Source organism: Rhyacophila brunnea, unplaced genomic scaffold (assembly GCF_057557595.1).
Source record: "Rhyacophila brunnea isolate RB1 unplaced genomic scaffold, BYU_Rbru_1.0 scaffold_13, whole genome shotgun sequence".
Taxonomy (NCBI): domain Eukaryota; kingdom Metazoa; phylum Arthropoda; class Insecta; order Trichoptera; family Rhyacophilidae; genus Rhyacophila; species Rhyacophila brunnea.
Genome location: NW_028232785.1, coordinates 42,522,644 through 42,592,589, shown reverse-complemented (window position 1 = coordinate 42,592,589; position 69,946 = coordinate 42,522,644). Strand labels below are relative to the sequence as shown.

The 69,946-nt window shown below is 35.8% G+C and overlaps 4 protein-coding genes and 2 long non-coding RNA genes across 7 annotated transcripts; 2 read left to right on the top strand and 4 right to left on the bottom strand.

Annotated features, from left to right (window-relative positions):
* Positions 1 to 11,504: 11,504 nt before the first annotated feature.
* On the top strand, positions 11,505 to 12,968 carry LOC147077577 (uncharacterized). The gene has a single exon (XM_085941123.1). The coding sequence runs from the start codon at positions 11,505 to 11,507 to the stop codon at positions 12,966 to 12,968; it is 1,464 nt and encodes a 487-aa protein (XP_085797249.1).
* A 16,610-nt stretch (positions 12,969 to 29,578) lies between these two features.
* On the top strand, positions 29,579 to 37,473 carry LOC147077576 (uncharacterized). The gene is made up of 3 exons (XM_085941530.1): positions 29,579 to 30,031; positions 30,764 to 30,922; positions 35,443 to 37,473. The coding sequence occupies exons 1-3, from the start codon at positions 29,864 to 29,866 to the stop codon at positions 36,496 to 36,498; spliced, it is 1,383 nt and encodes a 460-aa protein (XP_085797656.1). The 5' UTR covers positions 29,579 to 29,863; the 3' UTR covers positions 36,499 to 37,473.
* Positions 37,474 to 41,311: 3,838 nt separating this feature from the next.
* Positions 41,312 to 47,969, bottom strand: LOC147077575 (uncharacterized). The gene is made up of 5 exons (XM_085941122.1): positions 47,728 to 47,969; positions 44,598 to 44,723; positions 44,373 to 44,483; positions 41,997 to 43,843; positions 41,312 to 41,447 (listed from the first exon to the last, which is right to left on the bottom strand). The coding sequence occupies exons 1-5, from the start codon at positions 47,890 to 47,892 to the stop codon at positions 41,312 to 41,314; spliced, it is 2,385 nt and encodes a 794-aa protein (XP_085797248.1). The 5' UTR covers positions 47,893 to 47,969.
* A 6,697-nt stretch (positions 47,970 to 54,666) lies between these two features.
* LOC147077574 (uncharacterized) lies at positions 54,667 to 56,897 on the bottom strand. The gene is made up of 2 exons (XR_015069487.1): positions 55,112 to 56,897; positions 54,667 to 54,917 (listed from the first exon to the last, which is right to left on the bottom strand). It is a non-coding gene; the product is annotated as an uncharacterized LOC147077574 (long non-coding RNA).
* Positions 56,898 to 59,702: 2,805 nt separating this feature from the next.
* On the bottom strand, positions 59,703 to 61,400 carry LOC147077573 (uncharacterized). Its single transcript, XR_015069488.1, has 3 exons — positions 61,323 to 61,400; positions 60,364 to 60,955; positions 59,703 to 60,158 (listed from the first exon to the last, which is right to left on the bottom strand). It is a non-coding gene; the product is annotated as an uncharacterized LOC147077573 (long non-coding RNA).
* Positions 61,401 to 63,800: 2,400 nt separating this feature from the next.
* Positions 63,801 to 66,813, bottom strand: LOC147077572 (uncharacterized). Of its 2 annotated transcripts, XM_085941528.1 has the most exons (4): positions 66,547 to 66,727; positions 66,253 to 66,426; positions 64,781 to 65,318; positions 64,571 to 64,684 (listed from the first exon to the last, which is right to left on the bottom strand). In XM_085941528.1, the coding sequence occupies exons 1-3, from the start codon at positions 66,586 to 66,588 to the stop codon at positions 64,842 to 64,844; spliced, it is 693 nt and encodes a 230-aa protein (XP_085797654.1). In that variant the 5' UTR covers positions 66,589 to 66,727; the 3' UTR covers positions 64,571 to 64,684; positions 64,781 to 64,841. The 2 variants fall into 2 exon arrangements, with proteins under 2 accessions (XP_085797653.1, XP_085797654.1); XM_085941527.1 differs by having other exon boundaries at positions 63,801 to 65,318; positions 66,547 to 66,813.
* Positions 66,814 to 69,946: the final 3,133 nt, after the last annotated feature.

The following is a 69,946-nucleotide window of genomic DNA, read 5'->3' as shown; positions in this document are numbered from 1 at the left end:
CATTGGAGACTGAAAACACACGTTGATTAAACACCCTGCTATTTAAACTCAACAAAAGGTTCAGTTCAAACGTTTTATGCACTCTGCCGATAATTTCGATACGTATTATACCACCATGTATCCTAGTAGGAAAACATAATATACACTAATAAAATAAATTATTACAAATATATATTACAAATTCCTACAAAAATAGTCGGTAATGTTATTTCTAAATTTGACGACAATTTTTATTATTTAATAGAAAACAAATACCTAGTAAAGATACTTAATTTTATTATTTGTGTAATGGAATACATAGTAATTTTGGACTGATATTTATGACACAAACAAGTTAAATAGGTAATCCTCTTTATGACACTTCGAAATAGTGAGTTTTTACAAAAGACCGATAAAATTTTGTGGGAATATTACCTTTTTATAATAATATTACGACTTCGGCTAAGATCAAAATAAATTCAAACATTAAATTATTGAATGTGGGCCTAAGTACAGCACATGTACATAATATTTTTGCAAATATGACAATGTAGCCAGTATTGTTATTATATTATCACTTTAAATATGTCTCGTAGACAAAATCATTAAATTTACTCACTTCTAAGTATCCTGGGAAAATAATTTTATTTGGCGGGATGTCCTAAAAGGATTAGGCGGGCTTTCACAGAGACGCATTTATTGGCCGCAATAAAACATTAACAAAAATATACAAAATGCAGTCAAAGAAGCATTTATTAGTTTCTACATAAATATTGAAGAATTTCTTTTAATTTAAATTTTTGGCTTGGTGCCTTATATTATACCTATATATTATTATAATAGAAATTTAGGAAAAGATGAAACAAATAAAACGTCGTGTAGATGGTGAAATGTACACAGAATAATTTCTTCGTTTAACTTTCCCATTGATTAGCGACTGAGAATTTTTATCATTAATTACAAATAAGTATTAAGTACCTACCTATGTAATATTTGTGTTTATGACTAGTGACCTAATTGGTATTAATTTATATGATTTTATGATCAACGGTTTATAATTATCGATATTTTCTTTAAAATTTAATTAGTACTTATACCATGTCTGATCGCGCAAAACATATATTGCATTTAGCATCGGGTGGACTTAAATAAATTATCAATTAATTTTGAAAAATCTAGTAGTCGTGAGAGTGGTGAGAGTGGTAAGTACATACATTTACATACTTTTTACTTATTGATTATGATTGTTTTATTATTATGAAAGTTATTAGCTATTTAATCCTAGTAAAATTGGACAAAGTTTACATTTTGTATAATTACCTAAATAAAAAAGAATTAGATATGAATGAAAATTGATATTAAACCCTGTTTCTTTGAAAGCTCATAATGAAACGCTTAGATAATGATATCCACTATTTAAAGAAAATACTATTTGATAATCAATTAGCTTATGTTTATATTAAGTTGATTAATTTATAAATTTAATGCATAACGCAATGATTGCTGGTTTGCGCCAACCCTCTAAAATAATTTAATTTTGTGCATTTCTTCATTGTAATTCATACTTATCTGTATTTTTATATATTTAACTACTTTACTATTTAAATGAGATATTTTATGAATATCTACCAAATCATGGTATCTAATGTGCTTGTGTATTGATTTACAGATTATACTTGTATATTGGATGAAGCAAGTGGTGTATTCTGCAATGTGAAAAACATGGTGAATGAAGAATCCCTTGACAACGATGAAGTCATAGGTAAGCATAATATGAATATGATATAACCACTATAACAACGTAAGACTATTAAAATATTATTCAATTCTTGGTGAAGAGACTGTGTGTGTATTAACCACTTATTAAAATATAATACAATTTATGTAATATTATTTGACACAATTTCACAACAAACAGGACCGTTTTTTTATGCTTCAATAGAAGATTTTATTTTTTAAAGATTTTGTGTTGGTTTATAAGTTTTATAACACTATCCAATCAAAGTAGAAGAAACTAACCCTCATAGGTAGTAAATTATGGGGAATAAGTATTTGAATTATATTGCGTTTTATATTGATAAAACCTATTTTTTTTGTTATATTTGTAGCAGACGATCTATGTAATATTCTGAATACCACGAAATATTGAGATTAAAGTTTTAATATTTCTGAAAAATACGCAATTCTATACGGTTAGGTACTGTAAACTCATCTTTAGGAATGTTTTTTTACTGGTATCACTCTGTTATCTCCTTTTTTAATCATAGGGTATATACATTGGAGTATTAAATTATAATTTTATATTTTTTTTGACAGATTCTAACGATACGACAGATAAGGATTACAATTCTAGCTATTCAGAATACTGTCCCAGTATAATTTCGTTTACATAAAGTGCTCCAGATATTGACGAATATTTTAAATGCGCATCTCCTGAAGTTTTGGATTACTTAATGGATGAAATATCGAAACCGCAAACTGATTCAATACAAACATACCGCAATGATTATCAAGATATTGCGATTCCGTCCACTTCAGTGCATTGTAATGACATAATCGCCATTCCAGAAATCATAATGGACAATGATACCTTGACAAATGAAAAACCAAATAATCCCAATTTGACTACACATTATGAAAATGATGTACGATCAACGTATTCTCCATCTAAAGGTGCAAAGAGAAGACGACAAGAAATTAATTGGAAAAAAAATATTTTGAAAACATCAATCAATACTGGCTCCACATATATTTTGAAGGCAGGAAAAATAGTCGATTGGTGTATAAACTATCCAATAAAAGTAATAAAATGTGAGATATTTGTATTAGCATAAAATAATTAATAACATTATGATTGTTCTTTCCATTTTTTTAATTTAAATTGTGTTATCAATAATCCAATAAAATTAATTAAATGTGATTTATTTGTATTAACATAAAATAATTATTAACAATATGATTGTTCTTTCCATATTTTTAATATAAATTGTGTTATCAATAATCCAATAAAATGTATAAAATGTGATTTATTTGTATTAATATAAAATAATTATTAACATTACGATTGTTCTTTCCATATTTTTAATGTAAATTGTGTTATCAATAATCCAATAAAATGTGATTTATTTGTATTAGCATAAAATAATTATTGACATTATGATTGTTCTTTCCATATTTTTAATATAAATTGTGTTATCAATAATCCAATAAAATGAATAAAATGTGATTTATTTGTATTAACATAAAATATTTATTAACATTATGATTGTTCTTTCCATATTTTTAATGTAAATTGTGTTATTATGTATAAAAATAAACATTTTTTCTCTCTCGTAGTTACTTGCGTTATATTTTAATTTCTTACATAACTTTTTTTATCCTTCCATAATTACTATTTTCCTGAATAATTTATGTTACTTATTGTACATATTAACAATATTTATATAAATAACTAAAATAATTTACATTTTTTTTTTGATTTTTTAAAAATTATCATACTTAGATACTTTCTGTAATAAAAACTTCGTACAAAAAAACTGTATATCAATATGTCTCCTTACTCTTTGTCATTATTTTGTATTCACGCTGTCCTATTTCGAGCTAAATAATGCGCTATAATGGTTGTGTTTAATAAAATCGTATAGAGTAAGAAAAACGCGACGTAAAAAACCGTTCTATGCCAGAATATAAGTCTGCTGTGCGGAGTCAGTAATCTATTTTGTCCGCGCAAAAGCATGTTGAACCGAGTCAAAACATCAAGCGCGTAATATTATTCCAAATAAAAACGATTTTTGGTCATTATCTTAGCTGTTAATCAATTAATCACCATTAAATTTTGATAGAAATATAGACCATAAAATGGTCTATCTGATTTACTTAAATAAGATTAGAAACAACTCACTCATTTTATATGATGAATTTAATAGCGTAAATATTTTAGTTTTTTCGCTCTCCTGAACATTTGTGATTTTAGACTTACACCGGTTTTTCCTGGGGCCGTCGATATGTAACTTAAAGCCACTTCAAACATAGCATCAGCCTTTACTTTATCTATATAATATTTGACCATATACTTATTCATTTAATTCTAGAAAGCACGATCCGACCGCCCGATAAATAATTATTCCATACATACCTACCTACAAAAATAATCGTCAACTTAACAACCTAGCAGCCTTCAAAAAAATTATCTATTCACAAAAGTCTTCGCTCCAAACACAAAGTTACAAATTCTCAGAACTGCAGCCCTTAGATCAACCTTTTTTTTACCTACCTAATAACAATATCCTGAAACAAATTGGTTTTATATTCTTCATTTCAAAACATATCTGTTTGGTGGTAATTATTGTATGCGATTATTGCTATTGTGATGTTCTGAGGGAATGAGTTAGCAATACTAGTAACCTGTAGTAATTAATAGTACCTACCAACGTATGCTCTAATAACGTTTAGTAACGTCTGTCTACCTACCCTAAATCGCAGCGTTGCCAAACTGATTTGATCCAATTGCTTATTTGAAATAAATTTGTTAAAGTAGGTAACATCTTTGTTCTAAAATGGGTAAAAAATCGCCTGCCAAATCTGCCGAGGGCTCAACGATTAATTCCACTTGTCAAAAGACGCCTTCGTCTCTGACAACAGTGACCGTGACAGCAGTTACGTTTTTGGTGACCATCATCACAGAGGTTACGAAGGCTTCCGCAGAACTGGAAGCCCTCAAAAATGTCAGTCGGTCAGCGAAGGAGTCGATATCGAATAGTTTGGGCGTAATCAGGCTCGCGTGTCAGGCTGCAGAGCTGGAAAAACGCGAGCTTGAGAGCGCCCTCATCAAATCTAAGGCGCGTGCTGAGGCGACCAGAGATCTGCTCAATCAAGAAAAGCGTCACACAACGCAGCTCTCAGCTGATCGCCGACCTGTCACAAGAATCTTTAGTGAAGCACCTGCGCACACGGAGAGTGAACTGTCACCGCAAATCCTTACCCCTAAAAATTCGCGTAGTGCTGGCAACATTTCGCTGCGGCCAGCACAGCCGCATTCAGCCAGTTCCGCAAGACCCGAAACTGTCATTCCCAATAGACCCGTACCGGCAAAGCGTTCCTTTGCGGAAGTTTCCGGGGCTACACGATCTTCTAGGAAGCCTGAGATTACACCTGTCTTGGAGTTCCCGGCTTCGACTGCAGCTGCATCGGGGAAAGTTCGTTCACGTCATGCTGTGATTTTGACAAGCAAAGACAATAATAAGACAAGCGAGGAGGTTGAAAAATGTATCAGAGAAACGGTGGACGTCTCCGGTCTAGGGATCGCTGTCGTGTCATTGGCGAGGGCGACTCACAACAAGTGCATCGTCAAAGTCATGAGCGAGGACGACTCCCGGAGACTGGTGGACGCTGTCAGCGGCTCGGAGGTTCTCACCGCATCGGTCAGCTCACTAAAAAGGCCGAGGGTTGTCCTAAAGGGTATTGAGGAAAATTTTGATGGGGAACAATTGATAACTGCACTACGTTATCAAAATGCCTTCATCAGAACGTCACCGAACGATTCCTTCAGGGTTGTGTTCAAAACAAAAGGTCGCATCCAGGGCAAATCCAATTACATTCTGGAGGTGGAGTCCTCCTTGTATCATCAGATGGTGGAAGTTGGTGGCCTGAACGTTGGTTTCCAGCGGGTTCGAGTGCAGCCATGCTCTAGTGTTGTGCATTGCACGAAATGCCTGGGGTATGGGCATACTGCTCATACTTGCAAGGAAGCCTTTGCGTGTCGGGGATGTGGGGGGGACCACAAAATTGCGGAGTGTCCCAAAAATGGAAAGTTGACATGCGTCAACTGCGTCCGAAAAAATAGGCGGCTCCATCTGACGGCTCCGACGGGTCACAGCCCTCTATCGCGCGCATGCATATTGCACCGCCAACAAGAAGCCAAGTCTACTTCCGCAACTGACTTCGGAAACCAATAATGGCTATACACCTAAAAGTTGCACAAGCGAATCTTGCACGGTGCGAGGTCGCCACAGTCTCTTTCATCAGGTATATGGAATCTAATAACGTTGACCTGGCTTTAATCCAGGAACCGTACACTGGCAACACGGGTCAAATCCGTTCGTCACTTTTTTCAGGTATCATTTTTCAGAAGCCGAGCAGTCTGTATCCAGTGAAGGCAGCTATTCTTGTGCGTCGAACGTCATCTCTAACCCACTGCATTTTACTTTCCGAGTTTAGCTCATATAGTTGCGCTGTTGTAGAACTCGACTACTTAGGAGAAACGCTACTGGTCGGATCACTGTACTGCGCGCCATCGGTGCACATCGATGAATCGCTGACCGGCATGAGCAGGCTAATGAACACTTCAAAGGGTCACAGGCTGTTACTCGGAGGTGACGTAAACGCAAAGAGCATCTGGTGGGGCAGTCGACGTACTGATAGCAGAGGCACAGCCGTGTCAGATTTTTTAGCACAGCACGACCTAAATGTATTAAACGAGGGTTCTGTCCCAACGTTTGAAACGATCAGAGGAACTCGTAAGCTGGAAAGCTATATTGATATTACGGCGTGTTCCAACGCTCTGCTCACCAGAGTTGAAAATTGGAGAGTATGTCGTGATGCAGCGTTGGGATCCGACCACAATGCGATTGTTTTTTCATTACAGGCCGCAGATAGCTACGCTGCAAACAAAACTTCAAATGTCAATCAACAGCGACCAGGTTTGTTTAAGACGTCCAAGGCTAACTGGATAGATTTTGGGCTTGCACTTATTTCCCAGATTCAGAATCGCGGTATCACTGTAGATAGTTTGGATAGCGTCACAGACGCACATGAGCTCGAAAACATTGTCAAAGAATGGTCATTGGCGAACGAGTCAGCATGCGAGAGCACGATGGTGCGCTCTTCGGGCGAAGGATTTCATAGAAAAAGTAATCCATGGTGGATTCCGAAACTGGATACACTGAAGACGGCTTTTAGAGTAGCAAGGACGAAATTTCGAAATTCAGGCGTGGTTCGACGGCCGTTCACTCGACAGATTTTTGAAGCCGCAAAGAATAAGTATGAAACTGCAATTGCGGAAGCGAAATTAGAAAGCTGGAAGAGCCATTGCTCGGCTCAGGGAAAAGAGAATGTATGGTCTAGTCTTCAGAGATTGCTCAAAAGTAAGGCGTTCAAACCGCCTGAAACTCTGACAATCAACGGTCGCATGACCTCTTCGGCTCTCGAATCTGCAGAGGCTCTTCTTGCGTATTTTTTTCCAGACGACAGTATTGCAAACGAAACGGAGCAACAGACATTGATCCGAAATGCGGCCTCGATTCCTTCAGAGGAAGATGACGACGAGAACTTCACTCTCGAGGAGGTCGAAAGAACAATGAGGCTGTTCAATCCAGCTAAAGCTCCGGGACACGACAGTTTCACGGCGGATATCTGTCTCAATTCATTCTTAACTGTTCCTAGCATAGTTGTCGCTCTTTATAATGCTTGTTTGCGAATTGGTCATTTTCCAAAAATCTGGAAAGTAGCTAGAGTGGTGGTCATTCCCAAACCGGGAAAGGACGACTACGCTAACGTATCGTCATATCGGCCCATCGGATTGCTGCCCGTGTTCGGTAAAGTACTCGAAAAATTATTTATAATCGAGTTTCCTGGAAACTTCAGACTAAACATCTGCTCAGCGAATACCAGTACGGTTTCACCCCTCAAAAGAGTACTGAAGACGCGCTTCATGCAGCAATTGATAGAATCAGGGGGGCTTACCGCGATGGTCAGCTCGTAGTGGCGGTATCTCTTGATATCAAAGGCGCGTTTGACAACGCATGGTGGCCATATCTTCTTCAACAGTTGAAATCTAAAAATTGTCCCGCTAACATTTTCAGGCTCATCAAAAACTATCTATCCGACCGAGAAGTCTTCGTCGAATATGCTGGAGCATCTGCTACCAAAGAGACATCAAAGGGATGCATACAAGGTTCGTCTTGCGGCCCTGTACTGTGGAACATAGTTCTCGACGATCTTCTCTCTATGCCGTTTCCTGAAGGTGTACACGCACAGGCCTTTGCTGATGTTGTATTGCTGATTATGGAATCCAAAGAACTTGGTTCTCTAGAATCCATGACTAACAGCGTGCTGGAGAGCGTCGAGGCTTGGGGAAGGAAGGTCAAACTGTCTTTCTCCGCGGAGAAAACGAAGGCCTTATTCTTTACTAGGAGGCGCGTCTCTCCGCCTTCGCTGGTGATGAATGGGCAACCTCTATCTTTTTCTAGGGATCTTAAACTTTTAGGGGTTGTAATCGATGACAAACTAAATTGGTCAAAGCATGCGGACAGCATCTGCAAAAGAGCCGCGGTGACTTCGCTCAAACTAGCAAGAATGGCCAAACCCACATGGGGTGTATCTTCTGAAGCTCTTCGAATTCTCTACACTTGTGCTATTGAGCCTATGATCACGTATGCGGCCAGCATATGGCATGAAGCTGCCAAACGGAAAAACATAGCAAAAAAACTCAATACGGTTCAGCGAGCACTAGCGATACGAATATGCAGAGCTTACCAAACGGCTTCGCTCAATTCAACGCAAGCTCTAGCAGGACTTATGCCTCTAGATTTACGTTTAAAACAAATCGCTCTCATTTACAGAGCTAAGAAGGGCGAGGAGGGCCTCGCAGGTTTTCTGCCTGACGACAGGCTTTACGAAAAACCGGTGGACTATAGAAGGCTGCCACACCCGGCTAGACTATTTTCTGAAGTGGTTTCTTATCCTGCAACGTTGGAAAGCAACGAATGCAATAACATGCCGATTTTCACGGATGGGAGCAAAATTGATGGCGGTACTGGTGCAGGGTTTGTGGCATACATTAATGGCGGTGAGATAGCGGCTCGTAAGTACCGCCTTGCCAGCTATTGTACGGTAATGCAGGCTGAACTCTATGCCATCCAATGCGCTCTGGAGTGGGCAGGCTCAGATCCAATTCAGCGAAAGCTCACCGAAAACCATAGTATTTGTATTTATTCTGACTCCAAAAGCTCAATCCAAGCAATTGGAAATCCGTTGTCTACTAATCCGATTGTCTTTTCTATTCACAGCGAGTCCGCTCTACTGAGACGGCGCCACCACGAGGTGCACTTCAAGTGGATAAGGGGACACACCGGGATAGAAGGAAATGAAAGAGCTGACAAATTGGCTCGGCATGGTGCCTCTGAACCCAAGACCGCGGTAGCTTATGACAATAATTTCCTCTGAGCTACGCGAAAGTTACAATTTCAGACATGGTGAAAAACGAATGGAACTCACGATACATAAACTCATCGACAGGGGAGTTGACCCGAAAGTTTTTACCTTCAATTTTAGCAGCACGAGACGTCAGGATGCATAAGGGACTGTGTTTTGAGATGACTCAGATTCTTACAGGTCACGGAGTCATGCGAGCATACCTGCACCGGTTTAAAATAACATCTGATGGAAAGTGTCCATGCGACGACGGAAGCGACCAGGACGTCTTACATTTACTCCTAGATTGTCAAATCTTTAGCAAGGAGCGGCACAACCTGAACTTTTTATTACAGATGGCAGATGCGGACATTCGAGACCTTCCGGGGACCATGGCAAACGAGGCCGGAAGAGATGCCCTTTTTAATTTCTGTATTGATGTAATAAAAAGAATAAAAATAATAAATGGTGACATGTAAAGATGATTCATGCCTTTCAGATCCAGTGACTGCAATCATATAAGATAGGATAAGTATATACTTAGAACATTAGTCCAATGCGATATTTCTTTTACCACGGGAAAAAACTCGACTACAAATCGCAGTCCTCAGTTCCCAATGAATACGACAAAATATTCATCAGAATCACCTCCGCCTTGCGCTACTAAGAATTTTCCAGGGTTTTTGCAAGGCGGTATCATAGGCCCTGGCCGAATTCAAATTAGCAATACCCGATGCGGGTAGAAGAACAGTTTTCAATAAGGCATATTCTCTCAACCGGCACAATTTTCATTTGACTAGCATCAAGTAGAGTAGTTTGCGTGCCAAAGTCCTTAAGAAACCTCGATAGTAAATGCGAGGTATCCATAAAGGCATCTAGAAAAAAAAAAAAAAAAAAAAAACCTAACCTAACCTAACCTAGGTACACAAAGATAAACTGGTTCAATAGTCTCGCGCACTCGGTTCACCGAAGTTCGCCGAAGACGTTCCCCTGATCCGTCAGGAATTGCACGAAGGGGAGTTGAACCTCCATCACTCCTCTTCCCAACGACCATGCCGAGGACACTGAGGTCACCACCCTCGACGCCGTCTGGCGACATGGAGGAGGCTGGGCTCTCCAGATCGAGATCGAGTCCAGATTTGAAAGAGCAGTTGAAAATGACGGCGCGCCTGACTGCCGAAGAACGTAAGAAGCCAGATCCCGAGCTCAAATCTGGATCATCGAGTAGACCGACGACCAAAAAGCAGTCCCCCGCTCCATCTCTCTCTTCAAAGCCAAATACATCCCAAGGAATTAGCCCTAACCTTCGAGACAAAGTGGAAGAAAGTGCCTCCACAGGCATTCGGGTAGTGGAATCCCTCAAAGGAAATATTACCAAGGAACAGAAAGAGGAACTGGTAAAAATATATTTAAACATTATGAAAGAGGCCAGGAAAATGAAAAATTTCATTGCAGACCTGAAGGAAGAATTGGCGATGACAAAACTCAAAGCAGCTGAAGAATTACTGAAAAAAGAAGAACAGCATGCAAAAACACTTCGAGAGGAAAAGCCAGTGCAAAGCCCTCAGGAATCATATGCCACAAGAGCAAAAAGGAACCTGCCAGAAGCGATCCATAAGATCCTAGTCAGCTCGACGAAGGAAGCCACTGCAGAAGACATAGCCAAAGAAATAAGGGCAAACATCAAGCCCCAAGATTTGAAAATCGGGGTCAGTTCCTTCAGAATTGGCAAGAAAGCGTCATAATTGGCTGCCCCAAAGCTGGCGACGCAGACGCGCTCATCGCCAGAGTTAACACGCATTCTAATGGAACATTGGCAGCCAAGGCGGCGCAACGACGGAATCCGATCGTGATTCTGAAAGGCGTTGGAAAAGAATATGACGACAATGAAATTCCAGAACTCTTGATCCAACAAAATGAGGCCGTTGCAAATACTAGTACATCAAAAATGGAAATAAAAATTGTAAGGGTCCTAAAGAATAAAAATGATAAACTTAAAAATTGTATGTTACAGGTAAACCCGGCCATACGCACAGCCATGCTGGACTCCGGAAGGGTGAATCTCGGATTTATGAGGGTCCACGTTGAAGATGTTTCACCCCTCCTGCAGTGCTACAAATGCCAAGGATTTGGACACACGTCGTTAAAATGCACGGAAAAAACGGAAAGATGTGTAAAATGCGCAAAAACTCATAGCACAAAAGATTGTACCGCTACTGAAGATAAGTGTTGGAATTGCTGCAAGGCAAAGAAATCCAGCATAAATCACAGAGCGAACAGCAAAACATGCCCGTTCTTGGTGATGATGGAAGCAAGAGCCTTGGAGAGAATTAACTATGGCCAATAAAGATTCCATAAAGCTCCTCCAATGGAACGTCCAAAGATGCAGAGCCGCTCACGAGGAGGTCATTAACTTTGACCAATTTGACGTGGCGCTGCTCCAAGAACCGTATGTTGGCGCATCGAACTCAATGCCGTCAAAAGCAGGACTAACGGTATTTCAGTCACCGGGACAAAAAGGCGAAATTTCAAAAGCCTCCGTAATCGTCTTCGGTGGCTGGGGATCGCCTATTCTTCTCACGCAGTACTCGGGCCCTAACATTGTTTGTGTCAAATTAGACAGTGCTACGGGACCAATAGTACTCACATCTGTATACGTAGAACCAGGTGCAGATCTCGCCCCTATTCTTCGAATTCTGGAAAAATTGATTGATTCTGAAAGTACAGTTTTGATAGGTGGAGACTTCAACGCAAAGAGCATTTGGTGGAACAGCAGCAGAACTGACAGCAGAGGAAGGGAGTTACAGGACCTCATTGCTGAGCTGGATCTCCAGATCCTCAATGAGGGCTCGACTCCAACCTTTCAAACTGTCAGAAACCAGACAATCTGCAAGAGCGTAATTGACATTACAATATGTTCAGCTCATACCACTAAAGATGTCACAGGCTGGCGAGTGGACACCGAGATGAGTGCACTAAGCGACCATCATCCGATCACATTTGAATACGGAAAACAGAGCTTAGTAGAAACAAGCACTGGGACGAGACTCTACAAGACCACAAAAGTAAATTGGAATGAATTTAGGAAACAGGTAGAAGAATACCTTGAAGCAAAGAAGATAAATATCAGCTCCTTCAACGACGTGCATGACGAACACACACTTCAAATTAATATTAAGACGACAATTGAAGCTTTGAAATTATCCTGCGACAAACTTATGCTACCCAAGAAGAGAACAGACAAGAAATACCCGAACCCGTGGTGGAACGACGAGCTTACTGAGCTGAAAAAGGCAGCGATTAAAGCAAAACACAAGATGCAAAACTCTGGATCAACAAGAAGATTGACGATCACTTTACCAGAATATCTCAAAGCGAAAGAAAAATACAAGAGTGCCATCGATAAGGCAAAAACCGAATCGTGGAAACTCTACTGCTCGATTCAAACACGAGAAACAGTTTGGTCGACCGTCTATCGAGTATTGACAAGGACTTCAAAGAGATCAATCCCTGTAACGATGAGGACAGCAAATGGAATGTGCAAAAATGCTAAAGAAACTGCAGAGGCTCTTTTACATCAATTCTTCCCAGATGATGATACAACGACCGAAGGAAGTGAACACGCTGAGATCAGAGGGGCTCTTAAAGCCAATCTTTCTTCAGCGGATGATCCTCCTTTTACGGAAGAAGAATTGACTGAGATCACTTGGGGAATGAACCCAAACAAAAGCCCAGGACAAGATCACTTCACCGCAGACATTTGCTCACGCTTCATTGATGCATTCACAGAACTTTTGTAACGTTATTATTCACAGGCTTGTGTATAATATACGTTTTAAACACTGGCAACATTCAATGAGGATTTTTGAGACGTCGTTAGATTGGCGATACTGCGAACAGGAGAACTTTTAAGTTGGCAGCTTGGCTACGCGTTTGAGAGGCGTACGCTTTACTCTGAAGATAGTGGACAGTTGATTGTGAGATACGAGCAAGGAACGACGTTCTTCGGACGGGCTGCTCGGCGAGCTCGTCGACAAGATGGCGACAAAACTCTACGGTATTTATTGTATTGAATTATGTTTAAAGGACTAGATTCCTATCTCTTAAATTGTATTAACCTTCCCCCGGTAACTCTGGTAGTGTGGTTAGGAATTTTGGCATTGGTTTCGGACTAAATTTTGTAACATTTTTGTAAACGCGTTGTTTTACTAGTACCAATAAATTGCTTTAGTGTCCATTTTGGACCATCCTCAAATGAGTTTATTATTTTTCTTGACCTGATTTGTTCCTTATATAGTGATATGCCAGGAGAGGAGTCAGGCCAAGTGGCGCCCCATAATAATGTGTAATTAATTGATTATTTCTCTTAATCCTAAATGCAGAACACTGGAAGATTTATAACCAAAAGACCGCGTGGAAGCCACGACCTACTGTTGTTAGGTATTAAAAGCCTACGGGGATGAGATCCTCATGTTTTTACCGCTGTTTTGTATTTGAGCTATTCCGGATGTATTAAACGTACGATTAATATCTATTTTAGCCATGGTAGGTGTTAGAAATCTTAATACGTTTCACTTTGTCTCGCAATGTTTAACGCTTGCCTTAGGCTGGAATACTTTCCCGACGACTGGAAAATCGCACAGGTTGTAGTCATCCCGAAACCTGGTAAAGAGGACTATTGCGACGTCAAATCGTACCGACCAATAGGTCTTTTACCAGTTTTCGGCAAGATCCTTGAAAAACTCATGATCAGAAGGATCAACTGGCACCTTCATCACAACAATCTCATGAGCGAGGAACAGTATGGCTTCACTCCACAAAAATCGACAGAAGACGCATTAACCGACACGGTAAAATTTATAAAAGAGCATAGAGATAACAAACGAATAGTCATCGCGGTATCTCTAGATATAAGCGGCGCATTCGATAATGCCTGGTGGCCGATGCTGCTAAAGCAGCTCGCTGACAAAGACACACCGGCAAATCTCTATGCGCTAGTCCGCAGTTATCTTCGAAACCGAAAGGTTAACATAACACATGCAGGAGCAACAACGACCAAGCTGACGACGAAAGGATGCATCCAGGGATCGACATGCGGTCCGTCATTCTGGAACATCATATTGGACGGTCTTTTAAAAATAGACTTCGGTCGTGGCTGCAGGGTTCAAGCCTTCGCAGACGATGTTCTTCTTTTAGTAGAGGGACAAACTGTTGAAGTTGTGGAACTCTGCACAAATGAAGCTCTGAAGAAAGCAGCGGCCTGGGGAAGAAAAGCAAAACTGCACTTCTCGGAGGAAAAGACCAATGTGATGATAATGACAAGGAAAAAACTCACCGCTCTGCCGAAGATAAAAATGAATGGAGTTGCCTTGACGCCAGTAGAACACTTCAAAATCTTAGGTGTCACAATTGACAAAAACCTGAACTGGTCCCGCCACATCGACAACGTTGCAAAGAAGGCGGCTGGAATTGCTTCAAAATTGATGAGAGCCGCAAAACCTACATGGAGATGTGCCCCAGAGGTGACGCGGCAACTCTATCATGGAGTGATCGAGCCGATAGTCCTATACGCGGCGAACGTATGGGGCGAGGCAGCCAATAAGAAGACAAACAAGAAGAAACTGGACGCACTCCAAAGGCAGATGGCTATCAGAGCTTGCCGTGGCTACCGGACAGTCTCCTTGACATCAGCTCAGGCACTCACAGGATTCACTCCACTGGACCTCAAGATTAAAAAACGTATCGCGATCTCCTAAATCAAACGATCGGGAAAAACAAACTTCTTGCCTTCGGATAGAAGATACCAAGGAGTTGAACGATTCTACGATCTCCCACATCCATCCACGCGTATGACACAAACTGTCCGCTACTGGGACCAAGACGTCCCAGACATAGAGGATGAAGAACTGAGAATCTTCACGGACGGTAGTGTCCTGGATGGAAAAGTAGGCGCAGCGATAGTTCCATGTGAAAAGGGTAAAGAATACCAGGCGAGAACACTCAAGTTAGCTGACTGTTGCTCGATATTCCAGGCGGATTGACGGCAATGAATAGCGCCTTAGATTGGATCCTCAATAAACGAAAACCCTGGAAAATTGCAAGAATCCTCACGGATTGCAAGACTGGGGCACAAAGCATAGCATCTGTATCGGTCAATCCTCTTGTCGCAGACGCCCAGCGAAAGCTGAGAGCGATAGGAGAGACTGGACTGACAGTGGAAATTTGCTGGATCAGAGTCCACGTAGGCCTAAGCGGAAATGAAAGAGCCGACGCTAAAGCAAAGGATGCTACGCGTAAAAAGACGGCACCGACGTACGACAAATTTCCACTAAGCTATGCGAAGAGAAAACTTAAGGAAAGTACCCTCGACACCTGGAACGATCGCTACAGAGCCTCAAGTACGGGAAAGATTACGAAAATGTTTTTCCCGAACATTCTGGATGCCTTCAGATACCAGACTTTCTCTAAGCCGAGCTTCGAAACAACGCAGATCTTCACCGGCCACGGAGCCTTCAATGGATACCTCTACAGATTCAAAGTGAGTCAAACAGACGGCTGTCAGTGTGATGGTCACATCACGCAGGACGTCCCTCACATTTTGAGGGAATGCCCGATGTTTGACTTGCTGAGATACAAGTTCCAAATGGCGCTTAAATCTGCAAAGATAGATTTTCATGACATTTTCAGAAGCAGACAAGCAGCAGAGGAATTTGAAAGGTTTGGTGTTCAGATAGTTAGGCGACTAAAAGAGTTGAATAAAGGAGTAAGTATTACAGAGCAGGAATAGAAAAGATAGATAGAAAAACAAAAAGCCAACCATCATGCGATGGCTGGAAGGTCCCTTAAGTGTCTAATAAGCTTAAGTTCCGTCTTCTCTGACATAGGTTTCTATGGTTTCCTATGTCTCAAAAGCGAATGCAGAGAAGTTCCCAGCAAGGCCATAGCCAAAAGTCAAGCCGTTCCTTACACAAAAGCTAGCTCCAAGTAAAATCATAACCCTTCCAGATCCTAAACCTTGTACATAGCAAGCAAGGTACCCTTTATGTCATATAAAAAAAAAAAAAAAAAACCTAACCTAACCTAACCTCAAACATTTTAAAAAACACCCGATTCTGGTAGCTAAAAAAATTAATTCCACATTAGAGACTGCAATTTACCCTGTGGACGTTACCCTTATTTGTACCTACCTAAATATTATGATTGGAGATGCGTAATATGTACCTATATACTGACAAATAGTTTTTACTTAGGTACCTACTTGCATTTCGCAGATTACAAAAACTTTCAGACATTTTCAAGGTCCTTCCGAAACATTTTATCACTTCTACACGTCACTTTTTTCTTCGTTAGTATTTACGACGATTATCTTTATATCGGAGTACGTTATTATTATTATTGTTTACATTTTTTTAGTAAGGGCGGTCAAGAAAGCCGAACGTGCAGCCTTTCATCATATTATCAAATCCGGAGAAGGGACACCTTGACCTTGGCTTAGCCGCATGCTGCGGGAATCTCAAAAACATAAAGATAAGTAAAGATGGGCTATTATTATCCATTATTAGACCATGTCCGATCCTAAGAAGATTATACGGGCCTCCACAGAGTAGAAGTTTGCATCAAGAGATTTTTGTTTTTATAGGAAATGGATGTTAGCCACTTCCTCAGCCTAGTAGGTCCACGCTCTGACTCCAAACACAAATTGAAAAACAATATGTGTATTTGCCAGACACAGGATTCAAACCTGGGATCCACGACATTATAAGCCAACCTGTAAGCCGCGCTCGACCATCTTGGCCATTTATTATTATTATTTTAATTTTAATTATTCAGCGATAATATCATTAATTTATGCCTTTTTAAAATCTAATAGAATATATTGTAAGCTGACAAATAGTTTTAACTATACAACTGTTTAGTAGTTGCTTTATTTCTTAACTTTATTTCAGAGTCAGTTAGTTGTGATTTGTTTACATTTTTAGTAATAGGAGTTCAGAAGCGATCTGTGCACCCTTTCATCGCATCCAAGCAGCTCATGCAGCCTCACCAGTCATCACTCCAATTGGACCTGACTCGACTATGCTCTACTGTGTCATGAATTCTCGACCGATGCAAGAGTTTCAAGCTGGTCCGCTTTTAAGTTAACCCGAGGATTGATAAACACTATCCACACAATTTGTATAATATTATGAATTTGTTTAATATAATCTTTTAGTAGGTACAATGAATATTTCCTTTTATTTTTTTTACATTTGTATCTCTTAATTTTATAAGTACCAATAATAAAATTATAAAGTAGGTACCTACTTACATACCTAATATGTAAATAAATAATCATAGTGAACCTGTTGTGTTTACATGATATTGTGTTATAATATTATATATTATTTATTACTATATAATATAATTTGTCCATAAGATCGGTGGATTGTAGGTAGGTACAAGAAATTCATTTTAAGATTACTTAATCATTCTAATTTCCTAAGTACTTACCAAATAATATTATTATATAAATAAATATTATCATACTCAATCTGATGTAGGTATATACATAATATTATACTATTATTTCTTAGTGGTGAAGTGTGGAGGTAGGCTGTCAAGATCCGACATAAATAGTGCATTGTGAGTCATACGTACCTATTTGTTTTTTCTTGAACGAGTACTACAATAATTTACATAGTATGGTGTTGGATAGTTTTAAAAAATCAGATAAGCCCAGCCAAAATAAAACCATAATAAGTAGTTTCGGTACGCTTTGGGCAATCCGACAATTTTGTGCACACTTTTTCATTCATACTTAATTCTTTTCGTTGAATATAAAATACATATTATTATTACACGTCATGCTGTTGGTATTTTTTAACTCTTCAAGTGAAGCGCCTAGTTTCAGAAGCCCCTAAAAAGGTTTTCATCAAATTTTGAGTTTGATATATATTTAGATATATGTTTTTGTTCACTATATATTGGACAAAATGTAAGCAATAAAACTAAATGTGTTCATTAAAATATATCGAAGCCAATATTATTTCATAATATGCTAGGTATCTATTATTTTATGTGGCGAACGTAATAACGAACGCCTGCACACGTGTTATTCTACCTTACAACACCCTCGTCCGCTTCGGATGAATTAGCCATCCCCACTCTCCGTGAAATGATAGCGTGTGTTCGTTGTTCCATTTAAAACAGATCGAGACACACCGTGGTTTGGATATGACGTACATTTATCGATGTCAGATTATTATACACGATTATAAGATAATTGCATGTGATATACACAGAATAACATGTTAAACGATGACTAAATAGTATTTAAAAGCATACTTTACCTTTTGAAGCAATCAATTAGCTTTTAAAATGCCTTAAAATGCCAAATTTCTATCGGGCCACTGAGTGGACGGCATGGGAGCGGGCGTAATTTTTTAACATTGTTGGGGGAAAGGTTAATATCAGGATTGTCTTTGACACTCTAGTTAAATATGATTGTAGAAATAAGTACGAAAAATAAAAATAAATAACTAGCACAATTAAATGTTTGTTTTTTTATAATCCAGTAATTTTTAATTTAAATATATTTTTAAATTTCGCGGCATTTTTGATAGTTTCTAAGTACAGCTCAGAGATGGCGGTGTTCAGCGGAAATAATTTTGAGGGCTCTTGCGAATCTATTTACGTATATTATCTATGACCCGGAGCTACAACAGCTCTTCATGCAGCGTGGACCGTAGACCGTAGAGGATTGTTTATGGCGACAATTATTTAATGATAAAAATCTGAAACGCGGCCGATGGATAGCGGTAATTTTGCTTGCATTTAACTGCGTGTTTCTGAATTTTTATCTTCGACCCGAGATTTATAAATATTCATCGGAGAAAATAAAATGAAAAATGGGGAATATTTTATTTGACAGCTAAAAATCTGCAAACCACCTGATAAATATCTATAATTTATGCGCCGATTTATCGTTGTAATTATGAAATTTTATATCTCGCCGCCGATTTTTAAACAACAATTCGGGAAAATCATAAAAAGTCGGGAATTTTTTCATCTGACAGCTAAAAATCTGAAAACCACCTTAAAGAATTCTATAATTCATGCGCTTATTTACCATTGTATTAACGGATTTTTATATTTTACCAGCGATTTTTAAATATCAATTGGGGAAAATCATCTGAGAGGTGGCGAATTTTTCATTAACAGCTAAAAATATATTACACAGCATAAATAGTGTTCACAATAGTATTTAAAATTCATAATAATTAAGTAGAGATTGAATCTCTCGATTTTCCGAACGACGGTCGATATAAAGCCGCCTAAAGTCAGCTCTGCAGTAAACTTTTTAATTAACCGATTTTGAAATCATTATCGTGATTCGAGGGGGCTTACAAAATATGCGGTCGCAACGCAGCACGTCCCAGACCATTATTACTTGCATATTCCGAAGTTGGCACGCTGCTCGTCTTTTATTTAACGAGTGAGTTTTTAAGTTTGTAAAGTGATGCTACATAAGGACAGTATGGTGATAAAAGATCCTTCCCCGGTATTGACGGACTATTGCAAAAACTCTAATAAATTTCGAAACGACGTGAAATGGGTATATTTAAAATGATAAGTGACACGTTAAATGATTATATTATAGGCCGTAACGTCAATATAAAGTCGGAAAAGTTAATAATCCAGGCAATTTAAAGAAAATCGGAGATCAATATTTTGAAAAGTGACGCGCGTCCCGCTTCTTCAATAAAATTATTGTTAGTAGTACGTCCACGAACTTTCGTAGTCTGTCTAGGTAATAAATAAGTGCTCAAATAAAGCAAATAAAACTTATACCTACCACGTACACGAATGCTGTTTCATAAATTTTTGAAATCCCACGAGCATAATTACGTAGGCCGATTAGGTAATAAATAGGTGCTTAAATAAAGCTAAAAAATACCAATTATGAAACGTCAAAGACGTTCAATCCCACCCAAATCAAATATTCACCCACCCAAATATAAAATAAACACAAAAAAATATCATAAAACATCGCAAAATAATATGCTATTCCAGGCAAATCAGAATTACAGTAGCAAACCTCGATAATGCGATCTCCGTTACGTCAGCTCGCTATGGTGATATATGCCATCCTACCACTCGTACCTATCGCTTTCTATAATATATTATGCGATAAATAAGGTGATCCGTCGTTGCTTACACGAAAATGTTCTCATTTTCAAGTAAGCTCCGCCAATTGCCCATAAACTTGATGTTTTTTTTGCTATAAATGCACACCCGCGCGTAGTGCAGCGAAAAATTTCGATATATTTTCGGAAAGCTGTGCCTCTTACCTCGAAATCGGTGAACGAAAACGACCATCATGAGAGCAGTGCTTACTTCGCCGGGCGTATACTATGATTTATCTTACGTTCCCCTAAAAGTATATTAGTCTATGCGCTCCCCTCCCGAAACATCACGAGATGGCATAGATAGACGGAAAGAGCTATCGTGTCTCTTCAAAAATAATATACAATACCATTACCTATCCATCTTATAGGTAGGTATTTCAATGTTCTTTGAAAACATCGACTGTCACTTACATACATACCTACCTATCTTATAATTATTGTCCTTATATTTGGTTAAACCCGTTTCATGTTTCATGATCATAATATGTTATCTTATCACTAGGTACCTATGCGTTATATTAATAGATTCTTGTTTTAAATAATTATTCATATTTACATTCATGACAGAATGTGACATTTGCGATAAATGTTGTATACATAATCATTGACGTGCTAATAAAAAAAATAGATCAAGTATCCCATACTAGGAATACTCTTAATTTATTGAGAGATTATAAGTGTATCTTAAAATAACAAATAATATTAGCTATCTGTGAGTATTTTTATTCATCAACCTTAGATGTTTCCTTTACTTACTTAGGTACCTACCTATCCAGAATTTTGGTGAGTCACCTAAATTGAAATTCGAATAACGCCCTTAATGTGCGTGCACAAACGAAAAAAACTCGTACACAACACTAATAATTCGAAAATGGACTTAATATTCACGCAGGTATTATTATCTATGAAGAAATGGAAATTTATTTTATTATACTGGCAATGAAGCAAACATAAAATTCATTTTATGGACTGTCTATTTTTTATCTATGGTCTATTTATTTGACAGCCCTTATTCTCACAACATTTGACGGCATAAAACACAAAATGGATATAAAAATTGAGCAAGAAGACTACGAAGTTGGCATAGAAGAAGAGATACCCGTTTTTGAAGTTGATTTCGTGGATATAAAGCAGTCGCTCAGTCCGGAGACGATAGACGACGCCTGTCAGCATCCAACACAACCGGACGTCAGAGATGCTGTTGTCTATTTTGAGGTTAGTTTTAGGGTGCATGCAACCTTAATTTAATATTATATTTACGATTACTCACGAAATGTCGAAAGAAAAAATAGACAGATGTAGGTACACCAGGAAGAAATGCTTTTGAAAGATGGCACAGAATTTTATCTACCCGCGCCGCATCTCACCTCGTATAACATTCGAGAAGCTTCTTTTAAGATATCGAGAATCGTATGCTTATAATAAGGAGTCTGTAAAGTTTGTATCCACGACGTATTTCAATGAAGATGGCGCTTATCTATTCCATAATCTGTGCAAGTTTCATCCATGTCGGTCGAATAGTTACCTATTGAGATATTAACAGCACGGACATTAGGACTTACATTTAATTAAGTACTCAAATTTCAAAGATAGAATCAGTGGCAAAAGGTGGGGATAGGCTGTGGAGATCCGATATAAATAGTGCTTTGTTTTCATTGAACTTACAAGACAAATAAATACATATGGTATAGGTACTTAAGTAGTTAGTTTTTTTTAATTTAAAAAGTTCCTATCTAGATTAAACCATAATGGTAAGCTGTGAAGCTGTATATTTGTCAGTTATACTTATTTGTTTTCATTGTATATAGAATACAAATTACAGATGGATTTTAAAATTCAATTAAACCCTGCCGAAATCAAACCATAATAGATAGATATAACATAAAAAATATTCTTCTATCTATAAAACATCTAAAGTTTTGCCGTTAAATCATAGATAATTTTTGATATTTTATGGAGAAAAGAATATTTTTTATCTATTATCTATTACGGTTTAGGCATCACCATCTGAAATTTATATTATTGGTTCAATGAAACAAATAAATATCACTAGCATTCGTGTGTACTATTTATTTCGGATCTCCACAGCCCACCTCCATCCTTCGCCACTGCCATCTAGTCAATGTGTCGTTTGAAATAATTCTTTAATATGGCCTGTCCATTGAAGTCTTTTCAACTAACAAAATCGACAGACGGTTTGCTCTTCGACTACGCTAGTGCTTTCCAACCTTTTTACTAAAGCGGCCCACTTGATCGTCTGACAAAACACCTCGGCATACCGTGAATGATTGCCATAACGGTTCATATGAACAAAGAGTGACTGATGATGACAGTTCGGTGCATTGTGAGGCCTATAACATAACGCTGTGTTCCTTTCGTCTCACTCAAATAAACACCACCCACCCACTGAGCTAAACATGTGTGGTGCAATAATTATTATATGAGGTAAATGTCAAATGATGGATATCTACGTTTTATAAACCTTGCCCGCCATGGCCGAATGGTAACATATCCGTTTGGGAAGTAGAGGGTCTCGGGTTCTAATCCCGGTCAACAAAAATCTCACGTTGTTTTTTAATGTATGTTTGTATTAAATGAATGGAACTAATAGATTGAGCAAGTTTCTGCCAAGTGTTAATCGTAATTAAGAAACCTCTTCTCGAGGCAGCCAAGATCTACACCAGATTATAGTCATTGAAAAAAAATTCACTACAAATATATAACAAAAATCGCAAATCCCAATGCTAAAATCATTGTCACAACCTCAGATCAAGTCAAACAAACAGATGAGGTGTTAAATAGTTTTCCCTAAAAAATCCGATAAACGTAAATGCTGAACGCGCCAAAAATGTCATGTGCTATTTTTCCTAACGTACAATCCATCATCAGAAAATGCAATTGGCTTACTAAAACTTACCTATTTTTCAATCTATCTACGCTTCTTATCTGGTCACAACTTACTATCTAACGTAATATTCTCACACGAGAAAACGCACGAACACCCCTCACCCCATACGAATAAGAAAACTGAACGATAACGTGTTCGAGAATAGAATCAAAAACAGAAAATTTCTCTCATGTTTTGTGTATTTGTAAAACATTTCCCTCAATTAATATTGTAATAATTTACATACTGATTTGTGTTTTATAAAGGAATCTTGGAAAGAACTGGATGATACAACGAGGAACACTACGGCTGGGAGCAGTACCAATACGAACTCATTACACAATCATCAATTTATTGACAGAGACGTTAAAGTCGAAAGTCAGGATAACATGCGCTCAGATATAACTATAGAAGAACAAAATATAAAAGAAGAGGTGTTATTGCCCAGCCGTCCGAAAGCACTTCACGTCAAAGCGATCAATGCCCAATCTTCAACCAGCAGTATTGACGTTGTGGAAACACGCGATGCTTATAATACTGATGATGTCGAAACATCGAGCGTACGAAAATCGCATCCAATAACCACTCATGCTGTTGAAAAATCATATAATTGTGATGTATGTTCTTACAGATGCAAAATGTTAAGTAAACTCACAAAACACAAGACGACGCATACAAGCGACAAATTGTATGAATGTGACGTTTGCTCTTATAAAAGTGGACAACTCCACCATCTAAAAAGGCATAAAATGATGCACACAGGCGAAAAAATGTATGAATGTGACGTATGTTCTTATAAAAGTGGGCAACTCCACCATCTAAAAAGGCACAAAATGATGCATACAGGTGAAAAACCATTTCAATGCGACGTTTGTTCTTACAAATGCAATCAATCCGGTTTACTAGCTAGACATAAAATGAAGCACACGGGCGAAAAGCCGTATGAATGCGATGTTTGTTCTTTTAAAACAACACAAAAAATGCATTTAAAGATGCATAAAATGAGCCATACGGGTGAAAAACCATTCAAATGCGATGTCTGTTCTTTTAGTAGTAGATTAAGCTATGATCTAAAGCGGCATTATATGATACACACGGGCGAAAAGCCGTATGAATGTGATGTTTGTTCTTTTAAAAGTACGGAGAAGCACCGTTTGAAAAGGCATAAAATGACCCACACTGGTGAAAAACCTTTTAAATGTGATATGTGCTCGTACAAATCAATAACATTGAATTTACTAAAAATACACATCATGAACCACACCGGTGTAAAATCGTACGAGTGTGACTTTTGTACCTATAAATGTAAGACATTAAATTTACTTAAGAAACATAAAACAATACATAATAACCAACCAGACTAAAAAACACAAATAAGTCACATATGTCTATTAGGTGACGTTTTGTAAAAATGTGGCAATTGTCTTTAAAAATGTCGAATAGTGTATTATTATTTTCATCTCTCACTCGCGAAACACATGTCGTGCATTAATTTGTATATTTGGTATAAAACCAAAGTATGATAGATACATAATAATATTATGCATTAACACAAAATAAACGCTGTTTAAACAGCAAGCAAAACGGTGTTTTTAAAGAATTTCGATGTTTAATTAATGTAGTCACTAAAGGCTATGTCGTTGGCCGAAAATAATCTCTAATAAAATATTATATAGGTACGTAGATGTAAATATGGATACCACGACTCCGGTGGCTGGACGGATTGGAAAAGCACCTCTGGATCGTCGGCGTATCCAACTTGCGTTACAGGACGAAATAGAGGAGATACTACTAATCTATCTGTTCTGTACTTACTATTTGTGGCACTTTCATTATACTTTTGCAGTCAAATTCAATGCTTGTATTTAGAATTAGGAGTCTAGCTAGTAATGTTATTATACATCACTTATATTATTCAGTTTATGAAAAAAATAAAAGTTTAATAATATACCTAACTCTTATTATTATTTTCTACACTGTAAATAAACTTTGACTGATTTGGCTATTTCGGTAATAATGTGGGTACCTCTGAGTTTGAAACATCGGTCGGTATTTAGTTTAGTGCGTGCTGAGCATAACGCGTAGGATCAAAAAATTAATAAACAATATGGAAGGTAGCAAACCAAATTTGTAAGGCAATTATTCATAGGTATTTTTTCTCTTCTAAATAAAACCTCCACGACCCATAGATTCGCCATCACTGATGCTACTGACCTACTTAAAATTTAGCAATTTTATGACTGCCACCGGTCTCTCGGTAGGTAGCAATGTACTATAATTTTGAAAATCGTACTATAATTTTATATAAAAGTACTATAATTCTGCATTTGCCATTTCGCAATCGAGTGGTCTTCGAAAATTTGGAAATCTGCGGCCCGCGGCGAAATATTTTTCCTAAAAAAAACAAGCCGACCATGAAAATTTGGGAACCTGCGGCCCGCGGCGAAATATTTTTTCTAAAAAAAACGAGCCGACTATGAAAAATTGGGAAAATTTTCATTTTCAAGAGATGACAACGCGTACTATATTTTATCCCCAAATACTATAATTTTGGAGGCTCTGTACTATAATTCCACTTTCAAAATATGGCAACACTGGTAGGTAGTCACAGACCTTGCACGACGTACATTGGTGAGAAGAGTGAGGCCATTCCGTTCAGATAGCTGTTTGACAGCCAAATCATCCGGATCACGATCCTCAGTCAAGAGTGGTCTTGGCGAAGAATAATGAGAAGTAGGTAATATTCCAATCACTGAAATAATATAATTGATATATTTTTCTAGACTATATTGTAAATAATGTAAATGTAGGTACTATATTATATTTTTTGTTTAAAATAAAATAATTCAAGTTTTTTTGTTTTCATCATGTCCGATCCTGAGAAGATTATATGGGCCTCCACGTAGTTGAGGTTTGTATAAATAGAATTTTGTTTTTACGAGAAATAGATTTTAGCCATTTGACATCTGACATTTGACAACCGATTGCAGTACGCTCAAAAATATCGACACCAGCACATCTAGGTATTCTATTATAAGACTTATATCGGCCGATATCTAAGATAGGTTTGTATCGAAGTATTAGCACTTATTGTAACAATTAATATAAGTTGGTTGTAATTACCTATTGTTACAATAAGTGCTACCTACCTATGTTTTAACAGCACCTCTCTTGGCTATACTAAATTTTATTTTATACTGAGATTGACAGTTTAGACTGTTTAAACGGCTAACAAATTGTAATCATTGTTAAAATAAGTGCTAATACTTCGATACAAACCTACCCGATGCGCAGGTACCTACTATTTATTTATATTACAGGTATTCTAATGTCAGTGCTACATTGGCGAGCCAAAAGTCGAGGACAATAATAAATCGTCCGATTTGTCAATGCTCTGCTACTGATCAACGAACGAATAAAAAAGTCGAGCTGTCAAAAGTTGCGATTATCGTAATGTTTTCCGATAATCCCATAGTTTTGTGTTATTTATATGAAGACTTGCATAAAATAAAATAGCAGTGAAAACAACACAAATTTTAGGTTTTTTTTTATGAATTTTTTAAACACCTACAAATAAAAAAATAACTGATAAATCTCTCATTATCAAATGTGTAAATTAACAAATTAATCATTGAAAATGTTAAACACAATAAATTACAGATTTTTTTAGGTCCGAATGATTGCGTATTAGAACTTGCATAGTGATCGACGGACGAAGTCTGGCAACTCGGAGAGTAAAATATCAAACATACCTATTAATATTATTGTTTGAAATCCAACGAGCCTAGTCTGCGGATTAAAAAGTTCGCAGATCTGGGGTGCTTCACGCGAAAATAAGTCCGAAGACTATAAATCGTCTGACTTGCGTGCCAAAGGAGCGCCGGCATAAGAAACTAGCGCCAAATTTTTATGGCACTGTTTTTACACTTCAGTAATTATGATAATTATTATTGTTGTGTCATTGTATCAATAAAAGGTTCGTTTCTTTCAACCTGAACGAAACAAATCAAATTAAACCATATACAATATACATACAAATTGTATGAGTAGAAGGTTGACCGGAAATGGTTTGAGATTTGACGTTTAGTTCACTCACCTTCATCATTGAAAAACAAACCGTTCTCGGACCATCAGAAATGGTTTGACATGAAACGTCAAACCAATTCGGACGATCCATAGACTAATCGCGACCCGAGAACTACAGGGTTCTAAGTGAACAACTGCAGCAAAAAAGTTATGGGCTGTTGAAGTTTTGAAGGCTTGTATTTTGTTAATTGTGAATGTTTTCAATTATTTTTTTGATTGAATATATCAATGATGGTACTGCTATGTTGTAACTATCAATAAAACTACGTCAAAACTAGTTTTTAATGGTTAATTTTATATATCATAAATTCAGTTAGAGCTTTGTCCACCTGAAACTCAAACAAATCGCCTTTACTACAAGGTTCTAACTGAAATTTGTATGGAAATCCTAGTGATTCAGGACACATAGTTTCACTTTTCATGTTAAAATAAATAAAATTCTTGAAATGTATCTAATATAATATTTTTTTCCGGAGAAAATGTATGGAAATTGTTGGGAAAATGGGAAATTCGGAAAAACTAAAATATTTTTTTTGTAATTTTTGTTTAATACCATTTTAAAATGAAAATTATGTTGAAAATATAATTTAATAAAAATACAAAACTATTGTTGATGCAACAAGCCCAATGTTTATTGTTCAATTTCAACTGACTTGTTGTCTTCATCTACATCAGATACATTTATTGTAATTGTGAATACAAGATTGTTGTTGTAATGGCTGAGAGAATGTTGTGTAAAAATTCTTCTATTAAATTATTCACCTCAGTTTTAGAATAATCTTCAAGCTAGCAAGAGCCATATCTTTCAGATCCATCATAACATCATAATGATATTGTATAATTAATATGCTAAATCTCTATAGTGTGGGAATTCTCAAGAATTAGGGATTTTAGAATACAACATAACCATTTCTTCACCCCATCTACTGAGATTTGAAACATCTCAAATATTTATATCACTTCCAGGAAGACTTTTAAACCTAAAACATTAAATCAATGAATGAAATAGCCTTAAAATACTCTCAATATTTAGACATTATTATTAACAAAAGGTTAAAGAATAAAGTGTACAATGTTCGTTCGACATTTACATTAATAAAATAATCAATTATGTAGGTATTGAAATGAACGGTTTGTGAATATGTAATTGTAACATCGTTTGTAACGAAATTTTAAATAATAACGATAATAAAATTAAATCTTACTTTCGTTTCATAATATTATAATAATTCATTTATTAGTGAGTTCACAATTTACTGTTAATAATATCAAATATCACGAAACATTTTTTAAGGTTATGTATCTCGAAGCTATAGTAGTTTATGTAAATACTCGTGGTTTATTGTTAAATACACTGCATGAAGTCTTAATAATAAATTTAAAATACAAAACAACAAGATTTTACTCTTCATATTGTAATTTAAACCATTTTAACAACTTTAAATGTATTCACAACCACGAAATGTCAAAGCACATAGAACTTTGTAGAACGACGAATCTTTTCAGATTATGATAGAACTCTGTAGTACCACAGATATTTTGAAAAGTGCACATAGAACTCGGTAGTATTGGGGTTTAATGAAAAAATATAAGAAATATTGACCTCATATTGATACAGTATGTAGATAATGTGACTTGGAAGACTGCCTCATTATTACTTTAGTTTGGCCAAAAATCGTCACTTAGAACCTTGTAGTTCTCGGGTCGCGTAATGGCAATTTGTCAAAGTGTTGATAAGCATTATTCGGCATTTATATATCGTGAGGTGTTCATATTAATATGTTTACACCATAGGAGTCCACTTGAATTATGTATATTATAGATTAATAATCAATACATATTATTCATAAGTAACCATACGCGAACATGACGCCGCTTTTGGTCTTATTATCTCAAAATCCAGCACATATTTTCTATGCAGAGTTCGATTTAATATCATTACTATAATTATTATGTCAGACCAAGAATTTATTTTCATTTTGCAAACTGTGTTAAATCAACGTCTAAGTCACAATATCATACTGTCGACATCAACAAGTGGTCAATTAATAAGAAAAGCTTTAATCAAAAGTAATTTTTAAAAACTCGTCATACCTATAAATTTTTTAAATTAACTAAATGGCTACCTATTCATGAGGTATTCTTTATATTTTGTACATTTAAAATGAATGAATACGACAGTTTGTTAAATTTGTATTATTGTAGAACACGATAGGAGGTTAGAATTTCATAACAAGTTGACGTTTCAATAAATATGTTTCTGTTTTAGAGACTGATATATTATGAATTAATTTTAAGTACTGGCAACACTAATTAGTGTCAGAAAAGCGTTTCCGTGGGCATTCTACCAAACGGTTCCAAATCAAATAAATCAAACGGTGCCATTTGATTCTAATTTCTGAAAAATATTTGTCTATGGAATATAATGGATTTATTTTTATTGTACTGGCAATGAATTATTCCATAGGCCTGTCCACCTGTCACAAGAGTCGAGTGTCAAGTCGTATTCCTTTCCTTTGACTGCGTAGTGTTTTTGACAGCAAACTAGTACAAAATGGATATAAAAATTAAGCAAGAAGAATGCGAAATGGAAAAAGAAAGTGATCAACCACTTTTAGATGGGAATTTCGTGCTTTTAGAGCAGTCAACGGCTCCCGAAACGGATGACATTTCATCTCAACATTTCGCAGTCACCGATGACAGCAATGTCGTGCCACCTGAGGTTAGTTTTTATTATGAATACTTTTAAAATATACAATAATTATTGCGGTATACGGATGTAATTGTCATCGAATCGGACACACAGTGCCATTGTCTATGGATGATATGTCATTGCCTGTCATTGTCTATAGAGTGCTCATACTGATGCTTCTGTCGTGTTCACTTGTCGGAGTATTCTTAGTTTCAGATTATTTTAACGTATCTTGAAGACCTTGGAGTTCATCTGATTTAGTGGTTATGTGTAATTAATAATTGGAAGTGGCCATCAAAGTTAGTAAACTTCTTCTGTGTATAATAATATCATAATACACTAGGACGTTTGTCAATATGACAGTCGATTCTAAACGAAAATAACTAATATCTAATTTATACTCTTCAGTCATTATAGAATATCAAACTCTGCTTGCAAGTACGCTATTAATAAATAGTATGGCAGTGGACCATTCGTTGCTTGTGCAAAAGGTTATGCTCAGGTTTTATTAATCTAAAAATGGCGGTGGGTCAGCTCCTTACCGAGTTTGATATAATTTGACACTACGGAAAATAGATACCTATTTAATTTCTAATTCTGAACTGAAAGTGATATTCCTGTATTAAAAATAATTAAGAAATCTTCGGCGGTTGTCTAGGTAAAATTATCAACGCCTGCGAACACCTTCAAAATCCTAGCACAATTTTGATTCACTCTGGGAGTATTGATCGTTTGTTTATTGTGTTTTATTTATTTTTTAAGGGCTTGATTACGCCAAAAGTTGAAATTAAAACCGAGCGAGACCCCCTCGAATGTCAGCCGACGGAGAGTGCCGATCGCGATGACCTCTACCCTTATTACTGTGAGGTTACATACGAAGGATGCCCAGGGACGAGCAGTATGCCAGCTAATTTGACTCAGGTAATATTAGCGTTGATTTTAAACTGGACCATAGAAACGTACCCCTTGCAGAAGTTATCGTCAAACTTAAATGTGCATCGTAGGCAACGATTCAGGCACTAATTCGATTGTCTCGCCATTTGTTACGATCGGTTTATAGCATAATATGCTATTTTGCCAAACTATTTTTTTAATTGAACGCATAATTAACAAGCTTACTAACTTGTAATAAAAATAGTTTATTAAATTATTAGCAATTGCAAGTACGTTATAACTAAATTTTGGAAAAAAATAGTAACACATCATTTATTTTTTCACACGAAAAAAAACACACTCGATCGGATTCAAACCACCCATTATACATATCCCTTCTGCCTAAAAAATATTTAATCTTTGGTACAATATTCATTGTGCTAGACCAGCCGTATTTGCAGATGATTTGCATTCTGATCGAGTAAACGCACATATATTTTTGAAGTTATACTTCTTTTGACGCGTTTGGGAAATCAGATCAGAGTGTATTTTTGGCGTGTGACATGTAACACATCATTTATTTTTTCACACGAAAAAAACATATTCGATTCGATTCGAACCACTCATTGTTCGGTTATCAGCCAAACGCACTACCTTTACGCCACAGTATGATACGAGGGTGGGTCAATAAGTCCTTAGAAAAGCCGACAGGTGGCGCGACTAGTACTGTAAGCGGTTTGTTTTCATGCAGCGGCACTACCGTTTAAGTATGCTGCGAAGTTTCAATCAGATTGGTCGGGTTGTTGTGTGTTTCTCGTACATTTAAAAAAAAAATTGCTTGTGGAAAATGGAAAAATGGAAAATGGAGAAAATTGAGTTTAGAGCTGTTATTAAACATCTATATATATAAAACAAAGTCGGGTTAGTTACACCATTTATAACTCAAGAACGACTAGACCGATTTTTATGATCTTTGATTTGTTGGATTTGTCTCCGCCCCGAAAAGCAGAATAACTATTAAAATATCGGATAAATCACGGAAAAAATAAATTATGAAGAAAATTAATTTTCTCATACATTTTGTATGGAAAGGCTTTTGACTGACATCGATGAATTTGAACGATGAAAATCTCGCGCATTCGAAAATAAAAGAAAATCACAAAAAAATTAAATCCGTATACAACGCTATCTCTGAAACATGACAGAAACAATAAAGAAGAAACAAACAAACAAAAGAAAGAATGATAGTCGAAATATCTAACTGTCAATGGTGTAGTGTGCCAAACATTTCGTGCTTCATTTCAACAGCTCAATTTGCTTGAAAAAGATATTCATTGGGATATGACAATCGTTGAAGCAATTGTTTCTGCATCTCCAAGTCAGATACGCACATTATTTGATATCATTATTTCGACATGCTTCCCATCGAATCCACCTGAACTGTGGAACAAGTGAAAGGATGACATGTCAGAAGACATTTTACATCGAATTTGTGTCAGTTCAGGGAATCCCGATCTCAAGGTGAATGAGGAGATACATAACCAGGCTTTGCTTTTGATCGAATACATGTGTTACCTCATGTGCGGTAGTTTGTTGTCAAGTTAGGAATGCCAACGCCACATCGTGGAATGAACGACGCTTTCAATCGAGAATTAGAACGTGATCGTGAATATGATCGAGATGCATTGAACCATTCAGTTCGAACGAATGTACCACCGTTGAACCCTCAACAGAGGGAAGTATACGATACGTTAATGAAGGCAATTGATGATGGAAATGGTGACTTATTTTTCCTCGACGCGCCCGATGGAACTTGAAAGACATTCCTCATGTCATTGATTTTGGCTACTGTTCGTGCGAGATCCAAAAATGCTGTAGCAGTTGCTTCTTCTGAGATAGCGGCCACGTTGTTAGAAGGATGCCGAACGCCTCATTCAACGTTGAAATTGCCGACTGAAAAACCGACATGCAACATTGCGAAATACTCAGCAATGGCCAAAGTTTTGTAAGCAAGTAAAATCATCACCTGGGATAGATGCACAATGGCGCACAAACGCGCATTAAAAACACTCAATTGAACTATGAAAGATCTGCGCAATGACTCAAGCTGTTTTGGAGGCGCAATGATTCTACTATCTGGCTATTTTCGCCAAACACTACCAGTCATTCCAAGATTGACCGCTGCTGATGAAATAAATGCTTGCCTCAAATCATCGACTCTGTGGTACTATGTGAAGACACTTCAGCTGACGACAAACATGCGAGTTGCATTGCTAAACGATCCATCTGCCGAAGATTTCTCCAAGCAATTGCTGACTATCGGTAACGGCCGTGTTCCTGTCGATGAATCGAGCAGATTGATTTCGTTTCCGCTGAATTTTTCCAATTTCGTCTCAACTAAGGACGAACTCATCAACAAAGTGTTACCGAACATCAGTGCTAATCACAATCACATGACAATTGGTTGAGTGAAGGAGCATTCTTGCGGTAAAGAACAAAGATGTGGATCACTTAAACTTCACAATTCAAAATCAAATCGTTGGTCCACTGCATTCCTTCAAATCTATCGACTGTGTAGCAAACGAAGACGAAGCAACCAACTATCCAACTGAATTTTTAAACTCATTGGATCTGCCTGGCTTGCCACCGCACAATTAAAGACTGAAGGTTGGCTCGGTAGTTATCATTGAATTGAAATTGAATTACAATATGTGAACTTACCAGACCCAGGATTCGAACATGGGACCCTCGACACTATAGACCGGCGCTTAATCCACGCGGTCATCGTGTGTGTACAGTTTAATGTAATTAAAATACTTTTTATTTTGATTTGATTTTTGCACATTTATTGAACTTATTCATTTGGAGTATTCATTTTAACTTAATAAAAAACTGAATTTAATTCAGCTAATAAGTTAACACAAGATTATTGATTCTGAGGCGGTACGAAGTTTGCCGGGTCAGCTAGTTTTAATATAAAAGGGTTAACAGCAAAGGAAATAAAAAATGAGTTGGATTTAGTTCACGGCATATCTGCTCCTTCACTTGCAACTATTTATAACTGGTTAAATGAATTTAAACGTGGTCGTACATCAACAAAGGATGAACCACGCTCAGGACGTCCTGTAGAGGTGACTACACCAGAAATGATCAATAAAATCCACGATATGGTGTTAAGTGACCGAAGATTAAAGTTGAGTGAGATAATTGAGGTTACAGGGATCTCAAAAGGTAGCGTCATTTCTATTTTACATGACAAATTGGGCATGAAAAATATTTCTGCAAGATGGGTGCCGCGTTTGCTCACAGTCGACAATAAACGCAATAGGGTGGTGGCCTCTAAAGCCCTGTTGTCGCTCATGCAACGCAATCCGGATGAATTTTTTCGTCGCTTTGTGACTGTAGATGAAACATGGATACACCACTATACTCCCGAGACGAAAGAACAGTCAAAGCAGTGGATTGCGAAGGCAAACCATGTCCAAAGAAGGCGAAAACCGTAAAATCAGCTGGTAAGGTTATGGCTACTGTATTTTGGGATGCACGTGAAATTATTTTCGTTGACTATTTGGAAAAAGGAAAAACAATAACAGGGGATTATTACGCATCTTTATTGGACTAGCTAAAAAACAAAATTGAAGAAAAACGGCCTCATTTAAACAGGAAAAAAATCCTCTTTCATCAGGACAATGCCCGTGTTCACACATGTTTACGATCAATGGGTAAAATTGAAGAATTGAAGTTCGAATTGGTCGACCACCCACCGTATTCGCCAGATTTAGCCCCCAGTGACTTTTTCCTTTTCCCAAATTTAAAAAAATGGCTAAGTGGACAACGTTTTTTTTCAAATGAAGAAGTCATCGATCGGACAAATGCTTATTTTGAGGACCTTCCGAAAACTTATTTTCTGACGGTTTAAAAAATATTGAGAAACGTCTAACCAAGTGTATTGAGCTCCAAGGAGATTATGTTGAGAAATAAAAAAAAAATACAAAAATAAAAACTGTTTTAATGCTTTTTTCTAAGGAATTATTGACCCAACCTCGTACTACAATCGTGACGATTATACAGTATAATATTATAGTTTAGAATCATTTCGTTGCCTAGGCAGCGAATCTATTATTGTCGGCCATTTGCAATTCCGTACGTAAACAAACTATTAAACGTCACATTGGCAGTTGTTACTTTAAAAATAAAAACAAAGATAAATAATTTTATAATTTAGTAATATAAGTTAAAGTGTATAGAAATATACCAACGGCGTTCCAATTGGCGGTCCTTATTAGATAATTAAGATAATTAAGAGCTAGTCGAAGAATGAAGCTTATCACAAGTTTTGTTTTTGTTTTGTTACGCCAAAGAAGTATAACTTATATCGCGCGTACATAAGTACACACGCCGATTTTTTTCTTATAAGTACTTACATTTTTGTTAGCAATTTGCCGACCGCATTACTCCGAGCAAACACACATTGAAATACAATATGTAACTTTTGCCAGACGCGGGATTCGACCCACGGCTTCAGAAACTAGAATTTGAATAATACAGTTTATTTGTTTACTTTACAGGGAATTTCTAGTGACGAAAAGGTGACGAATGTCATAGAAATAGACATTCCAGACTTAAGCTCCGACGAATCAGTTTATACTAAAAATAAGTCTAATAAGAAAAGAAAAAGAAATAAAAAAAATACTGGAAAATCTCTGCGGAAGTGTCCAGAATGTGAATTCACTTGTAAACAAGACGGTGCGTTGAAAAAACATTTAAAGTCGCACATAGATCCCAAACCGTACAAATGTCATTTGTGTAATTACAAAAGTAAGGTGGCAGTCGGTTTGAAACGTCACCTGGAGTCACATAGCAGGGAGAAACGTTACGAATGTGATCTGTGCGATTACAAATCTAAAACAATGTTCGATTACGATAAACATAGACTGACTCACAACTTAGGTATCAGCTACATATGCGATGTATGCCAACGCCAATGCAAGACTCGAGACATACTCAGACGTCACATCAAATGTCACGATCCGAAGAATTTGATCAAATGTGAACATTGTGAATTCAGTTGTGGGGAGAAACATCAATTCGCGCGACACATGCTAAAACACACCGGTGACTATGTCCACAAATGCGATCAGTGCGATTATAAATCTAACAGCAAAGGCATACTCGAAAATCACAAAGCCGTGCACACCGGCGACAATAAATTCGAGTGCAATGTTTGCGATTACAAGTGCAAGTTCGCGCAGAATTTAAAGAGGCATGTCGTAATTAAACACGGCGACGATGCCCCTTTCAAGTGCGACGTTTGCTCTTTCAGATGTATGACCGGCGGTGAGCTTCGAATTCACAAAAGGACCCACACTGGGGAACAACCGTTTCTTTGTGACCTGTGCGACTTTAAGACTAGCAGAGCAATCCTGCTGAAGTATCACAGAATGAAACATACTGGTGAAAAACCTTACGAATGTACTCTATGTGACTACAAATGCAGGTATGACAGCAATGTGAGAAAGCACATGTTACTTCACAGTAAAATTACTGCGTTTGATTGTGAAATATGTCATAAAAAGTTCATGCGGGCCGGATATCTTAAAAAACATATGTTAACGCATCAGTAGAAGTTTGGTACCGCTGATTAACGTATGCTGGTCATATAATAATGGTGATTAGTAAAGTTACAGGCTTTGCCAAAAATCTTCTTTCATATCCAGCGTCACTGTGCTGATGCGGTTGCGTTTATTTTAAATTTTTATGTCTAAACTTATTGACGTATAACTGTGTTGTGACTAAAAACCATACGTAATGTCCAGCAAAACTCGTGAGAAGAGAAAAAACCCTTTCGTGGAGTGAACACTAGAAAAAAAGAGACTAAATTATGCATAAGCTTGAGTAAAGTCGCCTTTTTATGCGATCGCTTCTCATTATTTATGTGTTTGGCGTTTTTACTTTTGGCTTTCCATTTTATTCTCTGCACACGTAGTTATGAGCTTTCGTAACAAAAGTCCTTCATTCTTGATAACACGGTTATTCTTTCCTTGAAGGTTACTAATTGCGACAAATTTAATGCGCTTATATATTATTTTCACAATTATGTTAGTTCAATAAAAAGAATGTTACATTCTTAAATCTTGTAAATTATTCATTGAATAAAAAAATAGTTAATTAAACAATATACCTATAAATTAGGCAGGTGACATATTTGTTAATGAATAGTGTGAAATAATTTGATAAGTTATAATGTGGTGACTTGAGATTCTATATTCCTTTCAAATGTTTTAGTTATGTCTCTCCAGCGATCACTGCATTCCGTTGTATACAGAGTTAAATGTACCATCGCGTTGGTGATGTTTCTCTTGGTCGGACCTCTGACGTTTCCGCTGGCGATGAGCCTTTTGCAAATTATTGTATTTTCTTCAAACCTTGCAAAAAACTGCAGACGTCTTTAGGAACATATTTTAGAGAGTCTGTTTTTCACGTTTGTTTTTGTTCGTATCTAACCTACAACGATTGGAGTTGTGGAATTTGAACCAGGTCTACTATTATACATTATGCGCTTACTATCACTAATGTGATAAAAAACCTGAAATTGAAGCAAAAAAAGGATCAAATCTCGCTATTTTTCCAAACTGCTGTACTCAGTCATGAAAAACGCATGTTTTTCCACTTTGAAATAGTGCACATTTTCCCGTAAACGTCCCCTCACTTGATTTTCTTAATTTTATTTGTCAGTGCATTTTAAAATTTGTTTTTTTTTTGTAATTCTTTAATTGTTTGCGGATAGTTGCATGTTGCAATTTTAATATAATAACTTTGTTCTCTTCTCGTGGCTGAGGATCGTAAAGCCTTGAAATGCCGTCAGCTTGCGACAGAGACTTTAGGATTTAGCTTTATTGAGTTTTTTTTTAGTACTAATGGTAAAAGCAGGTAAAGCAAGGTAAAGCATTTAAGTAAGTTCTCTCCCGTAATATAGTGAATTAAATCGACATGTGCTTTTTGTGACAGCAACTGTGTACCATATATCACGATAATGTAGATATTACATTGTTTATTATATAAGAATGTTTTTAGTAAGAAATAATTGAAATACATGTCTTATAAAACATCGATGAGTCATCGATCATTAGTCCCCCCAAAATGAATACTATTTGATAACATTTTTTAAATGCCAATGAAGACTCGCTGAACGACCACAGGACCGCTGCAACGACGAACTTTTTAACTGCCTACATGCCCAACGTAAGTCAAAATGGAGTTTTATGGTATTTTCAAAGCATTAGCCTGACATTCCTTAAGCGTTGTAGATAATCTATTTATATAATTTTGAAGCCTAATTATCTTTTATATTTATTTTAAACATTTGATGACTTCATAAAGTATTTTTATTAGATAAATAGTATTTTAAACCTCGATATAATGTTTTAGAATATAGTCAGATTTTTTAGATTTATTAATTTTTAAACGCGTTTATAAAACCATTAGTAAAATTATTGTTAACACTATATAGTGAAATATTTACGATAACAAATTATATTTTATAATATCTGTGATCCCAAACATCCCACGAATAATGATTGTTTTATAATAATTATTGACCTAAGAATAAGGTAGTATTTTTTTGAAATACGCCATTTCTATTGGCACTTTCCAGTGGTTAAGCTACAACATACGGTCATAGCCACAAATTGACAAACGATAAATGAAGTAGGGAGTAAGGTAACCGAATTTTTTTTTTTTTTTTTTAATTTCTTAAAAATAATGATAACATAGGTAGTGACATATCTAGGAGTATCTGGTCTAGCTCGGATGGTATTTTTTAGAACTCCCGATAGTACAAAATAAATATAAAAGTTTTTCAGAGAGGTTTAAGCATTAATTGAAATGAAACACTTTGAAAATTGTCATTCTTTTTATATTCTTCCCACTGTTACACCTAATCTTATTGTAGGTAATTTATTTTAATTTTATATTTAATAATATGTAAAATTGTTATCTTATTGTATGAAACTTATTTTAACTTTATATTTAATAATATATAAAGTTGTCATCTTATTCTATGCAACTTAATTTTGCTTTATATTTAATAATATATAGAATGTTAACTTATCGTATGCAGTTTATTTGAATTTTAAATTCAATAATACCAGGGCTCGAAATGGACCGAAGCCGTACAGGCTCGTGAAATTTGTAAAATTATCGCTCCGTCGCATGGAAGATATATTTTGACCGTCTGAGCTAAATAGGCCGTATAATAGAAAATTTAACACATTTATTTTATAAAAAAACACATGAACTTTGATAACTATGTAAATATCTTCAGAAACTTGTCGAGCGCTCCGGTTCGTAAACTCTTCCATTTCGAGCGCTGAATAATATTAATATAAATTGTAGGTAACTTATTGTATGAAACTTATTTTTAATTTGATATTTAATTATACTTATATAAAATGTTATCTTATTGTATGAAATTATTTTGAATTTTATATTTAATAACATAATAATTATATATTATTTAGTATTTCGTAAGTATAGACAACCGTAGCTGTCAGAGTGACGTTTCTTTAGTTTACAAAAGAGGAATTCAAAATGGCCTCCACAATACAATGTACTCAGCGCCAGGCGTTTATTTCGCGATTAAAATTCTCCGAACCGTTTCCCTCACCTTATAAAAAAACGCCAATATTGCGTACGTAGGAATTGCTGCCGCGAATTAAGTATTGTAATTTTTGCTTTTGACCAATGTGGATTCTACATTTGTTTTTCTGGTGATATACTGACTGGAGAATGAAAAAATGGAGTTCGTATACCCACGTCCAAAGTTCAAGGCCTTAAATTAGCCAAAATTAACTTTTCTAAACATCTTACTTTATAAATTTTACATGCTAATTGTATGCTTACGTCTCTTTCATTCCTCTAACACAATCTATTATCCTTTCCAATCGTTCTCAGAAAAAAATATGACAATTTACAGGTAATATTTTAAATAGGTACAATTTACAATTCACATACCTACCCTAAATTAATAATTATACATTTTTATTACATATTCAATGTAATAAGAGGAAAAAGCCGAATATCATTCTTCACCTCGCATACTTTTTATTGATTTTCACCTTTTCCTTCCACGAACCATGATCCCAGCTTCAAGAATACAGTACGTGAGACTTATTCCTGAAAGAGGAAACAACCCCTCTGGACGATCAAGAGTACGGCCGCGTGTTTTTGTTAAGCCCTTTCTTGACTACAATGCCAAGGGCATGTTTAGGCCTTTACACACCCCCAAAAGGTACTTTTCGTATAAAACCAGAAGTGGGGGGTTGTATCAGTAGTAAGTAAAATGTATTATATTTGTGTGGGTAGATAGCATCTTGCTAAACTCTATTGAATATTAAAAAAAAACAAGGCAGAGACAAATTTCACGATGCAGCTTTTGACAACCACATTTCAACGTCTCCCATACAGACTACAGTTACAAACAGTTCTGCCACAAGAGCATCTTCTTATCGTGCTATCTCCTAGCGGAGTACGACCGCCACCAAAGCGCCTTATCATTTATATATGTACGTCAATTTGTACTATTAGTTCAATGAAAATAAATAAGTAGGTGGGTGGGCCGATTATGATCCTAATCTCATCCTTAAACCATCAAAAAATGTTACACTTACCATCCATATTATTATTGTCATCCAGGCACTTAACAATCACGGGTCATAAGTAGACCGTGATTTATTGACAGTCAGTTATTAGTAGACAACGAAAGAGTCAACTTGCTACAGTGTGGCCGTCGTTTAAGCAAGAACTCAATACGAGGTCAGTAAAACAGAACATCTATTCAAGCCGTGTTACCGGCACAGGGTGTCTGATTATTCATACAAACGTCATCATCATCCATATTAACCCAAGTGTAACCCAGTGAGAGTGACCCTCCAAAACTATTTACCTACTAGTGCGTGAGTGAATGACCCGGGATCAGTTCCAGCGCGCGCAATCCTTCTCGTGTAAATCGCCCCCCTTTTCCAGATCCGGAATTCACAAGCATCCTTCAAAATTACAGTCCACAAAAGCTCAACCAGTAGTAGTTGACTGACAAAGTTTAGTATACACTTTATGTCGGATCTTCACAGACTATCTCCACCTTTCATCACTGTGTCATGTACAACAATTAAAATATTTGTGTCTTTCTTTCTTGTTTGTTAAACACCATAACAGGCCGTGAAGCGCAATTGCAATGGCAAAACTCCAAGGCTTGAGGAGTTTACATTTTTTATTATGTACTTAAGTATATTCTGGCCTCGCCGCGAATCGAATCCGGAGCTTCCGGATGGAAGGCCAGCGCCTTACGCACTGCACCACGAGAGCCGCCTCATAAGAATATATTTGTAATGTAGATGGCACACCAAGGAGAGTTTGTGATAATAAGGAAACGTAGTTTCGTTACGTAGTTTCAGGGGATTGTAAACTTTTGGAAGTTGCGACGAACGCCTCCGCTTGATTGTTCCACTTCACTTTTTTCAGCCTCGCGGACCGCCGACATGAGGAGTCATCATGTTTGGCTTCTTCAACGTGAGCACTGTTTATATGCGAATAAAGATCGCTCTTATCAACATACTCGCAGTCACATTTATCACATTTATAGATCTTTTTAAAGTACAGAGTACATTTTGACATTTTTGGTTCTGTAAAAAGATGATACTTCTTCAAATGCATTTTCAGAGCCACAAGTTGGGAACAACTATATTTACAGTATGCATAAACGCATCTGATCGGCTTTTCAGCAGTATGTTGCATCGCGTGAGAATTCAATTCTCCATTATTCTCACATTTGAAGCCACACACACGACATACGATACACTCCAAGACTTCTCGGTAAGTTTTCTGCGCGTGCCACACTTTTTTGTGTTCTATTAACATTCTCTTATTTTTGAATGCATATCTACATGTATTACACTTGAAACGTTCGCCGACATGCTGTCGTTTGTGTATTTTCATAAAAACAGCTAACTTACAAGTATAGTGACAAAAATCACATTTGTAAACTGTATTCCTTCGGTGGTCAGTTCTGTGTTTATTACAAGCTTTCAGCGATAATGAAATATGACCGCACAAATTGCACCTGTACCGCTTTCTCTTCCCATTTTCCCTTTTAACTTTTACGTCGCAATCAATTATGTCATACTGTTTCTTATGTTTTACCAAGTTTTCACAAGTCGCCGATACATAGTCGCATACATCGCATTTGTATTCTTTTCCCTGCCGTATTTTAACGATGTCATTTTTACTGTGTGTCCTTTTATGTATTTGTAAACTTGCCCACGTGTTAGATTTATAGTTACACATATCGCAGAAATAATCAGTTGCAGGAGAAAGAACGTTTTTGTGAATCATCGCTTTGTCCACTTGCTTCACACTCCTAAACACATACGCACATTTCAGCGAGGTTTTCAATGCTCCGTGCTTCTGCGTATTTTGGGACACCAATTTCGATACATCATTCGTGTTCTCTTCTATATCAGTACACGCTTTCATGTGTGATCTTTTGTGTATCTGTAAACTTGCCCAAGTCTTCGATGTATAATTGCAGACATCACACAAGTAATCGATACCCGTAATAACGTCGTCATCCTTTCTTTCGGACTGAAAGTCATACTTGTCACATTTCAATAACGTTTTCAATACTGGGTGCATCTCTCTTTTGTGTTTCACCAATTTCGATAAGTAATTCGTTTGAAAACTACACAAATCACAATTCTGTAATGGTAGATGGGTTTTCCGTTTGTGTTTGACGATTTTAGCGTGCGTTTTACTTTTATAGTTACACGAATTACATTTAAACAAGAGTTTTTTGTGCGCTGTCTTCTTATGTTCTCTCAAAGCATTCTTTCTTTCAGACTGGAAGTCGCATGAATCACACTTAAATAAGAGTTTTTTGTGCGCTGTTGTTTTATGTACATTCAAAGCAATCTTTCTTTCGGATTGGAAGTCACACTTGTCACATTTCAACAACGTTTTCAATACTGGGTGCACCTCTTTTTTGTGCACCGCCAATTTCATTAAGTAATTCGTTTGGAAGCTACACGAATCACAATTGTATAATGGTAGATGGGTTTTCCGTTTGTGTTCGATAATTTCAACGTGCGTTTTACTTTTATAGTCACAAGAATTACACTTAAACGAGAGTTTTTTGTGCGCTGTCTTCTTATGTTCTCTTAAAAAATGTCCTTGAATCGTTTCATAGCTGCATTCATCACACCTGAACATATTCTCGTCCAAGTAAATGACCGTACGCCTGACTTTAGTGGAAGAATTTAACTTATTAATATCAAACAAATTAGGCTTTTCTTTAGTATTCAAAACTTGATTATACTTTTTAACAATATTTTTACTACCCGAGTTAATACGCCTGTAGACAAATTCCTGAGACTTATTAGTAGGTCCTTCTAACTTCACCGTCGATACATTACGATGCTGCGATTTTTTATGACTTTCCAGAGTATAAATCGAACCGAATACTTCATAGCAAACATTGCACACAAAATTCCTGTGATAGTACAAAGTCTTATCCAATTTAACTCTGGCTTCAATTTTAGTATTAAACACATCTAAATTTGCATATATGTGATCAGGATAATATACGATTTCTTTTTTTATAAAGTTTTTTTGGATGTCGATATCATAATCAGGTACACTTTGTTGCAAGATATTGTCATGTTCAAGACTAGGATTGTTTCCATGGTTACTCGCATCAATCGATTGTAATATTTCCTGTTGAATTTCCAACATGTCCAAAAGTTGATCACCGGATTCTGCATAGAAATTGTCATCTTCAAAACGATTTCTATCAGCTTCAGCATTGATCAAATCCTTAACGTCGTGTTCGTCTATTTGGACTTCATCACAGAGCACTTCTTTTTTAATGTCTTCTTCAGACAAATGTGACACTTGTCCATGGTGTGTTGATAATGTCAACTAAAAAAATATAAAATCCAAAGATTACGGAACGAATTGAGGCATTACCCACTTAAGAAGGAAGCCGATATATTACACGACTGGTCCCACTTTTCGCCCCTCCCGTTGTCTATGGATGACCTGTCATTGTCTATAGAGTGCTTATACTGACGCGTCGGTCGTGTTCACTTGTCGGAGTATTCTTCTATTTCTTTCAGATTATTTTAACGTATCTTGGAGACCTTGGAGTTCATCTGATTTAGTGGTTATGTGTTATTATTAATTGGAAGTGACGATCAAAGTAAGTAAACTTCTTCTGTGTATAATAATATCTTAATACACTAGGAAGTTTGTCAATGTAACAGTCGATTCTAAACGACAATAACTAATAACTTATTTATACTCTTCAGTCATTATAGAATACCAAACTCTGCTTGCAAGTACGTTATCAATAAATAGTGTGGCAGTGGACTACTCGTTGCTTGCGCAAAAACCAAATCTACACCATAAAATGAGCCCAAATAGTAGTAAAATAGAATATACTAATTACCGGATACGTTGGTTCATTTTGATAATAATCACATTCTTCTGGATTAGAATCTTCAATTTTTATCACTGGATCGGATTCAGCATTACCAGATAGATGGATGTTTGGTGGTAACTAAAAAAAAAAAGAAAAACTGTCATAATATGAAGTTTGTGGCCGATTTTTTTGTCACTGGCAACCTGCCGCTATACTGAAAATGAATAAAGATAGTAATAATTTCATAATTACCTGACTCGTTGGTTGCACGTGAGAGTACAGACACTCTCCGATAATAGAGCCTTTGTATTGTATAAGAAGTTTTTTATGAATTATAATTGGTTTTACATCAGCAGCAAAGGTTTCTTCGGAAACATCCTGTAAAATACAGATATATATTACAATAAAGGTTATGAAATGATTTAAAAAACAGTTTGTGATTTATCTGAATGTGAAGAAACCTAAACCAATGAGCATATCGCAGCACACTGCGCCTTACATGCCTTTACTTATTTTTTTAAAATTTAATAAACTTTGCCGACTGAAGAGGAGAGCCGATACATTTCACGACTGGTCCTGCCTCTCCGCCCCTCTCGTTCTCTATGAATGACATGTCATTGCGTCATTATTAATACATAGTATGTAAGTAGACGATTCGTTGCTTGTGCAAAAAGTTATGATCAGGCTTTATTAATCTAAAGATGGCGGTGACAATACTCAACATTCAAAAATTCAATATTTTTATTCTCTAAAAATCGCAGAAACAAATCGGATTTGAACTCACTTAGGAGCCTTTCTGTTTAAGCTACCAATACTCTTGTTTACGCCAAGATATCATAATACTGAATATACATAACTTGAAAACACCTCACATATATATATCCATTAGAAAAAATCATATTTGAAAAAATACGATGCTCGACGGGATTTGAACCCGTATAACTACAGGTATCGCGCAAACTGTGCATTAACCAATTATGCTACGAGCCTCCTATCTAATTAGGTAGGTACGAATATTATAACTGGGTTTTACAATTTAATTGGTTAATGCACAGTTGGCCCGATACCAGTGGTTATACGGGTTCAAATCCCGTCAAGCATCGTATTTTTTTTCAAATTTGATTTTTTCTAGTGGGTACTTATCTAAGGTATTTCAAAGTAATGTATGTTCAATATATAGAATGTTACATTTTCAAAATCTTTTGAATTATTCGTTGAATAAAAGAAATGGTTTATTAATATCATAATGCGTTTAAATTCCTTTATAATATTAAATTTAATAATGATATTCAATTAATTGTAATTCTGGCTTTGGTCACGCTGTAAAGTCCAATAAAGGTATTGTACATATCATAGACCGATAGCTTTCATGTTATTGTTTCGTATTGGTTGGCGATACCCAGTGACATCCCGTGGGGGTAGTCAGATTAAGCGTCATTTGGGGGCGGCAGTTACTCGAAGGGCGGCAAAATCGAGGAGAATCATTTGGAATTTATAGAAATAGCTACTTAAACTTAGTATGTAATAACGAAAATATTTTTCCATTAAAAAATCAGCTCTGGTTTTATCAGGTTGACGATATCTAGTTTACTTCCGTTGCCCTTCGACGTCCTTGGTTACCAGAAACGACACGTGCAGATTTTCGAATAATTTGTCTGATATTTTGTTAGTAATGTATCCATACAACACATTTCTTAGATATTGGACTCACGATAGGATGATAAAAATACTGTAGGTAGGTATAAAAAAATGAGGCGACATTTTGGCGCTGCCTAGGGGCGGTATTTTATTTAGGGACGTCACTGGCGATACCTACTCGATATAGGCATTAGTATTTTATTTCACTTGTTACATTGTTGTGGCTAGTTGATGTTATAACTAGGGAATCCAATCCCGAGCCAAAATTCTGATCCCGGGATTTCGGGATTACAATTTGACAATCCCAGGATTCCGGGACTGGTCCCGGGATTGGCATTTTTTTCTATTGTTAATGGGAAATTTTTATATTTACAAATAACATTGATAAAATCGGTCAATAATAAATCTAGTATAATTTATACTATTTAAGACATTTATTATTAATATTGTATACGTTCAATCTTGGAAATACACTAGTTTAACGGAGTAAATAATATTGTAACATAAATAATAATGTGAATTTAATATGAGATTGCTGTTTCTGATAGTAAAGGCTTAATGAATGGGTTAGCGAGATTTAAAATAGTAAAGCAAATAATCATGGTGTACTTATGGCCTTTCCGCATCATAAATCTAATTAGTCAGCCAAATATGAAACTGCCGTAAAACGTATGATATCATGGTAGAATTACTTTGTTAAAAGTGCGAAGCATTGTTTTTTTCCAATCTTTCTCATTTTTAATAATTCATGTGAAAAAATAAAATGAATCGGCAACCTACACATGGGTATAAATCAAACTTCATTCAAACTCAGTTTATTTCTAATGTAGCACTTTTTTATTAAAAGTATTTTTTCTGTTTTATTTTCGCTTTTATTTTCCATAAAAATTGATAAAAAAAATCAATCCCGAAATCCCGGGATTATTTTTATCAATCCCGGGAATCATAGGTATCGAAAATAGCTCGGGATCCCGGGATTGGAATCCCTAGTTATAACCAACATAGGTATGTTTGTAGTATGTAGGTATGGAAATGACAGGCAATAAATTAGTTGCATTCAGGCCTTTAACGGCATAGTCAAATTATGTGCGCTAGTGACATGCTAGTCTCCCGGTCTCTCAGTTTCCAGTCACCCATAAAACAGTGGTACCAATATCAGTAGATTCGATGAAAAATCATATTTTCTAACAAAATTGGTAGCACTGAATTGAACTAAACAAGCAATGTCAAAAGTTAAAGATGGGCGAACCGATTTTTAATTTAAAATATGTGGCAGGTGTTGAGAAATACTCATGCCTGTATAATTACAGGCTGCCAGAATGCTTAAAGCTTAGAATGAAGTAGGAAAGACAATGGGTTTGACAGTTTGAGGTTATGAGATTATTAGGTTTCAGTAGCGCCGTGTACGAAGCATCAGTCACTGGCCAGTTTATGAGTTCCATCACCAACCAGTTCGTCAGATTTTAGTTTCTGCATGAACGGAGTGGCACACCAAATGGCATACTACAGATTCGCATAACTCTTTTTTGAAACAATAAAATTAACAATTAATAGGCAAAATAACGGTTTAATGGGATAAATAGACGGATTATTCTGTAGTGTTTTTGATTATCAAGTTTATTGCGACAGTATAGTATGTTGATATCGCCTTCGAAGGCAATCGAATAACAAAGAGTTAAACATAACTATTTACTCCACGTAGGTACCTATGACATTATAAATGAATAAGAAACGAAACTATTACCTCTTCCTGGTGAATATTGCAGCAGTCTTCCTGCTTGATCGGTACGTCAAATTTACCGGTATTCGATTCATTTTGGAAAGTATTTAAGTCGATCAATTGACTTGAACACTCGCCGAAATCATCCACTGACAATATTTCATCGCTCGGTTCTATTTTTATATCCATTTAGAGCATTGTATAGATGGACAAATTGAAATTAAATCATTAGACTCACTGACAGAAGGTACCATCGACCATAGACTAATAAACTTTTCTAATTTATACTTAAGTGCTGCCATCTGTATATCCCCGAAATGCCGTATTTTATAATGCCATATATACAGTAGGTACCCGTTGATTTTAGGGTTTGTATGGAGTTTTTGTTTAAGAAATTTCGTCTGTAATCAAACGAATCCATTTGTTTTTTTAACTCCGTTTCAAATGAAAGTCGGGAGCTTCGTAACTACCTATTTGACAAAACCAGTGGTAGCAAAGCCATGGCGCATTGCATATTTGCGCCTACTTATTTTTTTAAAGTACGCGCCATAACTGAATCCATCTTCATATTTTTAACACTTGAGTGCTCTCAGTTCAAGTCATACAGCCTTCTTATGCCAGAACCAAAAGTCCGTGGACAATAAATCGTCCGATTTGTCTATGCTCTGATACTGATACAACGAACGAATAAAAAAGTCGAGCTGTCAAAAGTGAAAAGTTCCGATTATCGTAATGTCTTTCGATAATCCTATAATTTTGTGTTATTTATATGTAGACTTGCATAAAATAATATAGCAGTGAAAACAACACAAGTTTTACGTTTTCTTTTATGAATTAAAAAAAAAATGGTAAATCTCTCATTTTCTAATGTGTAAATTAACAAATCAATCAATAAAAATATTTAAAATAATTACTTACAGATTTTTTTCGTTCCGAATGATTGCGTACCTACCTATGTCATGTCATAAAGACTGTATAGGTCTCCACACACCAAAGCGAATATTCGCGGCGAATATTCGCAGCGAATTATTCGCCAATCAAGTTCGTATTGGCTTACGGGACAGAGCACGCTTGCGCGACCGCCTTGCGTCTTGAGTGCGAATTTGCAGCGAATATTCGCTGCGATTTTCGGGAACTCTGTCGACAGCGAATTTATTCGCGGCGGACAGATTTCGCCAAGGGAATTAGTAAAATCAAAATGGCGAAGATATTGAGCAGCTGATCGAGTTGGTCCGGAAATATCCAATCCTTTATGATTTCTCTGACAGTGACTACAAAACATAAGAAAGAAAGATAAGATATGGGATGAAATTGGCAGGGAACTTGTTGTAGGTAGGTATCTTTGTCTTACCAAAGTAGGTATGTAAAGTTTTTTGACAAGATGAATACGCTATTATAAATAAATAACTTTATTCTAAGGTCCCGATATTTAAAAAATACATATTATTAATTTGCGTCATGCACAGCCGTTAATAACAGTAACCAATTATTAGTCTATGACAGAAACTTTATAACTTTGATTGTTAGTGCACTGACAGTTCTAACTTATTGCGATCGTTTGACGTTTTGGTTTCGACTTTCGAGCAGTCATATCAATAATATATCAATAATGTTATAATTAGGTATCAGTTACAATACTTCAATCATATTCGGTATCGGTCACGTAAATACCCATTTTATATTCGTCGATAATATCTTGATAATATTTTTTTAGGTTAGGTACCTAGTCTTTAAGATTATTTTTTTGCATCTAACATTATGCAGCATTGCATTTCTATTGTGGCTAAAGATATAATATACATATAGGTAGATAAGTAGGTACTCTATGTCGTCATTGTGGTATTTTGTAAGGTTTTAGACCAAAAACCTTACACATCCTACTTACTATTGGGTTACCAACAGTACGACGTACCTAGGTTGTGTTGATATCAATAGACCTCAATCACAAAAACGATATGTACCTACATACTTACTATATATTTCCTTCATTAGGTATAGGTATATTGAGCTAATAAACTGGTTTTGCCCAGTTCCGACCGCGAACCAAGATAATATCTACATGTTCCATGTACCTACCTAGTATAACCAATGTTTTCTGTTTCACATTAATTTGTATACCTACAAACATTTTAAACTTAATTATTATGTAGGTACCTAGGTATATCTTGGTCTGCATTAGGCAATAAGATTAATAATTTTATGTGCATGTAAATATAAAGGTCAGGTACCTCCTCTAAGTACATAATATTATATTACCATCATGGATGCCTACCTGAATAATGTTGGAGATATACTAATGCTTTGTGATGAATTTAATTTTAGCAAAGATCTTCAACCTTTCAACGTACAAAGCACCAGAAGAAATTAAAAATGAAACCCCCGGCATTACCAGGATTAAAATAATATTTCATCATCAACATCAGTCGGGGTCATTCCACTGCTAGATGAAAGCCTCTTCTAGCTGCTTCCACTATTTTCGGTCTCTAGTTCTTCGCTGCTACATACTTTTATTGTACTTCACGTGAACAAAGAGATCAACTAAGTGAAGTGTCAATCAACAAAAATGGCATTTGTGCACAATGTTAGTGAATTTTCCAAAACATTAAGTGTGATAATATAATATACAAGGATGAATAAGACGTAGGCGAGGGCAAAGGACCATTTTATGATTTCTCTATTGATGTACCTATTTTTATTAAGAAAAATGTTTGCCGTAGAATGGGGTGAATACTGAATAGACCGTTTTTCAAATTTCTATTTTTCTGCTACACATTATTCGGACAAACATGATTGAGTTAAAACCTGTTTCTATGGACATAATCATACTCTAAAATATTTTTCAACTACCATTTATTATCAAACAGCCAATTTTGTGTGATGTCTCTTTCTATCCAGCGTTGGGGTGATTATAGACATGGAGGGTGGATAGAATCGAATAATGGTAAAAATGTAATTATGTACCTACTGTACATTACAAATTTATGTAGGTACATTTAAGTATGGAATTTAATAAATCAACCTATTCATTTTAAAGTGCAGTAGCAAAAACACAACAAAACCAATCATATAGGTATAAAATGTTAGGTACCCACAAAATAATCTTTTTCATATAAGTAATAATTGTGTATTGTACATTGGATAATCAGTGAAGTTGTGTTTAATGTATACCATGTTTTCATGTTTGTCCAATTCATTATTTTGTCAACTATTTTTTTTACTCAACGAATAATTCACATGAATTGAGAATTTAAGTATGATAGAAAAAATCTTGAAAAAACAAACAATCAGGCGACAGTAGTTTTTATGCTTTTAGCCACCATATTTCAACATTGCCCATACAGATTACAGCACCAAACCTTTCTTATCAGATGTCAGTACATCACATTAGCCTTTGGCGTGAACGGTTCAAGTCCTGCCCGGTGTAACATTTTTTTCCAAGGTATTTTCTAGTAGCTCGGTATATTACTGAGGTATTTTCAAATAGTGTACATTAATGAATTCATTATTTTGTTTTTAATTTTTATAACTGTAATTCTAGTTCATATGGTGTACCGTTTAAATATTATTGAAACGGGGCATCTAATTAACTGAAAGAAAATACTACCGTTATTGCTTTATTTCAGAATAAATAATTGTTTTCCCCCATAAGACATATGGGCATAAATATAGATATATATAGATAATATAGATAGCATACAGATAGGTAGGTAAAAAAAAAACAAAATATCTATTTACATATTTCAAAAATATTGAAATATAACGTATATTATGGAGCCAAAAATATAAATGTAAATGTTATACAACACAGTATCATGTAAGTATGTAAAAAAAATATACATCAACATCTATTTATCCAAGAATTATTTGATACTTGAATCTGTATTTTATATACCATATTCGATTGATGTATGTGGTGTAGATATTTTGTAAAATATTAGGTATGTATTTATTATTTAACTAGGCGTATTTAATTTTCTACATGACCTGTAGCTCTTTTATAATCACAAATTATTGTTAAATGTTCCGAAAATGAGTTTATGTGCCGAAACAGCTGTCAAGGTAAATGACTCATATTAATACTTTCGACCGAAGGTACTTGATGGAATTTGAATTTAAATTCTAATGGATTCAAGCTCTGTACTATTCCATTTAAGTCGTTTTTTGCGACCCGGGTTTCGCCTTTCAGCATCTTCAGGCGTCGTGTACACTCACCAAAGGCAAACACACTGACAACGAACACCCTCAACTCTAACTTATATAGTAAATCAATACAATAAAGTAGGTAAAAACTCCATTACCTACCTATTTAGTCAGAGGTTACAACAAAAAAATACAATAAACAAATTATGATTAGCTGAAGTGTCAGTAAAAAACCTAATTAGTAAAAACCCTATCTTATTAATAACAATACACTGGACAGCATATTATTAAATCGTCAAACCTAATAATAGGTCAAAATTCTTTATAACAATAAAAATACGATTTACACCTCTTGAGTGTGTGTTTGCCTTTGGTGAGTGTACACGACGCCTGAAGATGCCGAAAGGTGAAACCCGGGTCACAAAAAACGACTTAAATGGAATAGTACAGAGCTTCAATCCATTAGAATGTAAATGACTCAGTTAAAGTAGAATTAACAAAAATAACTATGTTTCAAAACCATTATAATCCATCTAGGTACTATGTAAACACCATTTCAAGTAATAAAGAAATAAAGTAACCTAATTAAATAATATTATACAAGAAAAAATATACTATCTAGGTATATACTTAATTTTCATTTAAAGTTGTAAAACGCCCGGTTACTAAATATAGGAAGGACAGATTCTTCTGGCACGACCGAATCACATGTTCAATCACGGTGTTATTGTCATTTGAAAGTAACAATACTGACACCTAAATGAGTCACCTGCTCTGCCAGAATCATCTGACCCCTTTCTACCTATCTATATACAATTTATTGTTATTTATTTTTCAAATTTGTCCATTTTATTACAATATCGTGTTACTTTTAAAGCTCATTGTAATTCTAATAATTATATAAATATTTTTCTTGTATTCTGTGCAAGAATGATTATTAAAACTTTCTTAACCTAAACCAAGTATTTTTTATTGAATGATCCTGCAAAAATATTTAAGTACAGTTAAGTGACATATTTTTTTTTGTCCTAAGCCATAAATAAATATAAATAAATTATATTTAATATATACATGTATACTGCATGTATAGCCACGGTTAGTAGTGTACTTGTTGCTGTAGCTATGCGATCTGGTGTGGTCCATTATCCAAAAACACTCAATCACATCCCTGGTCAAACAGTGGGCAGCCGTGTAGCGAGCCTTCGGTGAGTCTGGTTGGCCTATGGTGGCACCGTAGAATGATTTCAATGTACACAGTCTGTTAATTTGAATATGTTTTCGACTGAAAGTTGTAAAAATATTACAAATCAGGATTTAAATTATTAAAAAATTGTTTCATTAAATATCATATTCATACCTATGCAAAATTTTGATTCCTTTGAAGTATACAAAATCCAGATGAATATAAACCAAACAAAAATATTTGTTACTGGTACTGCCATAGTAAAATAAGGTTTAACATACTTCCCTAAAGCCCATATTCCATTGGCAGATTGCGTCTGGCCCGATCGTCTGCCACGACTGTTAAACTCTATTCTCTATGGTTTTCAAGGATCGTGAGCGATCGGGTCGAAAGTGGAAAATTTTCTATTATCCGTCGTGCGATCCTTTCATTATCAAGCGAAGATTGCCGAAAGCGTACGAAAATAGCCGAATATGCGCCTGAGTCATGCAAACGGTCGTTCATTTCATCTGGTCGATTTCAACAGAACAACTACAAGATGGCGAAAACTTAAAAAAATATATATGGAGTATCACCGAGGACACAGTCCTCGTCGAATAAATAAACGCCAAAGATATAGTGTGGAACGTAAAAAAATCCGCCATATTCAATGGCGATCACGCTGTTCTTCAGTTAGCCAACTTTTGACCCAGTGTTTTCGTTTACGGCTAGTCCTGACCGCCTGAGCCAGTTGAAATATAGCCATACTTGCTACAATAAATTATTAGTCTTTGGATTATTCGATTTCGATATTCGAATTACTCAATTGGTTTGGAGATTCAAGCTCGTCCAGTTATTCATGATGTAAAATAACAATAAGTATACAAACTTTCTATAAATGTCAAACGGCCGCATAAATTTTAACAGATCTGATGCTCGCTAGGTTTGACAGCTGACAACTCAGTTTTGTTGACGTAAAATTGCGCGGGAATGCGTTCAGTGTAGCCACCAATCTAAGAAATATCTAGTTTTCACTCAACCTATATTTTTAATAATAGCAACACTAGTATTATTAACCAATCAAATCAAGGACCTACGAGATTGAATCGTTGCGTGTAATTGCAAATAGCTAGCGACAACGGCATAGATAATATACGTAAATAGATTCGAAAGAGGCTAACAAAAGTATTCCCACTAAAACAGCACCATCTATGGTAAAGGCTTTGAAATAAAATTAAAAAGCCCACCAAATTTGAATTTATTTTCATATTCAGGCATGGGAAACGAAATAAATAAAAGGCAATTATATAAATTACACACATTTATTTATAAAATTTAAAATCAATAAGTATAGTAACAGTTATCAAGTAAAATATTAACATTCATGAAATTAAATATTATAAACATTATTATTGAGTAAGTAGTTTGTTTAACTGATACGAGTATTAAAAAAATAAATGGAAACATTATTAAACTATGTTTCGCTCTCATGTAGGAAAGCCTACCCATCAGATTTCATAGACAACCACGGCATAATATAATAATCATTTACGATGAATAAAATTTAATCCTTCTTGGAACATCATTTAAATATTTATATTATATTTTGCCTTTGTAACTAAGGATCTATGCGGCACATTAATAAGGACATGATTTCACTATATATTATAACAACAACACGATAGATATTTTTCTGTAGTTGTCTATGAAATTTGACAGGTAGGCTTTCCTACATGAGAGCCGTTTGTTTTATATTATAATAAATTATAACTGATCACTGAAAACACTACAATTATTTTAATCACTATTGCTCGCCTGTCTTCTTGCATCTTCTAACGTCAAGTCCGCTGTCAGCCGAGCCATGTCTAGTTGGATGTGATGGGAGACTGCATCGATGGCTGTTCCATATTTACTATAAAAGTAAAAGTAAAAAACAAATAATAAATCACTCCGAAATAATATTAATTATCGTAATTATTGAAAGAAGTAAAATGAAGACACACGCAAAATGCACGTAAAAAAAATTTATCCATCAGTATTAGATTTTTAAAAAATGTACAAATGATACTAATTCTAAATAAACATGATATAGGCTTCTTCATTTACTTTTTTTTGGGCGTTCCGTAGCACTTGGCTGTGCGAGAGCCAATGTCGCTCCTGCGCCTCAGGTGGACGATGTAAAACCGGACTCGCTTGAGAATCCATTGATGCATATGTAGCACGCAGCCGAGCCATGTCCAGTTGGATGTGATGGGAGGCTGCAACGGCCACCGTTCCAACATGTTAACTATAAAAATAAATGAACAAATAATAACTCACTCCGTAATATGTCAATTATCGCAAATATTCAATGAAGAAAAAAGTGATAGATGCAAAACGCAACTACAAAACAACTGAGAACAAACATTATCCATCATTATTGATTTAAAAAAAATGTGCAAATGATACTAATTCTAAATAAACATTACGATATAGGCTTCTTCACTTATCTTTTTGTTTTGGGCGTTCCGTAGCATTTGGCTGAGCCAGGGCCAATGTCGCTCCTGCGCCTCGAGTGGACGATGTAAAACCGGACTCGCTTGAGAATCCATTGATGCATATGTAGCACGCAGCCGAGCCATGTCCAGTTGGATGTGATGGGAGGCTGCAACAGCCACCGTTCCAACATGTTAACTATAAAAATAAATGAACAAATAATAACTCACTCCGTAATATGTCAATTATCGCAAATATTCAATGAAGAAAAAAGTGATAGATGCAAAACGCAACTACAAAACAACTGAGAACAAACATTATCCATCATTATTGATTTTAAAAAAATGTGCAAATGATACTAATTCTAAATAAACATTACGATATAGGCTTCTTCACTTATCTTTTTGTTTTGGGCGTTCCGTAGCATTTGGCTGAGCCAGGGCCAATGTCGCTCCTGCGCCTCGAGTGGACGATGTAAAACCGGACTCGCTTGAGAATCCATTGATGCATATGTAGCACGCAGCCGAGCCATGTCCAGTTGGATGTGATGGGAGGCTGCAACGGCCACCGTTCCAACATGTTAACTATAAAAATAAATGAACAAATAATAACTCACTCCGTAATATGTCAATTATCGCAAATATTCAATGAAGAAAAAAGTGATAGATGCAAAATGCAACTACAAAACAACTGAGAACAAACATTATCCATCATTATTGATTTAAAAAAAATGTGCAAATGATACTAATTCTAAATAAACATTACGATATAGGCTTCTTCACTTATCTTTTTGTTTTGGGCGTTCCGTAGCATTTGGCTGAGCCAGGGCCAATGTCGCTCCTGCGCCTCGAGTGGACGATGTAAAACCGGACTCGCTTGAGAATCCATTGATGCATATGTAGCACGCAGCCGAGCCATGTCCAGTTGGATGTGATGGGAGGCTGCAACAGCCACCGTTCCAACATGTTAACTATAAAAATAAATGAACAAATAATAACTCACTCCGTAATATGTCAATTATCGCAAATATTCAATGAAGAAAAAAGTGATAGATGCAAAATGCAACTACAAAACAACTGAGAACAAACATTATCCATCATTATTGATTTAAAAAAAATGTACAAATGATACTAATTCTAAATAAACATTACGATATAGGCTTCTTCACTTATCTTTTTGTTTTAGTTGGGCCAATGTCGCTCCTCCGTCTCGGATCTGACGAATCATGGTCCGCTGCCATATCTCCTCATTACTCTCAAAAAATGTTTAAAAAAATGCAGCCTCAATGGTTTGACATTGACATCTCAATTTAAATAAATATATGATTTTATTTTATATAATGGTTGACAATAATAATTACATTTTAATTTTACCTTGTAAAAGAGATAGAATAACTGTCATGAGGTGTCAATGTCAGTGCACTGCGAATGTTGTTAAATCCCCCAAAATAAAGTGAATAACCAGAGCATAAAAATTAGAAAAACGCAATATGTAACTTAAATCACAACTGTAGTAAACAACTGGAGTAAAATTAAGAATTATTTACCAGTACATAGGTACTAGTGTAAAATCTGTACAAATAATTTTATTGTTAAACAAATATTATCGCACAGGCCTTCTTCGCTTACTATTATATTTTTGACCAGCTGCTAAATAAACTTTATTTCTCCCCGAATAATTTAATTTGCCATTTAGAATTTTATTTGCAGTATTACAGAAAGCATGTATTTGTAAAGAAAGCATACATTTTATGAATCTATCCTTAATCTCTTCTTTATGGAGAGGGCACGAAAAAACGGTGAAATCAATTTTCTGAAGAATTTTGGTTCTTAATTTTGCCTGAATATTATGCGTAGAAGCATTTTCTGATAAATAATTTCTAATTAATTTTCCAGTTGAATTGAAGCAGTCAAGCATATTGTCAGAGGCATATTTTAATTTTCTATCCTTTCCGAATTCTCGCATAGCTACGTTAGCGTGCTTGCTGGTAGGCTCGGTGTTCATGTCGCGTTTACAATGCGTACAAGAGTTTGAAATTTTACGAATAACATAACCAGCAGTGTACATTTTACCATTCGTAGAGGTTAAATTATCTTCCAAATAATCCTCTGAAACTACGCCTGAAATGCTTTCATCAAGGTTTTGTGGGGTTTCATCGGTTTGTTTTAAAAATCCTAATAAATTCTCAAAAAGACCATCAGCATCGTCTTTCTCACAATTATTTCTGATGGAATATCTAGACATTAAATTGTTAATCAAAAGGCTTTTAAAGGATCCTGAAAATTGACATGGTGTGGGATTGACATTACGAAAATTGTGGCTTCTTATACTGCCAAAGAAATTTTCCAGCGAATCCTGGTTGAAATTACGAAAAGCTACATACTCAAATCCCACATCATGCAATATATCCAATATTTTAATGCAACCAGCCAAAGTTTTTTCCCAATTCAGAAGTGATGGCACCTTTGGTACTGGATTTTTATGTTGGTCTACAAATTGCATCTGTCTAATTTTTACTATACTATCAAACCAGAATTGTCGGTGGAATGACTCCTTTCGGTGTAATGACTCCTTTGAAGCGCAAACCCTTTTCGTTTTCCAATACGGATGTGGTTTCAGTGAGGTTCCATTCACAGAGTCAAAAACTTCATCCCAAAACAATAGCATTTTGCCGGTGTATTCAGCTTCCCTTGGGATGATTTGTCCGTTTGGCATCACTACCCCTGGAATCGAAATAAAAAGATATTCAGTATCTTCTGAAAATAGTATCTACTCGCCTAGCTAATTCGGTGTACTTCCATGTATACTTTATAATTTGGAAATTACTCTTATATGTAATTAAATAAATTTGAATGACTTTGCAGCAGGGTTAATTAAGGTGGAAATATTTAATTAATCCATGATGGCATAACTGATAACTTTAAAATTATAAATGCTTTTTTAATTTATTTTAATATACTGTTATAAAAATAATCAGATTTTGAGTTAAATGTTATTGAATTAGTTACATAATATATAAAACCAAGTTACCTTGTGTGGCACAGAACACCAGGTGACTGCCAAATTTCTGGCTTAGCACTTGGGCACAAGTCGACACCTTCATCTTATTCATTTTCGATGCAAAAATATGTGTCTCATTTATTTTGGGAATGAGCCTCAAATTGCCGACGTTCGCCTGATCTATCTTATACAGATCAATAATATGTTTCCACGATGCGTACCTAATTGTCTTGCCATCGAAATACATAAGGTCTTTTGTCATCAAGTTATTTCTCATCCCTTTCAATAAATGAGGCACATCAAGGAGGGCGACAATCTCTTGTCCTTTGATAATTTCTATTGTGATACCTGAGAATAAAACGAATAAGTGAAAAGCATATAATAATATGTAAAATATTAGAATTAATTTGACATATACACAGGTAATAAATACATACGTTCATATCCGGTATCGGCTCTTTGTCTCTCTGTATTGACACGTAGACTTTTCAAAGCAGCAATGTTCGTCGCGCTTTGATCGCATACTGTTGCGATTATCTTTATACCTGTAAAATATATAATACAGGTATAATACACATGTTCTAACTGAAAATACATATTCTACTTCAAAATAGAATTTTGTGCAAAAGCTCTTTCAAAATCCATAGAAATCATTTATTTTGGAATGCGTTTCTTTCAATTAGAATACGTGCAATAATAAAATATATAATATTTCTTCATATAATGCAGTGGCGAGGGGCGGAAGTAGACTGTTAACATCCAACATAAATAGTGCCAACTAAACTTGTTATTCATACTTATTTGATTTCATTGAATTAAGAATTAATTTGTTCAATAAAAATAAATACATATGATTAACAAAGTTTAGTGTGCTCTATTAATGTCGGATCTTAACAGCCTACCTCCACCCTTCGTCACTGATATTATTTCTATAATTATATTATGAACAATGCATACCTGTGGAGACTACTGCCTTATAAACCTCTTTAATGCAACGAACTAATTGAGCAGACTTAGTTGCAGATTCACAATAATAATACGCTATTGGCTGCTTTTTATTACCAGCCACACTTCGTATCATGAAGACAAGGACATGATCTGCAATTTTTTTAGAACGCAGATGCCCAAAATCTTCAAAACCTTCGATAAAGTCACTTTTTTTTATTATAATCTAAGTGCGGTTGTAAACTCATTTCATCCCACATGAGTGTATAATATTTTTCATGGTCAGTAAAACCACTAACTATTGATTTTAATTGAGAAATAATGACGCCAGAGATACCGGTGGAGATAGGAACAGATGATAATAATGTTTGCAAAGTTCGGATAGATGGTAATGTAAAAAGTTTTGACAGAAATTTATATCCTCTTCCACTTTGCTTAAGTAAAGTGAGGGCTAAGACTTTATCTCTTTCGGTAAAGCGTCGCCCTTTAGGTTTTAAATTACATGATTTTAATTGGAGTTTGAAAAAGTCTCGCTGTATTTTTGACAGGCCTTTGGTGGCTTGAACGAAGGTTAGTGAATCTGCAAATTTTTCTGCCCCCTTTATCCTATGCTTGAAGTTCGTCTTATTTCTTCGTCGGATGTATTTTTCCAAATGCAAACACTTGCGGCGATACATTCGAGCCTTGGGTGTCAAGGCCGTCAGATTCATAGGAAAATTTTCAGGTGTACGATCTGCAAGACACATTATACGGCATTTGAAATATTTTGACAATATGATTATAATTTAATGTATGGATATCCAAACGTGTTATTTAGGTACATGCACCCATTATGTTATAATATATAAGTAAATGTAAAATGCATAAGGTGGATTGGAGTTTCAAATAATATGAGATTAATCTAATTTTCAATAAAAATAGATGTTTAAATCACTCACCTTTGATAAAAGCAGGTATTGCTACTGGACTGCAAGGGCTCACAAGATCAATATTAGGCGATGATTCAGAGGGAATCGCAAGATCAATAATACGCGATGATCCAGAGGGAATCGCAAGATCAATATTAGACGATGATCCAGAGGGAATCGCAAGATCAATATTAGACGATGATCCAGAGGGAATCGCAAGATCAATAATAGGCGATTCAGAGGGAATCACACTACAATAATTATCAGAAATACCGCGTGCTTCAAAGTTTAATACTATTCTATGAGTGGAAGGATCATTTTCTTCCGTCAGATTTATGTTTGAATCACTATCTGATAATGGGGTTGTCAAGTTTTGAGATGGACACACACCCATTTTTAGCTTCTTTCCACAGTAGTCTGTCGGGAGAAAATGATTTCTGCACACTCCCACGTTGTCAGGTGATTTTAACAGTTTAATTGTACTATTGCCGATTAAATTGATCCATTGCCGTCGTTGGTAGTCTGCCTTTGGTAATGCGTGACAGATCACTCCCTTAATTTTGCAATCTGGTACCCAGCAATGACGAGGCATCTTGAAATTCTGGAATGATCTGCAATCAATCTGGAATATCACATAGGTAATAATTGTTTGGAAGTATCAATTTCATCGAATACTATTGTATGACATAGGTACCGAAAGATTAAAATGCTTAACTTGCATTGTCAAATTTTTGAAAATGTTCGGTTTAGTACGAAACGTTATAATATTCCATTGATTACGAAAACCCCTCAATTGCATCAAATAATATGCATTGTGTTACTGCTCGAGTAGTTAATTCATATTGAAATAACTGGCATAGCACTATTTTTATCAGTATTCAAAGTAAGATCAAATTATGTTTCTCATGGGATGGTATATTATTTTACACTAATATATCAAACAGTTGTCTTGTACAACAAAATTAACAGAAGTAATAGACAATACATACCAATGTTATAATATTATTCTGGTAGACAAGTACAATAAAATATAATTAATAATAAAATGCGTAACGTTGTAATTTCAATTTTTCAAAGCAAAATAAATGGCAGTTGGCAATTGGAAATGTCAAACGTTACTGAATAATTTGAAATAATTTGCTAGTTCGGATAAACTTCACCCTGATCGATGATTGGCTAACCTTGGTTCAACACCATAGATAAGAATAAAATATCTTGTTTATTAACCAAAAATAATTATTATTCAGCCATCTGGCGAAAAGCCGACCAAACACAAAAAAAACACGTGACCGAAATTTGATTGTATGGAACTTTCATCCCCCTGGACAACGGTTGGCGTTGATCGTTGGATCGGGTTGGGTCTGTGCGTCTGCCAATGGAATATGGCCTTAATAGAACAAAATTCCCAATTCTTGTCGTTCTGTAGACGTTTCATTTCAGTTTTTACCAACGATCCATTAAATATGAATTAGTCATGAACACTTAAAGGAAATTTGGCCAGAATGTTCATGTCAGATACCTGCATAAAAATAAATGTCATGTTAAGATATTATACGTAGGTAATGAATATGAATGTATCAGAAACAACATAGATTTTATTACCAATTTCACATTTACAGAAAAAATTCTGCGCTCATTTTTGAAAGTCTCCAAGTATGATGGGTATATTCGCACATGGGTGCAGTTAATGCACCCAATGATTTTGGAGAAACCTGCCCTTTCTTGAAGTCTGATATTAAAAAATATTTTTACCGACACAAAATAATATTCCCGTTAAATCCTTATTGAGTAGGTAATTTACTTGTTGTGTCTATGCGCGGTTACTCTAGTTACATGACATGTACATTGTAAAATTGTATAAATTGATCAGAGGGTATCAACACAACACTTAAAATAATGCATATCTTTGGGTTCGGTCCAGCTGTCAGCGCTGTATGGCGACTGTATGTAAGTATTACTAAGCACTGCTATTATAGCATCGGACACGTTTCCTATGCATCTGCTTACTGATGATGCCTGGCTCATTGCGCAGAAGACTTGGCCTACCCGTTTTTGGTACGCTCCCTCTGCGTAAAAACGCAAAATAGTCAAAAATTACAATTCAAATAAAGGAGAAATGTTATTTCAATATCATATTACCTTCAAATCCTGTTAACCATTCATGGTAAATGCTTATTTATATGTGCAGTTATGAAACTGAGTAAATCTATCTTACCCATGAGCCATGGCAATCTTGCGCTGTCATAAAGTAAGGTTATATTAAATGTCGATGTAATTTATCGCACGCCATCTCATTATATCTTCAGCGTGTAATAAGCATTCAGAAGACGTGTACATTTTGTCAACACACAACTGTCACTTTGACATTCGTATATGTATTTAGTCTATGGCTGCATCCAATGCTGCCACCTTGTTTCAGATAATTAAAATACACTTTACGCGAAGTGGGTAAAAGTTGTAGCAATTCTGAAAGCGCTATAGTGTACGTGTATTTTTCATATTTAATTCATAAAAAGTATAGAATAATTGGCGTAAAATATTAATATTATTTACAATTTTAAATCTGGCGCGTAAATAAAATTATTTAGTCTATGGCTGCGTCGCTGACGCTTTGGTGTGGGGCCAAACGCGAAATTCGCATCAAATCCAAGCGGTAGCGACAGCGATAGCGAGGGCGTTGCGAATTCGCTGCGAATATTCGCTTTGGTTTGGGGGAGGCTTTCGGCATTACTCATCAGTTCATCCACCGCCATCTTTAGATTAATAAAGCCTGAGCATAACTTATTGCACAAGCAACGAGTGGTCCACTGCCATACTATTTATTGATAACGTACTTGCAAGCAGAGTTTGGTATTCTATAATGAGTGAAGAGTATTAATAAGTTATTAGTTATTGTCGTTTAGAATCGACTGTCACATTGACAAACTTAACGTCCTAGTGTATTATGATATTATTACACACAGAAGAAGTTTACTAACTTAGATGGTCACTTCCAATTATTAATAACACATAACCACTAAATCAGATGAACTCCAAGGTCTCCAAGATACGTTTAAATAATGTAAAACTAAGAATACTCCGACAAATGAACATGACAGACGCGTCACTATGAGCACTCTATAGACAATGACAGGTCATCCATAGACAACGGGAGGGGCGAAAAGTAGGGCCAGTCGTGTAATGTATCAGCTCTCTTCTTCAGTGGGCAATGGTTCATCCTATTTTTTGACAGTTTATTAGATTGTAGTATATGAACAGTGTGTGTATGAGAAAGAAACAAGGTCGCGAATAACTGATTCAAATTTGAAGAATTATTCTCTGCTCTTCTCAGTAACAAATTTACCACCAAACATTGAAAGACTAGCGAAATCCAAGCCCTTTATAATGGGGTTTGGGTTGAGGAAGGCTTTGCATAATATATACAATTCAGGTGATTGTTTTAGTATACAGAAAAAAACACGGAGGTTGGTATTTTACATCCCCACGAGAGATTAGGTATAATATTGTTAACTCAAAAACAAGAATAACGTATTATAAGAAGCTGTCAAATAACTATACTATACATTTAAGGAATACTTATTACTTGGTAAGCAGACACTGTTGCGCACGCAGAGCCTCCAGCATGAGACTTTTAATCCCGTACAGAAGAATCTGTGCCAAAACCTTCCCGGGAACGCTGAGGAGATAGTCGAGTGAATTCCCCCTTTTGTGCAAATTAACCACGGAACCATCCCTCCAATCGCCTCTGGGGCACTGTTCCTCCTCCCACATCTCGCGCAGAGCGTAACAAGGACGGCAATATGGCGCTCAGCCCGTAGAGCAGAAATTCTGCATGGATGTTGTTTTCTCCAGGAGCATTTCGGCGCTTCAGTATCTTGATTGCCTTTTCAACTTCAGCAATTGTCGGAGGGTCTTCGCAGAACCCCGATGGAGTTGTGATTCCGAGGGTGGTGATCTTCGATGGAATGTTGAAAGGATGCAATGGATGCCCCATTTCTCTTGAGCTATTGCAGGTTCAGTGACGGTTACTCCGTTGCGTAAGGCAGTGACCACTGGACGTTTCCTACCGCAAATCGCTCTGGTTATGTGGAAGAGAGCACTTGAAGCACGGGCTCAAAGGTTTCGTCGCCGTGGACAGTCTTCTCTTACCCTGCAGTGGTGCTACAAAAGTAGACCAAGGGAAGTGGCGCCAACTTGTGCTTACCCTATTCCTTAATGTTGGGCGAGAGTGAAAGAAGAAGAATGTAAGCCGACAAGGCATCAGATATTCGATTCGTTTACCCATTGGTCACTTTCACTCACTGTAATCCAGGGCTTGAAATGAATCGGAGTGCACCGGAGCCCTGCTCTGCTGTAATCATTAGTTCACAGGACATAATATTACACTCCAATATTATCATTATTTATTGATTGATCTGTTAAATAATATTTAATATTAAGTACTTACGACAAATTAAACTAGAACAATTTATTTTCATACAATTGACATAATTGTAACCAGCTTCGATTCATGCATCGTATAAATTAACATCGATTTGTGAATGAAAAGAAGTTTCCTCAACTTTCACACTGACAGACTGGGGTGTTGAGGACCACGGGCTCGGCGATGCTTGAGACCTACACGGGCTGGGCGGCAATGCATGCGAGTCAATCATATCCCATGTGTCCAGTAACACCTGTTGAATTTTTCTCTTCGCTTGTCGTAAAATTCGATCATTGCTCGCGTGTTGGATTCCACGCAATTCAGACACAATGAATTTTCCAAAAGTGTCTATTTCACTTTGACGTAACTGTTCAGTTGTCGCATTATTTTTTATAATGCTCGACATTTCCGTGATAGTGTTTGATGCTTGAACCAGCAATGCATTGTAAGGTCCTAATTTGGATCTTTTGTTTTTTGTAGTCTGCAATGTGTCTTTATTTTTTCTGATGCCGGAAGGTGTTGGCACATCACTGAGGTCTTCGCTGTTATCTGCCATTGAATTCTGAAACAAGCCAAACGAGACATTGATAAATTACTAGCTGTCCCAGGCGGGCACACAGGGGGGATTTCGGGTCCAAACCTCCACCATAAATGGAAAGAAATACAAATTAGTTAATGGAATATTACTAGTTTTTCTTTGTCACGACGAGGATTTGTCTGTCCGACAGTCTTCTGTACGGATTATCCCATTCCTCTTGGCATTCTACGAACTCACACGTTAATGCAACTATCTGGGAATTCAATGATTGGTTTAATATATTCATGGCCCCCACATACTTAAGCGGGCTCCAAGGCCAGGATGTTTGGCGCCCAGGTTAAAGACAACGTGATGTTACAGTAGTGTTACTAAAATGGTATTCCTCGGTAAAATTAAAGATATTCTGTGTATTTTTGACGAATTTTGTATTTATAAAAAAAAATTATTTAAGTACTTAAATTATTGAGTTGTCAGCACTAAGCATTATATTGTGGAGCACTGATAGTGATAATTTTGTGGTAACCAAGTACAGGCCTACAAACTTATCTAAAGAATGGATGGGGTAGCCACAGTCGAAAACTACCCAATCAAGACTAGCAACTGGACAGAATCTGACATTTGAATGACGTTTTCAAAATGGCGTCCATATTATGATACCCTGAAGTTCCATTTTTGACTGTTAGATAAGTTTTGCATTATAACCCTTAGCCTTATTGGATAAATATCCACTTTTATTAGACAGGAAACAACACACTAGCTAAAAATAATTATAAAATAAAATTATATGCGTGAATTATCATTCAATTATATCAGGTCACATCAAATTGCATCACACATCTACATAATATAAATATTATTTCAGTTAAGTCTTAGGCAATCGATACCTCACCACGATACATTCTGTGTGCCTATTCTGTGTGCGCGCCTGTACAAACTTATATCATCGGATTAAACTTACTTGTTCTTCGATTGTCGATCCAGATACAATAAGAGAATTATTAAGTTCGTTGAAATTGGATTGGCATTCGTTGGCATCTGTTGATAATTCTAAAAATTGCAAGAGATTGAACCAGTAAATTGTGGGTTTGTATATTTCATCTCCTTCCATTGCACGTTTCATGCTGTTTGAAATCTGTAATGCAAAAACAAAAATTTGTAAGTACCTGTTTCATTTCTATAAACATGTTCTGTTGTATGAAATAATGTAGCTGTGATGTTAAATAAATGAATTATGATGTTTGTGATTATGTACCTTCATTTTTTCTGCCAAATATTGGCTTCTTAACCCGTTCATCTTTTTTTTGACAGAATCGACCGTACATTGTCCGCCTTTGATGGCTTCATTAATGACTGCGACGATACATTTGTAGGCTTCCAATCGTTTATTCCTATTTTTGTAATCAAGATGGCGAGTATTATATAGTAATTCATATTTTTTGTACTCTACAATCAATAGTTTAGTGGATAAAACACACCACGGAAACTTGCCGTCTTCCATGTTGAAACGAAATGTCAAAAATTAGTCTTTGATTCAAACACAATGTAGCCATGTGTACTGAAATTTCGGTATAATAATATTATAAGGTCATATTTTAGGTATTTTTTTTGAGACAGTGGCTATAATAAAACAATAGGTAGCACGCTTTGGTAGCCATTTATTTAATTTTATAACAAGTAATATTGTTGATTTTTGTAAAATGTCTGTCAATCAATTGGATACGCACCAAATTTTATTTTACAACCTAATATTATTGAAATGTCATATTTTAGGTGTTTTTAAAGATAATGGCTACATAAAACAATAAGTAGCACGCCTTGGTAGTCATTTAATTAACTTTATAACAAGTAAGAATACCTATTGTTGATTTTTATAATAATTGGATAGGTACCTACCTACCTATTGAAAATGTCATTTGGCAACACGACTAATCTTTAAAAAACGTGAAGAGAGATAAACGTTTTTATTATTCATGCTAGGTACCTACCTATTCCTTTATAAAATTTATAGTGTCAAAAAAATATATTCAGTTAGCTAGGTATAAGTTAATATTTTTGTTAACCTACCTAATTAACAAAGAAATATAGTGTATATTTATTTTTATCTGTGAACATTGGAAAATATTTTCATTTTACTGGTAATAATTAATAAAACTATACCCTCGTAGATACTTACTCTCTATGATTAGTGAGATTAGTCTATGATACTCTCCATTGGATTCAGTGTCATTCGGATTGCTTGTGTCTTGAATTCCTTGTAATTTTCACTACATTTACAGATACAATGGATATAAAAATCGAGCAAGCAGATTTCGAAATCGACATAGATGAACAGAAACCTATTTTTGACAAGGATTTCGAGTTTATAAAGCAGTCAGATAGTCCAGAAATGATCGACGATAGCTGTCAACGTCTCAGAGAAACTTACGTCAAAGATGGACATTCCAAGGTTTGTTCTGTTCATTATCATTTACAAATATCTGACAGTTGGCACATATTCCATTATACATTTTATTACAACGTTTTTATTAGCTCGTATTCTTGTTTGTCCGGTAGTTGTTTGTCCAGTACAAATCTTGCAATCGATTTTTAACTAACTTCTCGTCTAGATAGACATTTGAAACTTTTAGAATATATCAGAACACGATGCCAATGCATTCTTTTAATAGGTACTTTTAGCCTTCTTTAAGCAGAATTGAATTCATTTTTCATTCAGTTAATTCTGTTTTGTATGGAAAGTAATTTCAAAAAATCCGTAAAAAGTAAAAGACTATTATTGGTTGCTAAGGGGGTGGTCTTAGCAACTCAATTAATAATATATACTTGCGTTACCATGGACATCAAAATGAAATATCAAAATGACATTTCAGTATTCTATATTTGTTTGTTTTTTTATTTACTTTATATCAAGTACAAGTTAAGAGCATATTGAGCATAATAATTTAAAGAACAGAACATTTAAAAACGTTGTATATAAAAAGTTCTTTTTAACTTGTAATTATTATAATATGGACATTAAGTTTGTCAAACGCTTTTGGTGGACATAGGTATACATTAAATCAGAAAACACTGACCCGTTGCGGGTCTATCTATCCAAGGAAATACTTTTTCGAAGAACTTCTAAATGACACCAAAATCAAACAATCTTAAACGCCGGCTAATTATAATAATAAGTAGGTATACGATTAACTCTACAGGTAGGATTTAAGAACAGTAGACACCAGGTAGGTAGGTATTTCCTTTATATCTAGATTTGAATGAAATTTCCAGTAGGGACTATAATTTAATATTGTGTGTATTATCTACTATTTCAGGTTTTGTTTGAACCAAAAACTGAAATAAAAACAGAAGTGGATCCTCTCGAATTTCAGTCGACTGGGTCTTCGCTTCACGATGTTACCAGATCTTATTATATAGTCAATTACGTAGAATGCTCAGAGAAGGGTAAACCCGACATGCCCACAAATATGATACAGGTAATGTACCTAATCATTGGTTATGTCAGTATCAGGTGCGCACACAGAAACATGGTTTGGGGATGTCCATTTCGGAAAATTATCAATATAATTTTTTTTATTAATTTTTGAGTCAGGGAGGGGACGGGTTAACAAATCTAGCAAGAGCCACATTTACACCGCCTACTATTTATCACTTCTCCGTGTACGTTCATCATACCCATACTTCGAGTCTGGCGATAAACAATTTACATACATGTATGCCACGATGGCCGATAACGCCGTGGGTCCCAGGTTCGAATCCTGTGTCTGGCAAGTACACATATTGTTTTTCAATTTGTGTTTGAGTCAGGGTATGGACCTAATAGGTTGAGCAAGTGGCTGACATCCATGTACCGATGCGTCGTTTTGATATTATACCTGTGCACCATGTCGAGTGACATTAATTTGTGGTGTTTTATTCATATTAAATTGTCCCATTCGAGCAGTGTGCGGTGATAGATTAATTTTGTGAAAACCAATAGGTACCATCATATTGACATATTCGACGTGTTGCAGTTGAGTTTAGATATGGGACCAGGCTAATATTTATTTTGGTCATAATTTGTAAAATCCGTAGGTTTAAAAAACCTTTACAATTTAGTTGCGCAATACATTAAGAGCGTACATAAGTGAAACGGCAAATAATTTTCAACACTATGTAGGACGTAATTTCGGCCGCGTTGCCATTTGGAGAGCGATAGTCGACTTGGTAGCACGTAAATTTTTTTTGTGATGGCGTCGGAGGAATATATTTTTAAAACGTGTAAAGATGACTAAAAACCGTTCCACATGTACTTGAAAAATAAAACATGTCAATGAATACACTATTATTATTAGTAATATAATAATAAACATAACATTAAATGGACGCATGTTGGATATTTATGACAAATTATATTTCGTTCGGCTCGCGTCATTTGCACAATCCGCGCATCGCCTAGTCACGATCTTTTTAGACCATGCCTCAGCTGAGGTATAGCCTTAACTCTCTAGTTATTCTATTATTTCGATTCGCAAGAATTGAATAAAACAAGAAATCACAAGGTCTAATCACAATACCTCGAGTTATATATTAATATTGTTTGTTTTATTTTACAGAAAGTATATGCTAACGAAAAAGCGAAGACTTCAGTGGTAATAGTTCAAAGCCAAAGTTTG

Bases quoted from the DNA above. Each gene is read 5' to 3' on its own strand.
- LOC147077572 (XM_085941527.1), bottom strand. From the start codon at position 66,792: ATGGAAGACGGCAAGTTTCCGTGGTGTGTTTTATCCACTAAACTATTG. The intron at 66,427-66,546 runs GTACATAATCAC...TTTGCATTACAG, and splicing joins ATTTGGCAGAAAAAATGAAG to ATTTCAAACAGCATGAAACG. The intron at 65,319-66,252 runs GTAAGTTTAATC...GGCTTGTTTCAG, and splicing joins GATCGACAATCGAAGAACAA to AATTCAATGGCAGATAACAG.
- LOC147077577 (XM_085941123.1), top strand. From the start codon at position 11,505: ATGGCCAATAAAGATTCCATAAAGCTCCTCCAATGGAACGTCCAAAGA.
- LOC147077576 (XM_085941530.1), top strand. From the start codon at position 29,864: ATGGATATAAAAATTAAGCAAGAAGAATGCGAAATGGAAAAAGAAAGT. The intron at 30,032-30,763 runs GTTAGTTTTTAT...TTATTTTTTAAG, and splicing joins GCAATGTCGTGCCACCTGAG to GGCTTGATTACGCCAAAAGT. The intron at 30,923-35,442 runs GTAATATTAGCG...TTTACTTTACAG, and splicing joins TGCCAGCTAATTTGACTCAG to GGAATTTCTAGTGACGAAAA.
- LOC147077575 (XM_085941122.1), bottom strand. From the start codon at position 47,892: ATGGATATAAAAATAGAACCGAGCGATGAAATATTGTCAGTGGATGAT. The intron at 44,484-44,597 runs GTAATTATGAAA...TTTTTTTTTTAG, and splicing joins ACGTGCAACCAACGAGTCAG to TTACCACCAAACATCCATCT. The intron at 41,448-41,996 runs GTACAGGTGCAA...GCATATAAACAG, and splicing joins GAAAATGGGAAGAGAAAGCG to TGCTCACGTTGAAGAAGCCA.